This window comes from Herpailurus yagouaroundi, unplaced genomic scaffold, assembly GCF_014898765.1.
Source record: "Herpailurus yagouaroundi ecotype Mexico unplaced genomic scaffold, PumYag 221, whole genome shotgun sequence".
Lineage (NCBI taxonomy): Eukaryota > Metazoa > Chordata > Mammalia > Carnivora > Felidae > Herpailurus > Herpailurus yagouaroundi.
In genome coordinates, this window is record NW_024412452.1 from 17,007,565 (window position 1) to 17,079,653 (window position 72,089).

A 72,089-nucleotide genomic window follows, 5' to 3' on the forward strand; every position below is an offset into this window, starting at 1 on the left:
GAAGGCAGAGAAAGGATTTGAGAGCAATCAGGCAGTTGAGCCCACATTTTATATCATTCTGTGGAAGAGGAAATGCAGAGTTGGAGAATTCCACTGACTTACTCAAGGTCACACAGGCAGAAACTGGTGGAGCTAAAATTTACCTATAAACCAGTTTAATACATTTTTTCTCTAGACTATGGTTTCCTTTTACCACAAAATAGAAGAGGAGATGGGAAACAATATTCTCTTCCCTGTACTCTTATAACAGCCTCCCGTTGATTTTCCCCATTCTATCTCATCCCTTTCTCTTCTTTAGTTTCCTATACACAACTGAATTTCCCCAGAGTTTTATTTAAAGTGGTATTCACATTGGAAGTCCTAAGCTCTAAAGAGAATTGTTCTTAGGACCAAGACCACTGGCATCTCCCATTCCTTCATTCACTCCCAAGACCCCTTTTGCTTCCTTCCCTCACAGCACAAGCCACACTGAGTAGCAATTATTTGTCGCCTGTCTTCTCAGACTGATAGGAACTGATTCTCAGTCATCTTGATATCCTAAGAAACTGACATAGTGTCTAACACATTGTCAGTGCTCTGTAAGTGCCTGAATAAATGAATGAATATAACTGAAGATACCTTTCCACCAGATTGTTGAAGTATTCAAAATTAATCTGTCCTTCAATCTCTGAAGACTGTAAAATATACCAGTTCACAGAAGGTTAGAGTCATCAAGAGGAAAAACATTCACTCCTTTAGTCCCAGTGTCTTAGTTTTGGTGTCCCAGCTTTACAATCAGCCAATAAAAGGTTGTTGGAGTCATGCCTTTTCATTTAGTCACAGGGATGAGAAGGATGAGCACAAATGAGTGGCCATCTAGATCGAGAATCCATTCATATGCTGATATAAAAGTAACTGGACAGCAAAGCCCTGTTTTAGCATTTTATCTATAGTGATACATAAGAGGCATTTGTGGGCCCACAATAATTTTGAGAGCATAGTTCTAGGGAATAGTGTTATGTAATCATAACATTTGAGATAAGGTTTAATTATCATTTTCACCTTTCCAACACCTCTCACAAAGCAATGCTTAAAAGCTTTACAAGAAAGAATATTACCCTTAAAGTGATAGCATGCAACAATGAAAGCACAAGAAAGACCAAACAATAAGCCAGTCTTTTATGGAAGCTTAGGTTCAAGGCATTATTCAAAATTATTACAAGTGCTTCCATCTAAGAGAGTTTACAGATAGGCTTCAAAGGGGAGGCTATTGGAAAAAATAAATGGACGATGTCCCCTACAAGAGATATTTTCATTTCTCCAGACTGAGAGCTAATGAAAGCCACTGGATACAGTGATAAGAAAGCACTGATCACAAGATAAAAAGCATGTCCTCAATATTATTCTATTTTCATTGTAAATCACAACACACTCAACATCGTTACTGATACATATGTGCAAGGTAGAGGGTGGCAACGAGGTGGAAGCCCTGACCTGCCCTCTATGGCAGGGACCTACAGGATGACAATAGCTAGTGAAAATAACTCTTCCCTTTACTGGATAGAGACATAAAACTGTATTTGGTGTTTTAACTGCAATCATAAAGTAAAAGTGATTTGAAAGTGATGAGAAAATCACCAAGGTAATGAAAAATAAGGAAAATATCAGAAACCATCCTAGATTGGAGGAGGCCAAGGATTTACAATGACTAAATGCAACATGGTTTACTAGATTGGATCTTATACCAGAAAAAGGACATGAGTGGGAAAACCAGTGAAATCCAAATGATTTTTAGTTAATAGAGTTTTAGTTAATAGGAGCATGTCAATGTTAATTTCTTAGTTTTGACAAACTGCCATTATTGTATAAGATATTAAGAGAAGCTGAGTGAAGGGTATGGGAACTTTCTGTACTCTATTTGCAACTGTTCTGTAAATTTAAAATTATTTCAAAATAAAAAGATATTTTTTAAAGAATAAGCAAAGTCCACAGACTATATTGGTGTCTTTATCACTTGGATAATGAATTGAATGCTTCGTCCTACTTTCCAGCTGTTCAAAGAGGAAGAAGTAGATCCATCAGAAAACATGGAATATGGTAGGAGCAGGGCAGGCATTCTCTCCTGAATGGTTCTAAGATCGAAAAGAAAACCTCCATTAAATTTTAAGTGATGACCTCAGGGGCTGAGGCTCCTAGAGGGATTCAGCTAGCCCAAGGTTCTTGATGGACTTCCTATTATGCTGATCAATTCAAACTGTAGTTATCAGGGCATCACTTAGAAACGAGATCAGACTATTCCTTAATTCATCTGCATAGGTGTATATACACTTTTTCAATGTAAATAATTTACACTACAAGTCCGTGTGCTCAGTTGTCAGGATCCTGAAGAAAAAACTGCTAAGGGGTATGGCCACAAGTTTTGAGAGAATGTTCTTATAGGCTTAAAGGAGAAGACTAAGATTGAATTACCACGGCACACAAGTGCTGACAGGAAACAGATGGAATCATCAATTTGAAGATAATTTAAATAAAGGAACTGATTCCCAAGAGATGGACAAAATTTGGATAAATCAGCAAGGAAGAGTACAGCACCTCAAGTCCAGCAGTTGTGAAGAGCTCTTACAAGAGTGCTCACAAAGATGTCCCACACTGAAGAGGCAAGGAGAAGTTATTGGAAACTGAAAGACAGATATATGTAGGGGGCCACCTATACAGCATCCACTGGACACAAGCCAGAGGAGTTAATACTCTGACCTTACTCTCCTCCGGCTGATACTCTGCTGATGTCTCCAATTGGCCAAATTCACCTAGGAACCAGAGCACAAAGGAACCCACTACCACAGCCCATACAGGACAGCTTTCTGGAAGCTCATAACAGGAATGAGAAAGGGGTGGGCAGTAGATCTGGAACGGCAATCATACCCAGCCTGCTCACTCTATTCCTGGCCTCCTCCTGAATTTGCAGTGCTACTGCACCTGTTTAATGACAATGGGAATCTGTTGATTGCTCAGTTGCAGAATTTTTCTGAATCCAATATGGCCAAATAATTTTCCATTTTATAAACTGATAGGGGTCAAGCCACATACTAACAAGATGCAATCACCTCTGAAAGAAAGGGTAATATTTGCTGAATAACTCAGGATAGCAAAGCAAGTGGCTGCTCTATATTTTCAAGCAATGGGATGGACATGAAAAGGACCATACCCAGATTCCCTAAGTAATCTAACCTGGCTTCAAATAATAGTCCTCTTCCCTCTTTTAAGTCTGCTCTTTATATTGCCTTCATTTGTGAAACTTTTTTTTAAAAATCCAGCAGCAAAGACTTTTCCCTCGAGACAAAAGGGGAGTTGGGGCAGAGGAATGACAAAAATACCACTGGAACACAAAAGGAACAAATGTCAGTAACTTCAGACTTCTGGCACTTACAGATTCACCAAGGTTTATATGATTTGTCTCTTCTTCATCACCTTGCAATTTCTAATAACGCATAAGAAAACTTCTTGGGGCACCTGGGTGGCTCAGTCAGTTAAGCATTTGACTCTTGATCTTGGCTCAGGTCATGACGTCACAGTTCCTGAGTTTTAGCCCAGCCATCAGGATCTGCACTGATGGTGCAGAGCCTGCTTGGTATTCTCTCTCTCTCCCTCTCTGCCCCTACCTCACTTACTCTCTCTCTCTCAAAATAAATATATAAACTTAAAAAAAATTTTTTTAAAGAAAAATTCTTAAATGGACAAATATATAAGGCAGCTAGAAGAAGGTGGAGGCATGAGGTGGATGTGGCATTTGAGCTAAGGGAAAAACAGCCAAGGAAGAAAAAAATGGGTAGGATCGAGGAAGAACAAAACAGGTGAGATAAAACCTCATATTGAATGGGGAGTAATCAAATGAGAATTTGATTCTCTTTCTGTGAGGCACAGGAAAATGTGTGCCAATGAGCTGGCCAAGTGGTAGGACTTAGGTTCTCAATACATATACAGAAAATACATACAGAAAAGGTATGCCCTGCTTTAATAATTTAAATGCCAAGAGAGTCACATTTCTTTGATATTCAAGTTGTAATGATTCCAGGTTAGCAGTGCTTCTTCCCAGACATTCCCAAGAACACACAGGCTGCTCAGTCCATAATGCTAGCCTTGGTGTTTTTATTTCACAGCAGTATGTGTATTTATTCCATCACTCATTCATTGCTTCATGCAATAAATATTAAATAAATATTTATTGAGCATCTGCTATGCATCAAGCCCTGCTATAACTGCTGAGGATGCAGTAGAGAAAAAGGAAAACAAGATTCCTTACTCTCAGGGTCCAAAAATTCTGTGGGTAAAGTAGACCACATTCAAATGAACAGAAATGAACACGTTCAAAGATTAATACACCCTTGAAAGAAATAAAGTAGGAGAGGTTCTTAAAGAGGGCCTGCCAGTGGAAAGGAGATCACTTTAGATTGAGTGGTCTGAGAAAGCCTCACTGAGGAGGGGTGTTTGGGCTGAGATCCTAAATGACAAAAAGGAATCAGCCAAGCCACACAGTGGGGTATGAACACTGAAAGCTCATGCCAGGAACAGCAAGTGCAAAAGTCCTGAGGAGGAATGGACCTGACTGCTCTTACAAAGGTGTCAGAGTCAGAAGGGGTTCAAACCTTGGCCACAGGCTATGTTGAGAACCAGCCCTTCCTGGGAACCACCTGGGCCCTGGTATGCAAAGTCTGAATCAGGGGGTCCAGATTCCTTCAGACACTTCCTCCGCACAAGTGTCTCTGACCTATTCCCATTAGGACACAAATGTTAATGGAGTCATGTAGCCCTGATAGAGATAGCTGGGAGACAAGGATCATAGGTCTTTGAAAAGAAGGCTCCATCTCCTGACCCCCCACCCCCCCCCCCCCCCCCCCCCTTTGTTATACTTTCAGATAAGTAACTTTATTTTGAAGACATCGCTCCCAAACAAAAGAAGGTGATCAAGAAGTTAGCTGACATCCTCCACCACTAGAAACTAGACTGCTCACAAAGCCTCACATAGCTGTTTTTGTTAAGTTCAATAACTTAGGTTTAAGTTTAACCCAATTATATTCCCTGCAAGATATGCCTATTGTTTTTCTCCTCAGGCAGAGAAGGAGAAGCTGATAAAACCAGGTGCGGCCCCTGGACACAGAAGTACCACTGGGCCATCACTACTGGGGAATGCGATGAGATCTTAAAGTACAAACAAGATATAATCATTTTGACGTAGACCAGGCCACAATAAGCAATGGGGTGGCTTTAAAATATGTTGAGAAATTCTTTGATACTCCTATCCTCACAAGATGGAGCCTAATGCCTGTTCCCTTGAGTCAAACTTGAAAGCAGTGACCTGGGGAACAGAATGTGGTAGAAATGAAGTAGCATTACTCCTACGATGAGGACTTTAAAAGCAATATGGCCTCCTCCTTGCTCTCTCTCCATCACTCGCTCTGGGCAAATCCAGTTGCCATGTCATTAGGACACTCAAGCAGGTATATGAAAGGCCCATGTGATAAGAAACTGAGGTCTCCTGCCAACATCCCTGTGAAGGAGCCATTTTGGAAGCTGATCCTCTAGCTCCAATTAAGCTCTCAGATGACTACAACCCCAGCTGATATTTGGTTATAATCTCATGAGACACCCCAAGCCAGCCAATAAGCCACTCTCAAATTCTTAAACCACAGAAACCACATTTTCTGAGGTAATAAATGTTTGTTGTTTTTAGTCACTAAGTTCTTAGGTAATTTGTTATGTGTCAGCCAAAGCTGTGAGGTCTGCAAGCATTTATATGGTGCTCTATAGGAGGGCACCAAGTCTTGGAATAATGGCTGGGCTAGTGTTTAGTATCCAGATTCTATCTCCAGGCTGGCAGGGCCCCGGGACATATCTATTATGAATGAAAGCAAGGAGAAACATAACTGGAGTTATCAAACATGTCTCAAATATAGAAAACACCATTTGTTCCTGTTTGAAATTGTTAATAATCATACTGTTCTCATATTGTTGCCGTGTTTAATATTTTCACACGATACTAAAAGAATGACTTAATGGTCTGCTGACAGGCATAACAAAATACTCTGATATTAAATCTGCCTCAAGACTGGAAGGGTTACGTAAATGTAAAAATTCCAACCCAGAGTAAAGATGTCAACCTCTGTGGCAGACAATTTTAGTACCTTTAATTCAAGCTTACTAGTCTGTGACAGAGAGAATCCTGCCATTTTGAATCTTCCAATTTACTAAGCCCCAGACTGACAACATCCCTCCATATGTCAGTGTTTCTCTGTAGGTTAAAAAGCTAAGGGAACACAAACAATATTATTTTGGAACCAAGAGATGTTATTCCAAAGCTTAAATTCCTTACGCTCATCACATCTGCTTCCCAAAATATCAAAAATATAGAAAATCAGAAACTGTCAAAGGCAAATCAACTCAGATGTGCCTATTCCGAGACTAGCATGTCAATAGTGTTTATACCCCTTCTTACACCATATAGTCTAATTACCTCTGATTATATATTTAAGGAAACTTCCATGCACTGTAAACAGCACAAAAATATATCCCTTCAGGTTTATATTTCCTCCATCTGGCAGAGACTGGGAGTTCCCCAGTCAACCAAAGTCCTTGACTAGGACACTTCACTGATGGGTTAAGGGATGGGGAATAAATAACAACAATCACTCACGAGAAATGTCATATTTCTCTTTTATTGCCCATCTCATCCTCTAAAAACCTCAAGCCTAGGAAAGGGTGCTCTCATGGCAAATTGAAATCCAGGTGGCACCAATAATCCCAAATATGACCTCCCTGCAAACTGACTTGAGGACCAATACTGTCACAATTCTTTGCCAGCTTCAGGGGCAATTGCTAAGGGTGGAAAAACTATACCCAAAGAAATAGTGAGCAAGGTGCTGACCCCAATATGGCCTTTTGTAGAAAATTGTTTCGTTTGTTTTTTTCACTATCCTTAGGTAGCTTTCCAGTGAGTCCTGGGGAATTCTTGCAATTCAGATTCTCATCTATTTTTCCCTGTGTTCCTGTCACCATAGTCTTAGAGTCAAGTGGCTTAAATTCCCAACTGGCAAACTCCACTATGTCAGTTTGAGGTTTTTATTCCCAGAATAGACTAGGCTTAAAATCACCCAGTAAACAAAGGCAGCATTCTGAAAGGGGTTCTCTCATGGGAGAATTTGTGATTGAAGACTAAAGCCACTAGGGAGAGCAGAGGATCTCAGAGAGTGCAAGGAAAAGGCAAAATGTCTTCAGAGGGAAGTTATATTTTTACACAGAGAGAGACTTTAGAGTCCTCTCAAACAGAACAGAGAAAAATGATTGTCATTTTTCTAATATTTGAATGATGCCTATGAATTCAGTATTTAAAGAATACAATAAAAAATTAAAAAAAAACAGATAACTGACACTGATTTGGTTCTCAAAACGTTTTCAACTTCCACTCAGTAAGAAAGAAATATCAAATCATATACCCATGTGATTCATACATTTATTCACTTATTAAGCATCTTTTACATACCAGGAACTGTGCCATGTGGTGAGTGTTAAGCAAAGAAAAGGACGTAATTCCTATATTCATGAAGTTAATAGTCTAGAAGGATAGGTAGAAATACAATGGAAATGTGAGGTGAGGGAGAGAAAATGAGAGAGAAAACAACAGAGTTATATAATAGATAGGTAGAAATATTTATATTAAAATGGTGCAACTGAGCCAGTCACGGAGGCCAGAGAAAGCCTCTACGAAGGAAGTTTGATTGAACTGAATTCTGAAGAATGTATGTGTTTTCTGGGAGTTGGGGAATGAGGATAACATACCAGATAAAAGAGAATGCACATGTACAAAGGACCTGCAGCAGAAAAGGAGAATGGTACATTCAAGAAACTGAAAGAAGACCATTACAGCTGTGTTGCAAAGATCAAGAAACCTAGCATAAGAGAAGGCTATAAAGATAAACAAGGGGCAGACCACACAGGGCCTTCTAGACCATGCATGCAAAAGAGTGGGTTCATATCCTAATGTAAATGGGGATCTACTAGAAGGTTTTTAAGCAAAGGTGTGACATAACTACATGTTTATTTTAGAGGGACCCTTCCAGCTATAGCCTAGACACCAAATGTCAGAAAAGGTCAGAAAAGATTTAAGCACACCAGTTGGAGCTTTTAGAGTTGTTCAAGTGAGAAAGAGACACTTGTGCCAGCAAGGTCTGTGGGCCCAGGTGGCAATTACTAGCCTCTTGTCTCTCAGTCCTACACCTGCCTTTACATACTGTGCTCTCTTCTGCTGGGCTGAGTCTCTGAACCACATTTCCCAGGTTCCCTTGTCTACCACCTTCCTGTTAGGTTTTGCCAACAGGAGGCACTGGCAGGAGGTCAAAGGGTGGAAGAAAGAGGAAAGACTCCAACTTATGCCTCTGACTGTGTGGCCATTGCCGCTGGTTGCAGGTGGTTGCCGCTGTGACAGCAGGGATGGGGTGATTCTGAAATGCAGCAGCCTGTGCAAAGGCAACACCCTTTGCTGTTAATGCTAAGCTGTAGGCCTGGTTAATGCTCCTCCTTTTCAACACATCCAGATTAACTGCCACATGTCTCTTACAGAGCAGCAGAAGATGCAGCTTCTGGGTTTCACTCTAGGACACTGACAACATCTTCCTTTTCTCTCTTTCAGGTACCCTCTTCCATCCTTTTAGATCTTCCAGCCTGCTCCAAATTTATAACCAACTCCCTGCATTTAATTCCATTTGAAATAACAAGAATGATTTCATTTTCCTTGACTAAACTTAGGCTAAAAGGGTGCAGAAATTAAAAGTCGGAACAAATTCATTAAATCATTCTTCCTAACATAGGATACCTATTTGACACTATTTGGAGAATTTCAGTGGCAGAGAACATACTACTTGCTAGGGCAGTCTAACCCATTGATGGTAACCTCCATTATTTTTTTTTTATTTATTTATAGATGAAATTTATTGTCAAATTGATTTCCATACAACACCCAGTGCTCATCCCAAAAGGTGCCCTCCTCAATACCCATCACCCACCCTCTCCTCCCTCCCACCCCCCATCAACCCTCAGTTTGTTCTCAGTTTTTAACAGTCTCTTATGCTTTGGCTCTCTCCCACTCTAACCTCTTTTTTTTTTTTTTCCTTCCCCTCCCCCATGGGTTCCTGTTAAGTTTCTCAGGATCCACATAAGAGTGAAACCATATGGTATCTGTCTTTCTCTGTATGGCTTATTTCATTTAGCATCACACTCTCCAGTTCCATCCACGTTGCTACAAAAGGCCATATTCCATTTTTTCTCATTGCCACATAGTATTCCATTGTGTATATAAACCACAATTTCTTTATCCATTCATCAGTTGATGGACATTTAGGCTCTTTCCATAATTTGGCTATTGTTGAGAGTGCTGCTATGAACATTGGGGTACAAGTGCCCCTATGCATCAGTACTCCTGTGTCCCTTGGATAAATTCCTAGCAGTGCTATTGCTGGGTCATAGGGTAGGTCTATTTTTAATTTTCCGAGGAACCTCCACACTGCTTTCCAGAGCGGCTGCACCAATTTGCATTCCCACCAACAGTGCAAGAGGGTTCCCGTTTCTCCACATCCTCTCCAGCATCTATAGTCTCCTGATTTGTTCATTTTGGCCACTCTGACTGGCGTGAGGTGATACCTGAGTGTGGTTTTGATTTGTATTTCCCTGATAAGGAGTGACGCTGAACATCTTTTCATGTGCCTGTTGGCCATCCGGATGTCTTCTTTAGAGAAGTGTCTATTCATGTTTTCTGCCCATTTCTTCACTGGGTTATTTGCTTTTCAGGTGTGGAGTTTGGTGAGCTCTTTATAGATTTTGGAGACTAGCCCTTTGTCCGATATGTCATTTGCAAATATCTTTTCCCATTCCGTTGGTTGCCTTTTAGTTTTGTTGGTTGTTTCCTTTGCTGTGCAGAAGCTTTTTATCTTCATAAGGTCCCAGTAATTCACTTTTGCTTTTAATTCCCTTGCCTTTGGGGATGTGTCGAGTAAGAGATTGCTACGGCTGAGGTCAGAGAGGTCTTTTCCTGCTTTCTCCTCTAAGGTTTTGATGGTTGCCTGTCTCACATTCAGGTCCTTTATCCATTTTGAGTTTATTTTTGTGAATGGTGTGAGCAAGTGGTCTAGTTTCAACCTTCTGCATGTTGCTGTCCAGTTCTCCCAGCACCATTTGTTAAAGAGACTGTCTTTTTTCCATTGGATGTTCTTTCCTGCTTTGTCAAAGATGAGTTGGCCATACGTTTGTGGGTCTAGTTCTGGGGTTTCTATTCTATTCCATTGATCTATGTGTCTGTTTTTGTGCCAATACCATGCAGTCTTGATGATGACAGCTTTGTAGTAGAGGCTAAAGTCTGGGATTGTGATGCCTCCTGCTTTGGTCTTCTTCTTCAAAATTACTTTGGCTATTCGGGGCCTTTTGTGGTTCCATATGAAGTTTAGGATTGCTTGTTCTAGTTTCGAGAAGAATGCTGGTGCAATTTTGATTGGGATTGCATTGAATGTGTAGATAGCTTTGGGTAGTATTGACATTTTGACAATATTTATTCTTCCAATCCATGAGCAGGGAATGTCTTTCCATTTCTTTAAATCTTCTTCAATTACCTTCATAAGCTTTCTATAGTTTTCAGCATACAGATCCTTTACATCTTTGGTTAGATTTATTCCTAGGTATTTTATGTTTCTTGGTGCAATTGTGAATGGGATCAGTTTCTTTATTTGTCTTTCTGTTGCTTCATTGTTAGTGTATAAGTTGCAACTGATTTCTCTACATTGATTTTGTATCCTGCAACTTTGCTGAATTCATGTATCAGTTCTAGCAGACTTTTGGTGGAGTCTATCGGATTTTCCATGTATAATATCATGTCATCTGCAAAAAGCGAAAGCTTGACTTCATCTTTGCCAATTTGGATGCCTTTGATTTCCTTTTGTTGTCTGATTGCTGATGCTAGAACTTCCAGCACTATGTTAAACAACAGCGGTGAGAGTGGGCATCCCTGTCGTGTTCCTGATCTCAGGGAAAAAGCTCTCAGTTTTTCCCCGTTGAGGATGATGTTAGCTGTGGGCTTTTCATAAATGGCTTTTATGATCTTTAAGTATGTTCCTTCTATCCCGACTTTCTCAAGGGTTTTTATTAAGAAAGGGTGCTGGATTTTGTCAAAGGCCTTTTCTGCATCGATTGACAGGATCATATGGTTTTTCTCTTTTTTTTTGTTAATGTGATGTATCACGTTGATTGATTTGCGAATGTTGAACCAGCCCTGCAGCCCAGGAATGAATCCCACTTGATCATGGTGAATAATTCTTTTTATATGCCGTTGAATTCGATTTGCTAGTATCTTATTGAGAATTTTTGCATCCATATTCATCAGGGATATTGGCCTGTAGTTCTCTTTGTTTACTGGGTCTCTGTCTGGTTTAGGAATCAAAGTAATACTGGCTTCATAGAATGAGTCTGGAAGTTTTCCTTCCCTTTCTATTTCTTGGAATAGCTTGAGAAGGATAGGTATTATCTCTGCTTTAAATGTCTGGTAGAACTCCCCTGGGAAGCCATCTGGTCCTGGACTCTTTATTTGTTGGGAGATTTTTGATAACCGATTCAATTTCTTCGCTGGTGATGGGTCTGTTCAAGCTCTCTATTTCCTCCTGATTGAGTTTTGGAAGAGTGTGGGTGTTCAGGAATTTGTCCATTTCTTCCAGGTTGTCCAATTTGTTGGCATATAATTTTTCATAGTATTCCCTGATAATTGTTTGTATCTCTGAGGGATTGGTTGTAATAATTCCATTTTCATTCATGATTTTATCTATTTGGGTCATCTCCCTTTTCTTTTTGAGAAGCCTGGCTAGAGGTTTGTCAATTTTGTTTATTTTTTCAAAAAACCAACTCTTGGTTTCGTTGATCTGCTCTACAGTTTTTTTAGATTCTATACTGTTTATTTCTGCTCTGATCTTTATTATTTCTCTTCTTCTGCTGGGTTTAGGCTGCCTTTGCTGTTCTGCTTCCATTTCCTTTAGGTGTGCTGTTAGATTTTGTATTTGGGATTTTTCTTGTTTCTTGAGATAGGCCTGGATTGCAATGTATTTTCCTCTCAGGACTGCCTTCGCTGCGTCCCAAAGCGTTTGGATTGTTGTATTTTCATTTTCGTTTGTTTCCATATATTTTTTAATTTCTTCTCGAATTGCCTGGTTGACCCACTCATTCGTTAGTAGGGTGTTCTTTAACCTCCATGCTTTTGGAGGTTTTCCAGACTTTTTTCTGTGGTTGATTTCAAGCTTCATAGCATTGTGGTCTGAGAGTATGCATGGTATGATTTCAATTCTTGTAAACTTATGAAGGGCTGTTTTGTGACCCAGTATATGATCTATCTTGGAGAATGTTCCATGTGCACTCGAGAAGAAAGTATATTCTGTTGCTTTGGGATGCAGAGTTCTAAATATATCTGTCAAGTCCATCTGATCCAATGTCTCATTCAGGGCCCTTGTTTCTTTATTGACCGTGTGTCTAGATGATCTATCCATTTCTGTAAGTGGGGTGTTAAAGTCCCCTGCAATGACCACATTCTTATCAATAAGGTTGCTTGTGTTTATGAGTAATTGTTTTATATATTTGGGCGCTCCGGTATTCGGCGCATAGACATTTATAATTGTTAGCTCTTCCTGATGGATAGACCCTGTCACTATTATATAATGTCCTTCTTCATCTCTTGTTACAGCCTTTAATTTAAAGTCTAGTTTGTCTGATATAAGTATGGCTATTCCAGCTTTCTTTTGGCTTCCAGTAGCATGATAAATAGTTCTCCATCCCCTCACTCTCAATCTAAAGGTGTCCTCAGGTCTAAAATGAGTCTCTTGTAGACAGCAAATAGATGGGTCTTGTTTTTTTATCCATTCTGATACCCTATGTCTTTTGGTTGGCGCATTTAATCCATTTACATTCAGTGTTATTATAGAAAGATATGGGTTTAGAGTCACTGTGATGTCTGTATGTTTTATGCTTGTAGTGATGTCTCTGGTACTTTGTCTCACAGGGTCCCCCTTAGGATCTCTTGTAGGGCTGGTTTAGTGGTGACAAATTCCTTCAGTTTTTGTTTGTTTGGGAAGACCTTTATCTCTCCTTCTATTCTAAATGACAGACTTGCTGGATAAAGGATTCTCGGCTGCATATTTTTTCTGTCTAGCACACTGAAAATCTCGTGCCAATTCTGTCTGGCCTGCCAAGTTTCAAAAGAGAGATCAGTCACGAGTCTTATAGGTCTCCCTTTATATGTGAGGGCACGTTTACCCCTTGCTGCTTTCAGAATGTTCTCTTTATCCTTGTATTTTGCCAGTTTCACTATGATATGTCGTGCAGAAGATCGATTCAAGTTACGTCTGAAGGGAGTTCTCTGTGCCTCTTGGATTTCAATGCCTTTTTCCTTCCCCACTTCAGGGAAGTTCTTAGCTATTATTTCTTCAAGTACCCCTTCAGCACCTTTCCCTCTCTCTTCCTCCTCTGGGATACCAATTATGCGTATATTATTTCTTTTTAGTGTATCACTTAGTTCTCTAATTTTCCTCTCATACTCCTGGATTTTTTTATCCCTCTTTTTCTCAGCTTCCTCTTTTTCCATAACTTTATCTTCTAGTTCACCTATTCTCTCCTCTGCCTCTTCAATCCGAGCTGTGGTGGTTTCCATTTTGTTATGCATTTCGTTTAAAGCGTTTTTCAGCTCCTCGTGACTGTTCCTTAGTCCCTTGATCTCTGTAGCAAGAGATTCTCTGCTGTCAGCTATACTGTTTTCAAGCCCAGCGATTAATTTTATGACTATTATTCTAAATTCACTTTCTGTTATATTATTTAAATCCTTTTTGATCAGCTCATTAGCTGTTGTTATTTCCTGGAGATTCTTCTGAGGGGAATTCTTCCGCTTGGTCATTTTGGATAGTCCCTGGCGTGGTGAGGACCTGCAGGGCACTTCCCCTGTGCTGTGGTGTATAACTGGAGTTGGTGGCCGGAGCCGCAGTCAGACCTGATGTCTGCCCCCAGCCCACCGCTGGGGCCACAGTCAGACTGGTGTGTGCCTTCTCTTCCCCTCTCCTAGGGGCGGGATTCACTGTGGGGTGGGGTGGCCTGTCTGGGCTACTTGCACACTGCCAGGCTTGTGATGCTGGGGATCTGGCGTCTTAGCTGGGGTGGGTAGGCAAGGTGCACAGGGGCAGGAGGGGCAGGCTTAGCTTGCTTCTCCTTAGGTGATCCATTTCAGGAGGGGCCCTGTGGCAGCAGGAGGGAGTCAGACCCGCTGCCGGAGGTTTGGCTCCGCAGAAGCGCAGAGTTGGGTGTTTGCGCGGAGCAAGTTCCCTGGCAGGAACTGGTTCTCTTTGGGATTTTGGCTGGGGGATGGGCGGGGGAGATGGCGCTGGCGAGCGCCTTTGTTCCCCACCAAACTGAGCTCTGTCGTCAGGGGGCTCAGCAGCTCTCCTTCCCTTTGTCCTCCAGCCTTCCCGCTTTCTGAGCAGAGCTGTTAACTTATGACCTCCCAGCCGCTAAGTCGCGCTTGCTGTCGGAACACAGTCCGTCAGGCCCCTCCGCTTTTTGCAAGCCAGACTCGGGGGCTCTGCTTGGCCGGCGAGCCGCCCCTCCACCCTGGCTCCCTCCCGCCAGTCTGTGGAGCGCGCACCGCCTCGCCGCCCTTCCTACCCTCTTCCGTGGGCCTCTCGTCTGCACTTGGCTCCGGCGACTCCGTTCTGCTAATCCTCTGGTGGTTTTCTGGGTTATTTAGGCTGGTGTAGGTGGAATCTAAGTGATCAGCAGGACGCGCGGTGAGCCCAGCGTCCTCCTACGCCGCCATCTTCCCTCCTCCTCCGGTAACCTCCATTATTAAAGCCTTCCTAAGAATGACCCCAAATCCACCCACCCATTTCTCACTCTGCCAAGGTAGGACTGCTCTTGAAGAGTTTGAAATCTGAGTTCCATGTTTTCATGACTTTCCATTCTTCTCCCTACTACTGCAGAGGCCCTGGAGGCACCTTCTCCAGACCCCTATTACTGTAGTATATTCATTTCCTCACAAAGTACGTCATCCTCCTGAAATAGGGTACAATGCTCACAGTGTGGTGAATGGTACAGAGTTCAGAAATATCAGTCTGGATGTGAACATGCTACAAATGTAATACAGCCTACGTTTGATTTAGATTTCACATTTATTTTTTTGTTTGGGGAGCTAATGTTTTGTTCTTGGCTCCTAATAATCACCAAAGAGATTTTGAACATGTCCTGTATATATCCTAGGTCCTAAGGAGAATTTAAAAATGAGAAGGAAGAGGAGAATAAGACGGAAAAGAAAAATAGAGCATAGTCCTGTCCTAAAGAACCTTCAAAACTAACTGGAGAAATTATATATAAACCCATGGAGAGATGACAAATCATTGCACTTGGTAAATACCGAGGGCTATGTAAGTTACATAAAGTAATGCATTATGTTCACACTCAAGGTAGGAATGAATTGCTCAATTTGAGGATAAATGGGAAAAACTTTGCAAGCAGTAACACTTAAGCTTACTCCTTTAAGCATTGACAAAATTTGAATATGTGGGAAAGTGTCAGAAAGGTATATCTACCTAGGAGAATGATGTCATTCATTTATTCATTGATTTATTTTTCAAATATTTATTAAGCAACTCTATATTCTTAGCACTGTGTTAAGTCCTAAGAAAACGTGATTGAAAGAACTATTCAAGGATCTTACAATGTAAAAAGCAAATATGTGCAGTAAGGAAAATATGACTTGTTGTGGGGACAAAAAATAAGGTAACTATATTTTTAGCAGTGAGTTCATAAAGAAATGGAAGGCGAGAATTAAGGGGTAGTTAGGGACCACAATGGAGAGGGATCTCTAATGTCAGATTAATATTCTGGAGTTTTACCCTTTCATTGCAATTACTATGGCTGTGTTATCATTATTCCAAAATTTACTACCATAAAACAGCCATTTATTATGCTTATAGTTTCTGTAGGTTAGGAATTCAGATAAACTATAGTGGGGACTGCCCATCTCTGCTCCACAACCTCTGGGGCTCACCTGCAAAGCTCAAAAAAGCTGAGATCTGATCTGAAGTTTCATTCACTCCCATTCTGAAAGTTGATACTGATTGTTGGCTGGGAGTCTCAGCTCCTCTCCAGATAGGCTGGGTCAGACTTCCTCACAGCAGAGGGCTGAGTTCCAAGGCAAAGTGTGAAAGAGACAGAGACACAAGATACAGACAGATGGGGAGAGAGGCAGAAGTTGTAACCTTTTCATGACCTAACATTGGAAGTCACACATATCACTTCCACCATATTCTTTCAGTTGAAGCAATTACAAGTCCCTCCCATTTTCAAGGGGAGACTTCACTTCTTGGTTGAAGTGTTGTCACAAGGTAAAAAGAACATATGGGTGGAGTATCAGTCACTTGGGAGAAGAGGATAACTAGATAAGAGATTAATATTTGGAAAATACCATCTGTCACACCTTTAGATTAACACAAAGCCATTTGATTAGAAAAGCAATCTGAGAAAAGTTCTATTTTAGGAAGATTAATCTGATACCATGGATAGCATGTAGATGGAGAGCATAGAAAAGATGAAGCAATAAACCAACCTAGAAGTAAAGGAGAATTTGGCATCTTGTATATGAAGCCCATTATTATGAGTTTCAGCCCTTTTCTGCCCCACTATTCTCTCTTGGACATCTTAATGTTGTCTGTGCCAATACGTTAAAACGCACTGTGTTCTGTGGAATATCGGTCCCAGAAGATACTCCAACAAAAAGACCCTGTGTTCAAAAGGACATAAACAGATCTCACACTTTACCTCTCACTTGGAAATTTTCAATGCGTCTGAGAATATTAAAACCTCTTAGTAAATCAGTAGTAAGAAACAATCTGTTTAACATTGTTTTATCCAGAGTGACTCCGACCTTCTTGACCACCAATTTTTTTGTTTGCTTTTCACTAATTCATATCCTTCAGAACTAGCCTAAATGCCACAGTGCTGGCTGCCCCTGGGCGGAAGAGTAAAAGGCTAGGCAACTACTCAATCAATCAAGTACTCCTCAAATGCCTGATTTGCAATAAGATTCCAAAAATCAAAGGAACATGTATTACCATTGAAAATAAGATAAATTTATTGGACCAATAAATTTATTGGACTAAATAGAAAAAATAGAAAAAATAAAATAGAAAAAATAAAAGCAATGGGAACTTTGAATTGTTTCATGGAAGTCTAAGATCTCAACGAAAGACACAGATATCCTTGAGAATTTAGGTTTGGGTTTTTTGTTTTTGTTTTTGTTTTTGTTTTTTTGAGTGTAACTGGCACACAACACCTGCCCAAATGAGGCTGGTTCTTGTATGTTTTCATACCACTCAAACCTCAAAGCTAAATTACTGGGAAACTTGTCTATTCTTAAATGAAAGATGAAAAAGTATCTTCCAAAGATTACTCTGTACTTAGATGTGACCACTGCTTTCACACAAAGAGAATTTTGAAAGAAAGTCTGCCACCAGCAAAAAACCCCACGTGCAGTGGAGTAAACTACTAAGGCAAACAGAAGACCTTCCTATAAATCACCGTCCATGTCTCCTGATGGGGCTTCAGCTGGCAGAATGGTGATGCTCTGGGAGGGCAAGGCTGTGTCACAGGCCTCTTTGTTAGAATGATTGATCACAGACACACAATCGGCAGCTTTCTCTTTGTGAAAGCCTCCTTTCTTCTGGCCTGTTTCTCTTCACCTCTTCCTTCCTTCTCTCTTCACTCCAAAATCCTGCCTTCTGGCCTTCCCAACAAATATTTTTGTCTGAAGAAGGTAAACCCACTCAAACAGACCTTCTTAATATCTCCCATTCTGCCAAGTGCCAAACTAATATCTAGAACTCAGGCTGCTGTTGCTGGGTGAAAAAAATAAATAAAATACTAAAACTCTTTTGAAAATTAATTCTACAACTGCTTTCCAATCTCACAGAAGACTCTAGATGTCTCTGTTTCACTTCAAGCTTTCATATCCTTCTTACCCTCTCCTCTGACAGCCTGAATTATATGCTTGATCTTCAAACTACTTACCCACCTGCAGTCTCTGTTCTGAAAAAAATCTTTACATCTGTTCTGAAAAACACCTGTCCTCAGATTAATACAAGATTCAACCTCCTCTGCTCCCACATACAGCACAGCTTGAATGATTAAAGCCACTATAAACTCTGATCCCAGCCACAAAGGAGTCAAAGATTCACCCTCCAATTCTTACCCCTGCCCTTGGCCCCCTCCTACCCCATTCCCCTGAGTGACTGCTCCAAAATTCCCCACTCTCCTTACCACCTATACAACACTTACTACATACCCTGAGTCTCAAGGGAGATTGACTTCTCCTTCACCATGGAAATCAGGACCAACAGGGAACATCATGAACCTCCCTACATCTGCAATTCTACACCCATGTGTATCTACTCTAATTTCATACTACTCTCTTTTTTGCCCACTATGGTCTGGCCACACTGGCCCTTCTGTTCCTTGCACAAGACCAGCCCAATCCCATCTCAGGGCCTTTACTCCAGCTGTTCTCTCGGCTCTGAATGCTCTTCCTTCTGATCTTCACATGCTGGCTCCTCTCTGGTATGCAGATATTTGCTTAAATGTCTCCTTGAGTGAGGTTTTCTCAAACCAATGAATATAAACTAGTCATCCAGGCTCTCTCTGTAAATTCACCCAAAATTCCTTACATAGCTCTTAGTAAAAATTATCTGATATTTACCTGTGTAACATCTGTTCACTACTTTAAATGAAAACTCCAGGTATCTCTCCATCGTGTTCACTGCTCTGTCCCCAGAGCCTATGACTGTGCCACACATAAAGTTAATGCTCACCAAATGGATCTTGAATGAATCAGTAAACGTTTGGAGAGTGTGAACACGCATAAACTAGTAAGGGAGATGTCGCAGATGGCAGGGCAATGTTGAGTATCCTTTCAAGATGTGTCCTCATGAATCTAAGACACAGCCAAATATTGTTGTCCTGCTTGTTCAGTGGCTTGGGTGCAGGTAAGGAGTAGATAAGATGCAATTAAGCATGGATGGGATTTTGCCAGAGGAGTACCATTATAGAGAGACTAGGGAGCAAGGTCTTTACAAAGGAGGGCTTTCAATGTTGGACTGTGGAATCTGTGCTGGGGAAGGAAGTAGTTTGCACAAGAGGAGAAGGAAGAAAGTGAACAATGGTATGAGAACAAATAAATTAGGGATCTAGATTAGGACAAAAAGCTGAGAGGTTAGGGAGCATTGCTCACATAATGGCGGGCTTGATATACAGCTTTCGGAGGAGTTCCAATTACTGGATGGAGGAAGAAAGAAAGAAAAAGAGGCAACTATGTTCTAACCTGAGAATGTAACATCCATAAGCCAATAGCTCTTCAATGGCCATCAATGACCACCTCTTAGCACACCTTCTATGAATCTTTATGCTCAAAGAATCTTTGTCTTGAATCTTGGTTTGCCTTGGGTTGCATCACCAAAGGTTCCTTCTGTTTATCTAACTTTGGGGTATGTAGGGAGGTAATAGGAAAAAAAAAGAAAGAAAATGGCATCCTACTAGGTATGCACTAAGATGCAGGTTATCTGGCACCTTTACAAGGAAGCTTCCCCCACAAACATACTCCCTTATCAGGATTAGCGAACTTTGCTTATACATCAGAAAACTCAGGGCATTTCTCTATGGCGCCCTGCTGCACTGCTTTAAAGTACCTATGGTGGCACCTGGCTGGCTTAGTCAGTAGAGCATGCAACTCTTAATCTCAGGGTTGTAAATTAGATCCCCACACTGGGTGTAGAGATTACTTTAAAACATATATTCAAAAAAACTATGTACAGGTCTGTTATTCCCCATTAGATTTTGAGTCCTATGAGGGCAGGACAATCTTTTACTCATCTTTGTTTCCAAGAACAGAGCCTAGGGCTCCACATATAATAGGCAATCATTAACCCACCCTGCACACCACTGAGTATTAGATGGAAATGAAAGGCCCCTAGGAGATGATATGGCCAAACATGGACACAGAGGCCACCTCTAAAATACTTGGAGTCCTTTGGCATAGACCATCTGTAGTCACAGGTATTATTGATGAACCAACATTTGCTCCGTTTCCTTGGGGAAAATAAACTCTAGGAAAGTTCAAAGTACAACTTAGCTCAATGGGAGGCAGCCCTATTTGTTTCTCTAGAAATTGGTCTCTTGCTCCTATTTGAAATTCAACTTATAATTGCCAAATCATTACTTCCAGTTATGAGCATATACTGTTAAAACTAATGCAGTGCCTCCGAAAAAATATTTTCACAACTTGCTTTTGAACATTCTGAGACATTCTTTCTTGGAAGCTACAAATGGGGTCTTTGTGAGAGAAGTCGCCTCCTGCCCTGAGCAGGTATGCCCATCCAGCTCCATGCTGACAGGAGCATTGGCCCTTCCACCAACGGAGACCATCTACTTTGTGGGCCAGAAATGAGTCCTCAGAAGGGCAAAGTCACCAGGCAACTCCTTTGCTTGGATGGGAAGAGACCTGCCTCACTGTTCTCAGGAAACTCAGCCACTGCTGCAGATCCCTGGAATAAAGATGAGTGGTCATATCAATTGGGGCTGGCCCTCTTAGAGCTTCTTGCCAACCGAAGATGCTTTCTAGATCTCTATTCCCCAGGTTTTCCCAGAGATGTCCATTCCACTACAAGGGCAGGGGGGAGCCTAGGCCAGAAATGGGAAATGTGTGCTCTAATGTTACTCAACCCACTGGTGAAAATGTTATTGAAACTAGGTAACTTTAACATGTATGGACCCCCGCCCAAAGATTCTAATACACTCTCTTATGCTGAAAATCAGAGATACTCTATAATGTTTGTGTTATATTTGTCATGATAATACTAAGAGTAAAAGAAGAGCATTTTAAACTATTTTAAAGTTTACAGTAGAAACAGTCAAGGCAGCTATCAGCAGGAAATTATTCTGACTACTCGGAGATGACAAGGAATTTGTATCCATGAATCAACTCTGGCAGTCAGCAAAGGCTGCCAAGAATTGAGAAGCGTCCTGTCCTGGGGCCGTGTCTAAACATAACAAGAAAATAATGCTAGATCCAGTTACTGATGTCTGTCACAGGTTAGGGAAAGGACAGCAATGGCACATGTGCCACATATTGGCCTCCACAGCCTACCAAGTTCAGGTCTCCAGCCCTTTTGCATTCCAAGTAAAATCTCTTCCAGGAAACCAGAAACAAGTTTGGGTGATGCGTTTACTGAACTGAAAGATGCAAGACATGGGGCCAGGATGAAATTGAAAAAGCAAGTCAAACAATGTGCTTCCTGAACACAGACTCCAAAGCAGCCAAAGCAGAAAACATCCTTCCAGTAAGGGAAAGGGAGGTTTCCTAAGGAGAAGCAGAGCTAGGATGTACAAGAGAGTGTTAGCAAAATGATGTCTGCCAGTTCACAGTGTTTTCTTTGCATTGCTCAAGGGTAAAGTGAAAGATAACAACAGTGTTTTGAACACATTTAGATGTTTTGTTACCAGAGGGAGCTACAGAAAGCCTGAATTCTCTGAAATGGAAAGGAAAGAACAAAAAGCACGTTGTGCATTTGCTTACTGTCAGTTACTTCACAGAATTTCTTAAACACCTGAGGCGTGACTTGGTGAGGAGGTGTTGGTGGATATCATTTTAAATGAAGGCAGTTTTCAGATTTTTTTTTTAATACTTTCAAATAAAAGTTACCGGGAACACCCCAAGGTCAGTGTCAGGTCTTCTGAGGTCTTAGTTCATTCTGAGTCGGCTGGACCAAAGGGGGCACTAAGTGCCCAACCACACCCACCCAGGTGGACACCCCTGAGGGACCTTCTCTGACATTCCCTTTCAGCATCTGGTATCTCTGCTGTGTGAGCTGACACTCACACCAGCACCTCTCTTGGGTGCACTGGTGCAGGTCTGCAGGCAGCTCTGATCTGCAGGGTATGGGAGTGAGACACCCCACCTGGAGTGAAGCAGTCCCAGTGAAGCCCCAGCTGTGTGCTCTACCTATTCATTTAACCACCTCCATTCAGTTTCTTCAACTTTCTGAAAGGGAGGATACCAGTTTCTTCTTCCCAGGGTTGTCAGTTAAGAATGAAAGGGCATGCTAAAGCACTTTGCATCAAACATCAAAAGCAAATAATCAAGGCCAAATGTCACTAGCCTTCTTAACTGTGATCTCAGCTCAAATGCCATTTCTGCAAGAAGGTCTTCCCTGACTACACCACAATATGACCACTCCTCTCCCTCTCTACCACCTTTCTCTGCTTTCCTTTACACTGCTTAATTCTCCGACATTATAATTCATATAATTGGCTGCTTATTTACTGTATGTCTTCCCCACTGGAAATCCTTGGGCAAGGACTTCTGTCTTCCCATCTAGTAGGATTCCAGTCCCCAGAGCCATACCAGACCTATAGCAGGCATTCAATAAATACTTTTTGAATAGCTGAATGGATTATACCCCATACCACCTAGCTGATGAGGCCAGGGAAAAATAACTCTTCTTGGTGGACCAACTCCAAGATAACCAGCAGAAAAAAAGTAGACACCTACCCAAAGGCAGGAACAATGTTTTTATTTAACTCTAACTTATCTGGGAGATTTTCATGTAGCAAGGAAACATGATCAAAAATTCACCTGAATAAATCCTAAAATGAATACCTTTTAGTGTGCCAAGAAGAACAATAGCTGAACTCTTTTTTATAATATTTGACTGAAGCTGCCTCACGCAGTCCCTATAGATATCAGTATCATAGAAATAGCCCTCCAGGAACTGGGTAACCAGACATCAAGAAGCCTACTAATCACGCACTGATATAAACTACTTCTTATTCATACCCAGGAAATAACTCCATTCATTGTGCCAAGGCCCATTAAAGTCGTCATAATGTCCCACCAGCCATTTTAAGGATTCATAATTAAATATGCCCAGCTTAGAGAGCAAATGGATTTTAGTCAGGGAATCTGGGAAGCAAAATAGTACAAACAATAATGAAGGATGGTTATCTTCAGAAACTGCTGTGCCAACAATAACCTTCTTACTGGTCTACCATGAGTGAAAGAGAGGATGAAGAATTGAGTCAATTTTCTATAAAACTCAAAACCTATTCCCTTCCACTGAGAGGAACAATATCTAACACTTCATTTTTCTTATGTTAAATAAATGTTTCAGGATTCAAAACAATCCATTTGAATTGAATTGAAATATTTACCAAGCTTGATCATAATTCTTAGAGAAAGTGCCCATTTTTCAATATTGATCTTGGCAGACATGAGAACAAAAATAGAGCGGATGAAAGCAAGTGTCACGATTTGTAACAACTCAAAGGCAATGGGAAGGCAAAGCTTGCCTCAAAACGAGCCCCAGCCATTCCAATAGATCCATGGCCATTTAAATGGATCTTAATTTCCCCCTGATAATTCCTTCAAGCCTACCCTTCTCACACCACCAATATCACCATGTGTGATGTCAATATTTCACTGACTCTGCACTTCCATTTCCAGACTTCTCTCCCAACACACCCACTAAACATTACCTCTTCTCTTCAAGTCCACACTTCCTATTTATACCAAACTATCTGCATTCTCACTGTCATTGTCCATTGACCCTGAGACCACCCCCACTGCCCAGTGACCCCCATCTAGATGATGATGTCAACTTTTGGCTTATGGTTCTTCTCCCAAAGAAGCACAGGCTTTGGGATAGACTTGGATTTGCAGCCTGTCTCCAGCATGATCTATCTGGAAGACCTTGGGCCACCTTGAGAGGCTTCAGCATCTCATCTGTAAAGCAGGTACAACATTATCCATAATTACAGGGCTATTATGAGGATTACATGCTATAACAGATGTGAAAAACTTTCACATACTGCCTGGCACACAGTGGGCCTCAATAAATACTAGTTTTCTTCCTTCCTCTTTAGCCCCCTGCCTTTAACTCTAGTAAGTTCAGAATTCATACTGATGATCTTTTCAGCGCTGACTTCAAACCTCCCAGACCTGTGGAACTCCAAAAATCTCATCCACAGTCTACCTGAACACCTTCTTAGCCATACCCTGGGATACCTCGACACTGGAAACTATGCCATTTAAAAAGGTCAAAACCCTGGAATTGTTTTCCAAACAGTCCTTGCTTCCCCACGTGTTCACTCCTCCTACATATATTCTGTGCCCCTATGGCCACTCACCCTCTCCCTGCTCCCCCAGACCAGGGCCTCATGCCCTTTCCAGCTCCATTCATCCTACCACTACAGCCAGGCTCCAGGCCAGGCATTTAAGCCTCCTCCCTTGAAAGCACCCTAGGGTCCCTCAACTCATTAATCTCCTGCTAAAACTGCCATATCACTCTCCAACCCCTGGGAATACTCCCCATCTACTTTCATCTAATAAAATTCCCAAACCATGCACTGAATTCATTTTCAATGCTGTTTCCTTTTAGTTGGCCCCTCACTACTGATGAGTCTTCCCATCTGGCTCTTCTAAACTTTCCCTTTTAGCCCCCGTCTTATCTGCAGTCCTCCAACTCCCAGCAGTCACACTGCCTCCTGCATTGTGGAGACATTCAAGTTAGTATGACAGGAGCCATCACAGCATCTCTCTAAATGGGCCTGCTCACTTAAGAGTCTCTGGTTGAGCCACATCCTCAACCACTTCCCAGCACTTGATCCTATTGCTCACCACTTCCTTCTTGAAGCTGGCTCTTTCCTTGTCATCCTTCACATTGTACTTAATTCTCCCGTCTCTCTCCTCATTGGTTTAACTTCCTCCTCCAAACCCTAAAAACGTAAATTCCCACAATTCTGAACCACAAGCCCCGACCTTCTGTCCTTAAAACTCTCATTGGAAATTTCATCTATCCCCATTACTTTTCACATTACCCCCAAGAAATTACTTCCCAATTCCATGCCTTCAAGTCTACCAAGCACTCCAGAGAATTCCAACAGGGTATTCCATGGGCAGCTCAAACTCAACATCTTGAAATTTATCTTGTTCTTTCCTCTGTCTTTCTCCTGTTTATTATAACTCTACCAATCTTCCATTCCTTCAGTAATTCTGGACTCCTTCCCTTCTCTCATCCTTGACAATCCAATCATGCCAAATCACACTTATTCTAGCTTTTACATCATCACTGCCTCCTATTCCTACATGTACCTCCTGCTTTGGACCCTCAGAACCCTCACCTGAAATCTTGGAAGAGCTTTGTAATGGTTTTTTCCTTCCTTCCAAGCCCCAGGGTCCACACCACCAGATTAAGAGGATAACAAATTAAATCTAAATCATAGTTTTTAAAAAAATAGATACATAAAATTTTTTTTTATTTTAAAAATTTTAAAATAAAAAAAATCATAGTTTATCTTGGAATAATAGAACCTCCTTAATCTGGCCATAATCTAACTTAATCTTCTCTACTCTTCTCAATGAACCTTACACCCAATCCTAAATTGCCTTACGGTTCACTGTCACCCAAATATGTGCTAATATTTCTTGCCTCTGCACTTTTGTTTTCATCATTCATTCCATCCCATTTTGTTCTCATCATATAATTTCTCCAAATTTCTGGCTGGAAAAAAATCTTATGCATTCTTCTAGGCTCAGCTTAAATGTCATATATACCCTAAAGTCTTCCCTGATCTATTAACAAACATGATCTCATGTCATCTCTGAGCAGGCAGAATACTGTTTATGGGATTTAAAACATTCCATATGACTTTCTAATGTCTCCTGCTCATACAAGTGTCCCCCTCAACAGGAGGCTCATCTTCTTGCCAACTTTTCATGCCTTCTACAACTGTCCTCTCTAAGCTACTGCTGCTGACTTGGATCTCTCTCTTTCTCCCTTACCTTGTTGTGCTAGCTCTTTGCTTCCAAAGGCTCAAGACATCATTGTCACCATCTATCCCTTTCAATTAAAGAGTTAAGTCCCCTCCATTGCATGTAGCTCTAGTGTCCATCTATACTGACCCTGAAATAAGTCTGAAACTCAAAGGTATACAAGTTAAACAATAAACTTGTATGGAGGTTCTGTTCTCAGAGAGCTAAAAATAACCTTACAGAATTCCTAACTACATTGTCTTTCACTCACAATCTTTAATATCTATTTCTATCATATTGGGTCTTACCATTTTCATTTCTTCACAATTGAACTCTCATTTGCCTGACTTAATAGGATGAAAAAGGTTACAGTTCCCACTTATACCAAAAATGATTCAACCCATCTCATTTATATTCACTTGATGAAACCTACACTTTGAATCATCACATTTACATTTTTATTCTGTTTGAGATGTGTTTTTTTTTTAATAATCAAGGCAAAAAAACATAAAATATTTAAATAATTATATGAACATATTGTACAAGGCTGAAATACCACAGAGTTAAAGTCTGGAAGGCAACATCAAAGTTTTTAAATATCCTACTGGTTGTTATAAGAAAAACTCAATATAACCCACAAAAGACAGTTTGGGGTATTAACTACAATGGGCAACAGTGATAGGCATATGAAAGTTAGGACCTACTGATATTCCTCACCCAACAGGATCATGTCCTGACACCTTGGTAATCCCGCTTCAGAGCAAAGTGGGCAAAGCAAGAGCTCGGGATCCCAATGGTGTGAGTTCTGGGTTTTAACAAAACAGAGAGAGAACACTTAAAATGGTTTCCAACTGCATTGTTTCAACTAAATAAAGAGTTAAAGAGGCTTTTTTTTTTGTCTTGCCTAGGATTATGATAGTATTTTGTAAACAATGAAGTGTTCTACAATTGCAATGTGTAAGAACCTTGTTTATATAGAGAATTCATTCCAAATTCCAAATGACTTGAAAATGCATTTTAAAATGTGTCTCGTTGTAAGCTTCTAGAAGGCAGGGCCCATTTCTTATCTTTTTTCTTATCTCTCATAATATTTCTAATATAAATGCTCAAAGTTCTTATCACAAGCAAGATGAAATGAATTCATATAAAAGAAGAAAAGCCGAATTAACCAACAAGAGGGCTTTAAAAATGTAATCACCTGGCATTGCATAAGCCCCTGTAACTAACTTCAAATGGGCATATTTAAATCTGACTCTTTCCAAATAAAAAAATAGAAAGCCTACAGATAAGAGAACAATTGTGTACATTTACATCTTCATCATATTATATTTCCTCTCATGCAAATCAGCAGAATCAACTTGCCTGGAATTTGACAGCAAGTCTTTTCCACAAAGGCAAAGTAAAATTATGCAGCTTCCTTGGCTCAAAAGCAAACTTGAGCTATGGCTAAAATGGAGAGGAAGTAAAAGGTAGGAGAAGGCATCCATAGCATGTGGGTTCTTTTCATATGGGGTTTTCATTGATTCTCTCACATTGGCCAATATGAACAGAGGAAAATGTTGAACTCATGCCTTCAGTGGTATTGCCTGTGCCTGCTATTCAGGGAATCACTCAGCTTGAGATCTCAGTATCCTTCCTGCATGGTGACTGTTAACACACACACACACACACACACACACACACACACACACACACACGCCCCATTTGAAATGCCACTGCTTCCTCTGAATCCAGAGTTGGCTGTTCTACTAAGAATCTCTTTCCTGGGAGAGACATCAATGGAGCAAGGAAATTGTCTTTACCTCTGGGTGTGTTACCAAGGTTCCCTCTTTTCAAGGCTCGCCACAGCCATGCTCTGAGAAACACTGATCTGTGCCCCCCTCATTGTCCTGCTGCACCAGAAACAAGGAACAGCAAAAGAACAGTATTATTTGTATTTGGCAAGAAAGGCAACAGTAAAAACGGAGAGGCAGTAGGCATGGAAATGTCCAAGTGAGGATGTGAATGAGGCAGGAGCAGTCTCAGTGGGGAGGAGCATCAATTATAGACACATAGGAAACTGATGGAGGGGCACCTGGGTGGCTCAGTCAGTTGAGCGTCCAACCTGCTTCAGATCATGATCTCACAGTTCAGTTCATGAGTTAAAGCTCCACGTCAGGCTCTGTGCTGGCAGCATGGAGTCTGCTTGCAATTCTCTCTCTCCCCTTCTCTCTGCCCCTCTCCTACCTGCATGCTCTCTCAAAATAAACTTTAGGGGAAAAAAAGGGAAACTGATGGAGATGGAAAGAAAGAAAAGGCAGGAGATTCTGTACACCTAAGAGCAAACAAACAGGTTCAAATCCTGCTTCCATCTCCTGAGGTGTGCGACAGCATAATGGCTGAGGAGCAGCCAGATTCTGGAGCCGAATGTCCACGGTATAAATCCTGGCTCTGCCAGGATTTAGATAGGTAAATTTCTTAACCTCTTTGTGCCTCAGTTTCCTCATCTATAAAATTAAGATGATAAGAATGACCCAACAGAACAGTCACAGGCTCAAATGAGCTAATGTTTAGAATGGTTAATGTTAGAACAGTGTCTGGAACATAGTATGTGTGAGTTGTTATGACAATGATGATCTGGTAAAAGTTATTTCAACCAACACTCCTGACTTCCTTTCCTTACTTAGAAAAAGAGAATAAGCTAAACCAGTTACTTTTATGTCTAATATTCTACCAGTCTACCCACCAAATATGTACTATTCACCACATACCTTGGGAAAACAACTACCTAACTTGGCAGCTATAGGTCAGGTGAGCATACTGTAAATCAGGACTCCTAGGATTATTTCACACAAAAGAATCCTTTTCCTAGAGTCATCACTGTCCTCACACATCACCTCAGAGGTCTCCAGAGGACCAGACTCCTGCCTAGGGGATGAACCCCAGTCTCTGGCAGGGAAGGTTCTAGGAGTAATCACTCCCAAAATAACACTCACTTGCAACAAGTGAAAATGCTACTGCCCGAGACTGTAAACCAAAATAAAATAAATATTGGGTGTTTCATTTTTCCTTCAAATTTGGCTTCACAGTGGGTCTTTAGCCAAACCAAGTAGGTTAAAGATTATTTTTAATGAACCTTCCCTGGTGCACCATTCCAACCAGAGCTAGATTAAACAGCAGGATGGGGTAAGTAGGGAGTTCCAGAGGGATCAATTTGTAAGGGGCACAAAAGGTTACTAAAAATGAACATGAAATGGTTAAAGATGTTCTAGTCAAAATTCTCCTCAGGGAGAATACTGACTGTTATTGGAAGAAGACAGTAACTCGTGGATCTTATCTGGAGTTGTACTGTTCTCAAAAGGTGTCTGGAAATGGGTGATAAGGAGATTTTGGTAGACACAACTATTGAGAGAGCACTATTGGCATTTAGAATTTAGTAGATAGGTCCAGGAATAATAATCCATGAAATAAAACTCACGTATCTAAAATGCCACTGGCTACCTTGTTGAGAAACAGTGTGAAACGCTCCCAGAGAGCACGCACCTTCTAAGGACAGATCTACTAGCTGGTGGTTCCCTTTTCCTGCCCCCGACAGCCCAGCCAAGTGAGCATGCCCCCAGGGGTCAGAGCCAGATTTTCAGGTAATAGAGAAGGTAAGGCTTCCACCAGCAACCCTCCTCCACACTCCAACTCTCATGGCTGGCTGCCCAGGCCCTGGTCAAGCACCTGTTGATGGAAAACAGGACTGAATTTTGACCAGTGTGTTCAAACCATTGCCCATTTGTTTTCGCATTAATTCTCATAGCAACTCCTTGATGACGAGATATTTTCAATCTCTAAGAGGACCAGAGAAGGAGACTGAGAGGCTCCCTGTCTAGAACAGTACTCATGATCTCAATGCAGTCCTGATCCTCACAGACCCTGCCATGGGGTTCTGGGTCCCACTGCAAGACCACAGGACCATAGTCCCTGATGCAGCCAGAAACTAAGCAGCTCTGCAGAATCCCACTTCTTTGCATCACTAGCCCTCAAGACAAGGTCCCTTGTGGGTGTATCTGGTGGGCAAACCAGGGTCACATGTCTGTGCCTTAGTGCAAAAGGGTCTAAGAAAAGGATAGGAGTCAGTCTCTGGCTCCTAACAAGACTGAGGAACCAAATTCCTCAACAAAAAGGGAGGCTCACATGGCAGGTGGCAGAAAGGAAAGGCAAACACATGACTCTGAGAAGAGACTTGACTGCAATCCTCCCCTAAGATGAAGGGAAGCACATGTCCTATTTGCCAGAAATCATCTCATTTATGTCTCCTGTCCTGGCTTTGTTATTAGTAACATCCTTTTCACTCTCAGAAGGGTTGCAGTTTGGACAACAAATATATGTCCCCCTCCTTAAGATTCATGTCCTGCACTGAACCTCAAATGATGTGCACATAGATTTGCATGTGCACATGCATTTATGTGTATATGTGCCCAAACGCCACAAATCGTGCTGCAGAGCCCAGGGTCTGATACAACAGACACTCCCTCCACTTCCAGGAACTGCTCAGTACAATCTGAGACTTCAACTTAAAAATGATTCACTTCCCTAATAACAGAATTACCTTGATTTTGTATATGATTGGTTGCTTTTGCAGTTGAAAAACCACGGAAAATGATAATTCCTGGAAAAGATTCTTTCCACTGTATGGTAAGTGCACTTCTCAGATTCCGTTATTTTATCTCACTTCCCTCAGGACTCTGCCGTTAGCTGCCTTCCAAGTAGCCATAAAATTCACCTTTTTGCTTCAACTTTAAAATGCCAGCATATTTTTGCCCTTTGGGGAATGAGTCGCTGGGGGAGGAATAAGAAGACAAATCCAAAAAGGAAGGCTGAAGGTAAGGTAGAGAAAGGAAGTAAAAAGGAAGCAGAAAATTAAATGAGAGAAAAGAGAGAAGGAAGAAATGAGAATCACCTTACATGATACATTATCCAAATGTTTATTTCCCTTGGACTAGACCAGGCACTGGTAAAAGCTAGCAATTCATCAAGCTTGGTGGTCTCAGCCCGATTCTAAAGGTTTTCTCTTGCTAAACTTTCAGGACCAGAGTCCTCAAGAAGAGCAAGAAGTCCAACTGACTGCTGTATAATGGAAAGGATGGATATCTGGGTTTATATACACTAGCATTCAAAATAAATCCTGAACACAGTCCCTTATGATATTAATCCCAAGGGGAAACATGCTCAAATATTATCCAACCATGATTTGTACTGCCAGCAAAGCAAAACTGAGATACCTTTTCCAAGCTACAGATCGTTAACTAGAGATACCAGTTTGAGAAAAATGCTGCCTTATTGCAAATAACCCTTAAGTCAATTTCATTCAATTCTTCTGTTATTCCTAGTGATGTTTTAAAACAATGATACCTAAATACATATTCCTAAACTGCCAGTGGGGCAATCACACTTCACAAATTAAGACAATGTCACCTTCTCAAGATAAAAATACATCCTGTAACCCTGTTACTGGTGGCAGAGCTAGCATTTTCTCTCCCTGTTTACAGGTAATTGAGACCTTCTGGCATGTTATGATCACTAAATATTGAAAGATTTTTAAAGCTTCTGTTTTAACCCACAACCTCATTCTGAACTGTACATGTCTACAAGTACAGAAAAAGGGAAAATATCACTTCTTCTGAATGATCCAACCTCACAATTAATAATTGAGAACCTTTTTTCTCTTTCTCCCTTGCCTTTTTTCTCCCCGAACTAGAGTGCACTCTTCAGCTTGTTAAGCTCAGCTCACTCCCACTGATAATTCACTAGAGATCATAATTTATGGACAATTGAAGCTGCAGAAACATCTCTTAGAAGGAATAGAGCAGATCCATAGCAACAATTCTTCAGGGGAATATTAATCCCCGGCTTTATGTAGTGCTAAGTGTACAATAGTAATCAGAACTTGAGTAGAAGCTGCTAATCATTGAGGGAAAAGGCTGTATAAAGAATTCATAATGGAATTAGCCTGCGGCAAACAAAGAAAGACAAAATTAAATCAGCCATCAAATTGCACCAAGGAATTTTAATTTACAGGTTAATGTAGGATTATGTAACTAATCACAGCTAACATTTTCAATGAACAACCAATAAAATTCTGCTCTTTTTCCTCTCTAATCTTACTAATGGTATTCCAATAACATGCTTTTATTACCCTAGAATACGTTAGAAACGATTCTCAAAAATTCTAAAAGTCTTTCCAATTGTCAGGATCAGTATAAAATGCTAGCTTTGAAAAAAAATCAGTCAAAAGTGCAGACCTAGGAAGATCCAATCCAATCCTCATTTCAGTATAGACCCAATAATACCTGAGTGAGTTTGCATAAAATGGATTTACAAAGCCAGATAGCTTTAAAGTATATGCGTGTTTTTCATGCAGTGCAGGGAGCTAAAATGGGACAAAAGAGACCAAATTAAATATGTGAAACTAATTTGGAGCACAAAGTAGATCAGCTAATTCTAAATAAAACCACTGCCATAGATTTATATGTCAATATTGCAGACATATCCAATGACATGCACACCAAGGACCGCTCTAACAGAGTTTTCATGGTTTATAAATGTGAACATCATAAAAAGAAATAAGGTTTCTAGGATAAAAAGTTGATTAGCATTTCCTATGGGAGGGGGGTAGAATCTTGTATCCTCCCCAGTTATATTTTGATATCAACCAATGCATGACAAAGACAGAAAAAATAACCCTCTACACAATTTGAAAAATTGTACGAAACCCACTGCTTCACAAATATAAATACATAAAAAAAGACAGCATAACTCTTCGCACATTGGCAAGGGGAAACTCCAAAATTATACTATATGCTTAAAAAGACATCAGTTTAATCAAAAAGATCTTTTTCCAACATATGGTAGAAGGAAAATTATTATAAATGGAGTAAAAAGTATGTTCATAAGCTTTACTTCATGAGGGAAGAATGCTGGGGAAGACAGGCAACAGCATTCTTCTTGCATATGTTTTTCTTGTCGAGAACAATGTGGGAAAGTCTCATTTTCCTTTAATCTAAATGTTCATTTTATGGAAGCAGCAACATTCAGCCCAGTTATTAGCAAAGGAGTTTTGTTGCTTTATAAAGTCTAATTTTAAGATGCTCACTTCCAAAAAAACATTATGGTGTCAATTGCACTACCCTTCAGCAATCCTGTAATAACTTTATTCAACCATTTCTAATTATAATTATATTTTCAATTCCTTTTAGCTATAGAAACTCTTTATCAATCAGAGCACAAGACAGAAAATTACTTTATTACAGCTACAGCTCGTTAGGCTGAGTGCTCTTAATGAAGCAGCCTCATAATCAGATGAAAATCATGCTGGAGAAAACTTGCATCATTAGTCTGGGCCTTAATTACCAAGAAATATAGTCACTAACAATGATATTCCATTTCGTGATATGGTGCATGCACCTTTTACACTACTTGCAATTAATAATTCCACTGACTGCTATGGAATCTTTTCTATTTATTCATAACAATGGAGGGGGGAAATTCTAAATTTAATTGAGCGCTTCAGATTGCGCACTCTTTCTCCCTCTCTTGTGCGTTCAGATTAAAATGTCACAAGGCTAATATTCTATCTTACAATAATTCATCATTTTAATTACATATTTTATGTATGTGAAATGTCTTTTTCGGCTTTATAGTTGAGGTTGACATTTTTGGGGACGCATCTAGGAAAATGTGTGGCCTCTTGTGAAGGTAATTCCTACCACCCAGAACCACATCAAGGAAATCTGAAGAAAAAAAAAAAATCACTGACATCAGTCCCATCAATTCCATCCATGTTGGGAAAAGCTGCCAACAAGAACAGGGACATTCATTTAAATTAATGTCGGCGTCTTCTGATAGGCTTTGGATGGCAGAATGGCGATGTTCTGGGAGGAACAAGGCCCCATGTCACAGGGCCTCTTTGTTAAGCGTGATTGATCACAGACAGAATCAGCAACTTTCCTTTGTGAAAGCCTCCTTTCTTCTGCCCCATTTCCTTTCACCCTTTCCTTGCCTGCCTCCCTCTCTCTCTCTCTCTTTCTCACTAAGATCCTTGCTTCTAACCTCCTGAGAAAGACCTTCAGCCAGAGAAGGAGATGTGGCCCCTGGCCACCCTGCTGGGTTTTGCACACTGCAGGTCCCAGCAAACCCACCTGACTTCTGGATCCTCTCTCCAGGCTAGCTTAATGCCGGAACCCAAAGTGCTATTGCAACTGCTGCTCCTTTTCAAACGCAAATTAGGTTACAAGGTGAGGGCAAAGAGCCTTTGGGGAAGGGCAGAGGGCAAGAGGGTTGGCATAGATAAATGAGATCCCCATTTGACCTCAAAACCCAAGTGTGCCTAGAGCTGAACTTCCTTCCTGACATCGCCTTTCACGGGAATCACTGCCAAACAGCTGACTGGATTCATCTGGGCTGCACTTTCCCCAATCATCTGCCTTATGAGCACCAAGCAGTTTGATAAACAAAATTGACAGAAGAAGAGAATGACTTGGAAAAATCCACAAGTCACAAGATGAAAACTTGACTATAAATATAAGAGAATGCTATATTTTTTAAGAGCTAAGCAATTTCTATACCGTGAGTGTAAAGACAGTAGATTTAAAGATCGTTGGCTTCACACTAATTGGCATTGAGCACGCATTGGCACAGTTCCTGAGGCAATATAAAAAGACATTCTCGAGGCGCCTGGGTGGCTCAGTTGGTTAGGTGTCCGACTTCAGCCCAGGTCATGATCCTGTGCTTCGTGGGTTTGGGCCTCGCGTCAGGCTCTGTGCTGACAGCTCAGAGCCTGGAGCCTGCTTTGGATTCTGTGTCTCCCTCTCTGTGTCCCCCTCCCCCCGCCACTGCTTGTGCTCTGTCTCCCAAAAGTAAATAAATATTTAAAAAAATGTTTTTAAAGACATTCTCCTTACCCAAATTCAGACCCCAAATAAATAACTGAATAAATTAATAAATGAAAACCCACCACATATGAAAAAAATCACCAGATGATAATTAGTATGCAAATGGTAAAGAAATAACTATATCATTAGTGAGTCTGTGTTCTCTTTGGCATTGTTAAGGTTTTGAGGGAAGTAGTGGCAAGTAGAATCATACTTCACATAGACTTTACCAAAAAAGTGGGCTCAGAGGGGGAATCTGGAAGATGAGAGCCAGCAGGAAGGGAAGAGTCATGAGGCAAAACAACAAGATGTGGGCTACCTGGAGAAGAGTGCTAGGTGGGGAAGAGGAGGTGGATCTGGACCATGGGGAAAACACTACAGGAAGCAACAGAAAACGAAAGCTGTCCAGGAAGACAACAGAAGATGAGATTAATCAGAACCACACAGAGCACATTTCCACAGGAAAAATGCCTGGCATTCTGGACGGCCAACAGCTTGCAAAACAACTTAAGATGTGCAAGGATCTGCCAAGGCAACTGGTTTGCAAGGCCCAGCCTGATACTCTTAGAAGCAGCCACAGGAGAGTCAAGTAAGAGTTAAAGAGAAGAGGCTGCATTTCCACGTTCTCCCATTAATGCACTGTCAGGAAAAGTCCTCAGCATTATTGTCCTTGCCTTCAATCACTCCTTAATGTTTCTGCCTAATAGCACTTCATTTAAGTACAAAAGTCGCTGCAGGTACTTCCATCTGATGGTGGCTACCCACACAGACACAGAAGCCCCAGCGAAGCGCCAGACCTTCATCAGGGCCTGTGACCCACATTCTGGTGTTCCCACTCTCTGTGTCTTGGCAATGTCCACATCTAGTTTCACAATGAGATGATACATCAGCCATATCTAAGGAGACTGGGAGACTCCCACCTTGGAAGGTCTTCAGAGGAAGACACTCAGCCTAAGTTGCCCAATCACCCTTTGTCAGTGCAGTGGCTACAGCATGAAATCTTCCAGAGCTCTGCTGCATACTGGCTGGGTGATCTTAGGAGGGTGACTCAACTCCTCTGGGCCTAAGCTTCCACATCCCCAAATAAGGGCACTAATAGCATCTGCTTCATAGAGCTGCTGCAAAGGCTATCTGAGATGAGGCATATAAAAGTGTTCATAAGACAATCTGGCACAAAGGAAGTTTCAATAAATGTTAGCTCTGATCAATATCATCATCATTATAATCATCACCACAGACAAGAAGCAGGTATGGTTTGCTCAGAAATAGGTTCAAGGACTTCAAACAGTGGTTTTCAAACCTGGCTACTACACGTAAGAATCACCTGCCCTGAATTCCCCCACCCCAAACCAATTAGATCAGAATCTCCCAGATGGTAGTTTTGAAAGTTCTTTGAATGATTCCAGTGTGCAACCACAATAGAAAACCACTGATACAGAGTCTCACGGCCTATGCATATTTAAACATTATATTGCCAGCTAAAAGGCCTGCCTCTTGGCAGGTGGCAAAGCCCTTGTCTGGGTTTCCCCACGAGCAATGGGAATCTTGTAGCTCCATTTTGAGATGTGAGGGTTTAGAGCATTTATGGCCCATGAAGGAGCAACCACAGCTCTGGCTGAAGGAATGTGCCTGTTGGCTTTTCCAGCTGGCAAAGTGGTCCATTTTCAAAATACAAAGCGTAATGCATGCAGCCAAATGTTCCCACAGAACAGCCACCTGTGACTTGCAAACTCTCCTGTCTGGAGCCAGGACACACACATCCCACAAGACAAAAGGTCATCAATGAGCACAAGGGAAAGGACTGTCTTCCCCCATGGTGTAAGTAAGGGCAGACGATTCAAAACCTGCCCCAACAGGTCATATTAAGGCCACAGGGAGAACATGACTACCGCTCAGGTCTCTGAGTGTGAAGATTAACATACCAAAAGGTACGAAGTTATATTCAGATTAACCCTGAATGAATGTGACAAATCTAACCAGTCGAATCCTCAGCTATCTTGATGTTGGCAGCTGTTTGGCAGTTTTCATTTATAGAATCTAGGAAAATTCAAAATTTCAACTACTTAGACTCCTCAAACCTAAATAAACCCATGAGGCACTCAAAAGATAATCCCCTATTTATTTATTTGCTTTTAATATTTAGGACACTTCTGCCAGAGAAAGACCTCTAAAATCATGTATAAAATAACAGAAAACCCGGGGCGCCTGGGTGGCGCAGTCGGTTAAGCGTCCGACTTCAGCCAGGTCACGATCTCGCGGTCCGGGAGTTCGAGCCCCGCGTCAGGCTCTGGGCTGATGGCTCGGAGCCTGGAGCCTGTTTCCGATTCTGTGTCTCCCTCTCTCTCTGCCCCTCCCCCGTTCATGCTCTGTCTCTGTCCCAAAAATAAATAAACGTTGAAAAAAAAAATTTTTTTTAAATAAATAAGTAAAATAAAATAACAGAAAACCCACAATTTAAAAAAAAATTAAGAACACTAAACAGCATTTAAACTCATCATTTATTTCAATTCACATTCTTTTTCCAGCAGGAAGGGATTTACTTAGATGGTGGTGATTACTGAAAACCTGAAAGGAGACCAGATCACCCCAAGCAGTATAGGTTACCATAACCTTCCTGTCCTTGCAGAGAGTGGGTTCTTTTCCCCTCCCAATCACAGATACCAAAGCCCTTCTTTGCTGACCACTGACTGCTTTTTCACCCCCAAGAGAACCATGAAAGAGAGATAAGCTAGAAAAAAAGAGAAAATAATCAACAATGGGCAGAAATGACAAAAGACTTGTTTACAACCTTGGAGTTTAGAATGGAAAACCTTAAAACAGACACCAAAGAATTTAAAATCAAACATAAAAATATTGTATGACAAATAATTGTAGGATTCCAATAAAATGAGGTACCTAGAATAGCCAAAATCATAGAGACAGAAAGTAGAACAGTAGTTACTAGGGACTGAGGGGAGGGGGAATGGGAGTTGTTTAATGAGCACAGAGTTCTGGTTTGGAAGGATAAAAAGTTCTGGAGATGGATGGTGGTGACGGTTGCACAACAGTGTGAATGTGCTTAAGGCCACTGAACTGTACATGTAAAAATGGCAAGTTTCATATTATGTATATTTTACCACAATAAAAAAATCAAACAGAAAAAAACATTTATCTTGGAATCATAAGGAAATTTAATATTAAAGGAATTTTTGCTTCAGTCATTTACAGAGAGAGAAAGCATGTGAACAGGGGAGGAGGCAGAGAGAGGGAGAATCTTAAGCAGGCTCTACCCTCTCAGTGCAGAGCCAGACACAGAACTTAATCCCATGACACTGAGATCATGACCTGAGCTGAAATCAAAAGTTGGTCACTTAATGGACTGAGCCATTCAGGCGCCCCGATTCAGTGATTTTTTTTTTTTTAAACAAAACCAAAAAGAAAAAAAAATATTTAAGAGCTCAAGCTCTCTCTTGAAATAGTGGAAGCAGATCAAAAAAGAAAGATTCAAGGTGAGAGCAACAGAGGGAGACAGGAGTCCTGGGTTCAAGACTGCTCTAACCCTAGTGAGCTAGGTTACCTTCCTTGGGGAAGTGACTGCATCTCTTGGTTTCCTCATCATTACAACCAGGAGTTAGAGATGACTGCTAAATCCATGCCAATTTCAAAGCCCACTACCTCACTTCTTTTCTTTTGCCTTATTCTATAATTCTGCCTCAGTATTCATGGAAATATTTTTATAGCAAAATCACAGTAGTCACTACAGGCAAATATCAGTATTCTCCTCCCTACTGGTGATAGAAAGAGAAGAGGAAAGAATTGGGGGCAATTAGAAAAAAAATAACTTCATTGTCAAACCTGCAGATAAAAAACCCACAAAAACTGCAAACCCCAAGAATATTATTTTTTAATGCTTTACTCCTTTATCAGTAGATATTTTTATCTAACAGAAGTGGCCCCTTTTCATAACTACAGGTTATCTAGTTAGAAGTAACTGGGTCTGTGCCAACCTCTGAATGAGTGGCTGAGACTGTCACATAAGACCCGGGAGACCAGCAGTGTTCAGAGTTTGTGAACAGTCAGGTAGGCACCATAGCAAAACTTGATGTGTCTCTCCCATCACTGAGCTGTTTCTAAACTCTCACCACTCCTTCTGCCCAGTAACCTTGGCAATCAAGGCCATGGCTTCAAGGGACCAATATCCCAACCATAATTTGCATTGTTAAGTATCTCCTCATATGACTTTGTTCCTTTTAACTTTGACTCTAAAATTCTGGAAAGCAGGGACTCTGGTACTCCTTGCTAAGCCCTGTGATATCTAGGGGAAGGTTGGAGTTACAATCAACCAGCTTCTTAGTGTTACAAACCATGCAATCTGCATCTCAGTCTTTAGGCCAGTGGTTCTCACCAAGGGACAATTTGTCTCCTTCCCCACCCAAGGGACATTTGGCAATATGTGGAAATATTTTGGGGTTTGTCACAAATGAGGGCAGGGGAACTACTGGCATCTAGTGGGTAGAGGCCAGGGATGCTGCTAAACATACTACAATGCAAAGGAGAACCCCTACAACCAAGTTTATTCCACCCAAAATGTCAACAGTGCTGAGAAACCCTGCTACATGCCACTGAAAATTTCACAGAAATTATGAAATAGGTTCACTCACTCATCCTTATTTTACAGGTAAAGCCCAAAAAAGTTAAGTAAATTCTCCAAAGTCACCTAACAAGGAAGTGGAAAGGCCAGGAATGGATCTCAAGTCTATGGGTCCAAAGCCCCACTCTCTCTCTGTGAATGAGTGAATGAGTGAATGAATGAATGGACAGCAAATAAAGTCAGCCTGCTGCTCTGTTCCAGGAAAGCTGAAGAAGGGCAGACTACACTGGAGGCAGATGCAGGCTGACCTGAGACCACCTCTGGGTAATCACTGTTGATGCCCCAGGCCATATGCTCAGGCAAGCAGGCCTCTCCATCACTGCTCATTAGATATTCCTGCCCCGGGGCGCAGTCGGTTAAGCGTCTGACTTCAGCCAGGTCACGATCTCGCGGTCCGTGAGTTCGAGCCCCACGTCAGGCTCTGGGCTGATGGCTCGGAGCCTGGAGCCTGTTTCCGATTCTGTCTCCCTCTCTCTCTGCCCCTCCCCCATTCATGCTCTGACTCTCTCTCTGTCCCAAAAATAAATAAACGTTGAAAAAAAAAAAATTTAGATATTCCTGCCCCAATTGGGGTGGGGACAGAGAAGTCAAGAGGACCTCACACCTCTACAACACTGCCACAATACAGCTCCAGGGGGCTCCTGGGGAAGACACAGCTACTACTCCCACATGGTTCATGAGAAAGCTGAGAACTGGGGCCACAGAGCTGCAAATGAAGAAACCACAGGCCAAGAGTGACCACCTGGGGAGGTGACCCCCACCAGCTGCTTGTTTATTTCAGGAAATGGAGATGGATGGAAGGATAGAGGTTGCAAGTGATCCCCAAGTTTCTCCTTGTGGGAAAGCCAGCAGTCTATCAGCAAATTCTTCTGTTCCTTTGAAAATTAAGCTCAGCAGACCCACACACAAGACAATGGTGGTCTTAAAAATTAACATCTCCCCTCCCCCAAAAAAAGTCTGCTTCACAATACTGAGGTTTCCAAAGACCGATAACAAGTAGTGTCTTCACAGTGAAGTGGGATGGGGAAGGTCTGTTCTTAAAACCTGGTCATGGAGCCCAAACTTGGAAGACCCCTCTCTTCCCACTGCCTACTGCCCCCTCACATCTTCATCACCCCACTCAGAAACAAGGGCCCACTGTGTTAGGCATTGCAGACTAGTGATCTGGATAGAGTAATTAAGGGGTGCTTCTGTCAACCATTTGTACTAAAAGTCATAAGGATGTTTAACTCCCTCAGGCCCCAAGCATTAATTAAATCCTTTATACCTGCTCTCTGATTTTTCTGGAAAAAGACTGCTGGGGCAGAGAAGAAAAGTCTTACGGTACGTCACACTACAAACATTACAATCCATCCGTCAAGGGTTCGGAAAGCGCCTTCAAGGTGCCAAGCCCCCGGCCTGCTGGTAAGGGCCACTCTCCCAGGGAGAAGACCACAGTGAAAAAGATGGATATAAGCCCACAGGAGCCTCCCAAAGACACTATACAGTTACTGCGGGTGTAGGTATATGCCCAAAGCACCCATCACTGGTTCAGCTTTTTCCCTCACTACTGAGTAGAAAAAACAGAACTTATTAAATAGTACATGATTAGTTGTTTTGGGGGTTTTGTGTGTTTGTGTGTTTTATTTTTCTTTTTACTATTAACTAAACTTCAGAGTTTATTTGGATTTCACTAGTTTTCCATTAATGTTTTTCTGTTCCAGAATCTTACCCAGGATAAGTTCCTATAGTTAGCCAACTTAGTCTCTTCTCATTTATGTCAGTTTTTCTGTCTTTCCTGACTTTTCATGACCTTGACACTTTCGAGTACTGATCGGGTATTTTGTAGAATACCCCTCAGTTTAAGTTTGCCTCAGGTTTTTTCTCATGATTACACTGAGGTTCTAGGTTTGGGAGAAGAACATCATAGAGGTGAAGTACCATTCTCATCATACCAGGAAATGTTTGATATATACATACAACACAACTGGAGACATTCAACTTGATCCCTTGGTTAAGGTGATATCTACCAGACTCCTCCAATGCAAACTTACTATTTTCCCCTTTCTCTATTCCTTTAAAGCAAGACACAGTACAGCCCACATTCAAGGCAGAGTGAGGCATTTTTGTCACTTTCTGCTTTAGGACAGATTCCTCAGTAAGAAAATAAATCTATATCTATCTATCTATGCATCATATATATACATCATATATATACATATATATACATATATATATATATATGTATATATATATATATATATATATAAAATGGTGCAATCTGGAAGTCAGGACCTTGGGTTCTCTTCTCACCTGTGTAACCTGGGATGCATCACTTTGCTAAGAGTTACTTGCTACCGTTTCCCCTCTGTAAGAGAGGCAGCGTGGGCCTGCCTTCTCTGAATGCCTGCTGAGGAATCAGAAGGGCAAGCTGTGGGAAAAGAGGTTCAGCCCCCATGTTCCACCCAGGACCACAAAGTTACATCCCTTCCACTTCCATACTCTTCTCTCACAGCAGCCACGCATACGACGCAATACTCCCAAGCACACCTAGAATTTGTCCACTTGCAGCCTCTGTTCCACTGGCTAGAAATGCTCTTTCCCTCAGTATCCATAGAACTTTCTCCTTTACTTTGCCTTCCTCTCTGCTCAAATGCCACCTCCCTAGGAAGGTCTTCTTTGACCCTGCTACTTAAAATAACAGTCGCCCAAATGTTCCCTCACCCTGCTGTGAATGTTTTTTTATGACTGTCAGAACTATCTGCCATTTTATTCTGTATTTTTGTTCCTACTGTTTGCCCCCTACACTAAGTCATTTGCTCATTGAAGAGCAGGGACTTGGTATGTTTTATTCCCTCAGTGAAGCCCCAACGCCTAGGACAGAGCCTCGCCCATAGTAAGCTGAGTCTCAAGAGATATTTAATGAATGAAGGAACACGTGGGGAACATTTTTTTGTATCTTTAGAATGCTTGGTTGTCCTTGTAGATTCACGAACCTTTGCAGTAACTCTACAACATCACACAACTACCCACCAGGCTTAGAACCACTGTGTAACCTATTAGTGACTAAGATAACAACTTTGGAGAGAAATACCTTAGACAAGAAAAAGACTATAATATGGGGACAGAAAAGTGGTTTTATTCACCACGACACTTGTGGTCCATGGTCCCCTGAGCAAGATCCTGAAGCCAGATATGGGTTCAATAGAAGAATGTGCCATTTTGGATTTGTAATTTTGTAATGTCTCCCATGGATAAAAGAATTGGAGGGGCACCTGGGTAGCTCAGTCAGTTGATTATCCAACTTTGGCTCAGGTCATGATATTATGGTTCATGAGTTCAAGGCCCACATTGGGCTCACTACTATCAGCTCAGAGTCCCCTTCGAATCCTCTGCCCCTCCTTCCCTCTCTCTCTCCCCTCCCCCACTTGTGCTCACTCTCTCTCAAAAATAATCATTTTTTTTTAATTAAAAAAAAAGAACGGGAACAGTGAATAACATGTGTATGTATCTGGTTTCATATATATATGTGGGTGTGTGTGTATATATACATATATATATATATGTACACATACATATATACAGTTTTCTAACACAAAATAAGCATCACTTAACCAAACTCCTATAAGGTCATTACCTATGTTAAAGATTGGCAAATTTTACATATAAAAGGTCATACAGTAAATATTTAAGGCTTCATACACCATACAGGAGTCTCTGTGGAAACTAATCAGTTATGCCACTGTAGTACAAAAGGGGCCAGAGACAATACATAAACAGTGAGTGTAGCTATATTCCAATACTACAGAGAACTGATAGTTAAGAGGGCAGGTGGGTGGGGGAATGGGTTAAAAAGATGATGGGATTAAGGAGTACACTTGTGATGAGCATTGGCTGATGTGTGTTGAGTCACTATTTTGTACACCTGAAACTAATATACACTGTTAACTAACTGCAATTTAAATAAAAATGTTTTTAAAAAAACTTTATTGGGGTGCCTGGGTGGCTCAGTCAGTTGAGCTGCCAACTCTTGATTTTAGCTCAGGTCATGACTTCATGGCTCATGGGATTGAGCCCTGCAATATCGGGCTGTGCCCTGATAGCAAGGAGCCTGCTTGGGATTCTCTCCCTCCCTCTCTCTGCCCCTCCTCTGCTCATACTCACTGTCTCTCTCTCTCTCTCTCTCTCTCTCTCTCTCTCTCTCAAAATAAACTTTAAAAATAATTTTTTTAATTAAAAAAAAATTATTTACAAAAACAAGCTAGATTTAGTGGGCCATAGTTTGCCCACTAAATTTATCCCTGATATCCAGGAACTTCTCTTCAAAGAACATCTTTCACCACCCTACTCTCCCCATCTCCCCCCAAAAGCAGCAAGAGCTTCAGAAAAAATAATAATAATTATTCACCCCTAGCTAGATCTTCTGACTCCTTGCTCTAGCTAGAGCCACAGAGATTATTTACATATCAACATTTTCTGACACTTTTAAGAGTTATCAAAAATGTCACCAGTCACCAAATGTTTTGTTAATTATTGCAAACATCTTTAGAAAAATGTCCCAGGTTTCTTTCACCAAGTGATGTATTTCAGATATAATTTCAGTTTAATTAATAGGGGATTTCATTGTGACCTGGAGGGTATGAGAACCAGCAGAGTGTCTGTGGTTTGGTTAGGAGAGAACTAAAACCTGTCTCTGCCTGTAGAAGGAAAATTTCACAAAAAAGGGAAGAAAAAAAGCTGGCATTTTTTTCAGCTATGACCATCCAGCCAATACCCTCATTAAAAGCACCAGTAGAACATCTTGAAAAAACAAATTAAAGGAGATGGAGGAGGAGCTAAGAGGTACAAATTAGGCAGAGGGGAGAGAGGGGACAGGATTTGGTTTATTTATTCTTTGAAAATAATTCTGCTTCTTAGCTGCATTGCAATCTGTGTCTGTGCCATACGTCCTTACAGAATCTTAAACCAACAAAAGCAACAAATCAACAGTATGATTTATTAGGGCCTGCCTGGCACCATACAGCAAAAGGAAAGAGAGAGGGTCTCTGCATTTGAAGAGCTAAGTCTTCCTTAAAGTGGCTTCATTTGAACTTCTTGGCATTCTGAAAACATTTAATCATTTATCTAAGCATTAATGTTCTTTTTCTGAGGGGTGCATTTGGAGGGGAGATGGCTGTTGTTTGCAATTACTAATAAGTAAAGTGCCTCATCCACATTTCCCAAAACACCAGGTTACATTAGTTTCAGTTTTAATATCCTGCCCAAGGAAAAAAAAAAGTCCCCAAATATGAAACAAATACAGCTGTCTAATATTGCTGTTCAAATGCCACTGCATTAAATAAAATTCCATGCTGTAAAATTTTGCAAGGTGATAAAACAAAAATGATATAATAAATATAAAACATCTGCGTTTTTTTAAAACAAGACATTTGGAAACCGATTTCATTTATATTTAAACTTGTTTTGAAGTGTTCCTAGTTTTGAAAAACACCCTAGTTACAGTATATTAGATTTTTTTTTCCCAGTCAAAAGATTAAAGAGCTGATGCCCAAATGGAGGAGGACAAGGGGAGGAGAAACCACCATTTTGTTTTCCAGAATAAACCTTGTGTTTGAGTCTTCAGCTGGCTTTCAGTCATAAAAGGGCGGGGGGGGGGGGTGGTGTCAGTGCTTTCCATCAGCAGTGCTGGAAAATGGATTCTCACACACACACAAAATTCTCTTAAAACAACGTTAAGTTTCTGGCAACAGCTCATATACATATGCCTCAGAAAACAGAGAGTTTAACAGCATTTCTCCCTCTTCTCCATGTGCCTAGGCAAGATAGTTCCTCAAACACTGAGAGAATAACACCACCCACCACTTTCAGCTCAGACAGGGTTTGGTATGGAGGAGTAGGGGTAAAATACAGGGAATGCCGCCTCTACCATCAGGCTGGGAAACCCAGAATCTGAGTGTCTAGGGACTGGACCTACAACAGCTCAAAAAGGGCTCAGATTTCCTTTGATAAACCAAAGGAACAAAGGCAAATGGCATTTGATGGGGGGAGGAGGAGACAAAACATGTGCATCTGCGTGCTACAGTTTTAAGCACCCTCATTCTAGAGAAAAGAATTGTTAGAAAGAATACTGTGAATACCTGAACTCACAGATGGGAAGCCCACTACCACCCACCGACTCAAATACCATTTTATCTACAACACCCATCCTCTGACCCAAAATCCAGCTATGAGGCTGCAAAATTAGGAGCAAGTTCTTTGTTCACTTCATGGCTCAGAGTGGAATAGAAACATCGTGCTTGAAACAATCAAGGGAAGAGAATCTGGCCTGAGGACTGCTCCTAAATGAGTTTTCAATATTAATGTTAGCCAACTTTCATCGAGTACCTTTTTGTGCCATGCATTTTATAAACACTGCCACATTTCATCCTTATGACTCTTGCTATTGTAGGTAATCATTTCTGTCACCTTCCAAATGAGGAAGATGAGCTCCAACAGGTCCAAATAAATAACCCCAGGTCACACAGCTGGCCAGTGGCAGAACAGGAAACTGAACCAAAGTCTGGTTGACTACAAAATCACAACAGGTCATTCTTCAGCATCTCGTAAATGGGAAGTGGGCTGTAGCCCAAAGTTAACACAGAAAGTTTATAGACTTCAGCCACTAAAAAGAGGACCTTTGAATAGACCAAAATTGTGCTTAACAGAGTAGCTGAAGAGAAATGTAATTAACATTCCTGGGGTAAGAATGAATTTGGGACCAGGTCAACCACATGTCAATTAGAACTAGATCATGCCATGATGCACAGTTAATAGTGGTTTCTGTACAACATGTCATTTACACATAAATGCATCTTTAAGACTGCTTGCAAAGAATTCACCCATATAAACTCAACCTTTCCTACAATCTTATTAATTTATTTGCAAACTTTTTCTTCATAACTAGTGTAGAAGCTACCTTCATCCCAATCTCTATTCAATGCACACAGAAATGATTAGTGAACATGTTCCCTCAAAACCATCCCACATCCACAACTGTCCACCAAAATTTAACTTTCTCACCTTACATAACATGCGCCATGATGCTTTCTCCAATTACCTAAATAATATGGGGTTTTGTTTTCCCATTGTCTGGGGGTTTATATGGCTGTAACAGATCCTGTGATTTATCTCTGTAACATCCATTGCATACTCCCAATGAAGTTTGAGTGAACTGCCCAGACTCCCAGCTCCAGGACTCTGTTTCAGACTTTCATGGTAATCTCATCTCTCTGAACAATATCCACCCAGGCCTAACCTAGAAAGTCCACGTCTCACAGATGATCCAATCAAGCTCAGGATTCTTGTTTGAAGTTCCTGGGAAGGGACTGTCCGTCTTCCCAGGATGTAAATTAGGAAGAAGGTAGCTCCAGTCATGGCTGTCTGCTTCCTCACAGTCAAGAGAGGAACTTCCCTGCCTTGAGAGTGAATGGGGAATGAAATCCAATCCACAAAGGCGAGAGCTCAGAAAAACTAAGAGGAGAGTCAGAACCATGAATGGACTACATATTAAAGTTTGACCTAATGCTACGGTTCTCAGTTACATGTAGCAATTAAGATTTCACCTTCATTATTTAGGCCAATTTAAGCTTTTATTTTGCTTGCAAATAAAAAATTCTAACGAGTACATTGAGTTTTCTAGAGCACTATGAGAATGTATTAGGCAACTTCCAGCACTAAATCATATAGTATGGAGATGATTAAATTAAAGGAGATGGAGGAGGAGCTAAGAGGTACGAATTAAAGTCCAGAGAGCTTACAATCTAATATTATGTGAGAAAATAACACGTAGCAAAATTTACTGTGGAAAAATCCCTAAAGATGCTACACAGTAATTCTTATGTACATTAAAGTTTGAGACTCAATTACAATAACAAACACTTAAACGTGTTGTATAGGACATATTTAAACTCATGAATTAACATATCATAGATTAAATACTTCTACCTTGAAACCTACTCCATAAAGAGGCATTCAAGGTCCTTCCCAATCTAACCTCACCCACTAGTCTCACCACATCATGCCTTTATGCCCTAGTAGATGTTGTTTCTATTGAAGTTCCTTTTACATTTTTCTTCACCTGGCATACTCCTGTTTATACTTCAAAGCCCAACTCAAATACTACCACCTGCCTCAGACTCCTAACTCTTACTCACTGTGCTCGGGATTCCCATAGCACTTTGATCACATCTCTATTAAGCACTTACCTTGTGGTTTGAGAATTACCAGTTTGTACTTGTCTCTAACCCAGAGACCATTAGCAATTCTAGAGGGAGGGCCTGTCTTATTCACTGTTGTGTCTCTTGCTTCAGCACACGAGGCTCAGAGTAGGCATTCATTCTGTTTTAGGCATAAATGTTCTTAATTCGGTTGACATACCCTAAATCCGTCCACTTCTCCCCATCTCCACTACCCATGGTCTACTCCTGGCTTACCTGGGAGACAGCAAGAGCCTCCTAAATACTCTGTCTGCTTCCATTCTTACTCTTTTCAATTTCTTCAGGACCAGAAGTACCCTCTCAAAAATCAGGAAAAAAAGCACCTCTCTAACTCGGTAAGTTAGAAAAACATTTCCTCTCTAGTCTGATACAACTTACTAGGAAATTACTGAAAGAGAGGCCTTTCCTCTTCACTGGAGTTACTAAATTGATAGAATAAAAGTCTGGAGCTAGCAGTCTTTGGCACTGCGCTGAAGAAATACATTCTTGACACTGAAGTCAACCAGGAAGAAGAAAGATGGAAAGGGCACAGATTCCTGATTGTGTTGTTGGACACCTGGGTCCAGCCATACCTGAAAGCATTATCCCCTTCTAGTTACCTGAGCCAGTTAAGCTACCTTTGTGCTCAAACTAGTTTGAGTTCTATTACAGACATTTACCACCTAAGCATTTCAGGTTATATATTGCTGCTACATGCTAAAAGTATTAAAATATGACTCAAGGGGAGTGTTTCTGCAAAGAGCTAAACTATAGAGGGCTAGAGAGAGACTTACTGGGTCAGTATAGGCCTAGAGGCTCCAATGTGTGTAATTCAAACCCATTTGCAGAATCTGTTTAAATTAGGACTCTATACTATTAAATTCTGTCTTTCAAATTCAAATGAATAAACCCCAAATTGCAATACACTAATTCACCTTTTATTTTCAAAATGCTTTTGTCATATACATCAGAACTGAAAGGAAGCTTTCATGAGAGGTCATCATAGGTATCCTTGTATCCACACAGTTGTGCCCTTAAACCACCCTAACTGCCTGATGCTTTCTTCAAAAAGGAAACTGCCTGACCTTCTCAAAAGTGTTTGAATGTTCAGTTGGTTTCGTATCATTTTTTTTTAATGCTCAAAGATACCAATGCAATCCTATGAAATATTGAACAGAAAGCCTTGAGGGCAAGTCAAAAGCATCCAACATCATTAGATAGCTTGCCTTACTCTAACCAAGGTTATATCTGTGGCTAAAAAAGTGAGAAATTCTGCCAATGGTTTATTTATTTATTTACTGCTTCAGGCACATCGACTGCACCCTTCCACTTACCCTCCCCCCATCACACACAAGGTTGGATGATTTAATTTCAGAGGACTTATGGTATGGTGGATGGGCTTTGAGTTATTTTCCTGGTTCTGCCAGGCTACCTAGGCCAGTCAGTCAGTCACCTTCTCTTGGATTCAGCACAAAGTAGGATGGTAATAACACACAGGTTCTTGGGAGAAGCAAAATGAGATCCCCAATTTGCTTTGAATTGGGAATCTCAACAGAGCAGATACTCCAGACACATATGTTTGCATGCTTTTCACTGAATTAACTGTCTTTGGTAAAACAGGCCGGGTATTTTGGTGTCAAATCAGTTAATTTCACTACTATTTGCTCGAAGTATTCTCTGGCTAATAAATTCTACCTACATCCACCCACTTCCTCAGGTTAGAAGTGAACCACTATCCTGAATCTTATTTCCCTCATACTCCACTTCCAATCTACTAGCAAGACCTGATGGTTATACTCCAATAAATACCTCACATCTGACAATTTTCTACTGCCCTTACCCCCCTTCCTGTCCATTTCATCACCATTTCTCACTACATATTGCAGAAGCCCCCAAACTGGTCTCCTGTCCCCCTCTCATCTCCCTACAGCCTCTACATGGCAACCAAAGTGACATTTTCTGAAATGCAAATCAGGTCATGTCACTTGCTAATAATAATAATTCCATTCATATTAATAACAATATCTATAATTTATTGAGAACTTACTATATATAAGGGGCACAGGTCTAAGCACATATTTAATGATTCAATGACACAGTAACAGATAAGGAAATGTGACACAAACACATACAATGAAATGGTATTCAGCCACAAGAACTAAGGAAATCCTGCCATTTGCTACAACATGGCTGAAACTAGAGGGCGTTATGTTAAGTGAAATAAGCCAGGCATGGTAAGACAAATACTGTATAAATATACCTACATATATAATCTAAACAAGTCAAACTCATAAAACCAGAATGTAGAAGGGTAGTTGCCAAGGGTGGTGGGGTGAGGGATATGGGAAGAGGTTGGTCAAGGGACACAAACTTCCAAATAGAAGATGAGTAAGTTCTATGTATTTAATGAATAGCATGGTGATGATAGTCAATAATTCTGTGCTATATACCTGAAATCTGCTAAAAATGTATATCGTGAATGTTCTCACCAGACATACAAAAAATAGTAACTATGGGAGGTGATGGATGTGTTCATTAGTTTCATTGTGGTAATCACTTCACAATGTGTATGTATAGTGACTCATCACACTGTATATACCTTAAGAAAAAATCATGTTGTACAACCTAAATATAAATAATCTTTATTTGTCAACCATACCTCAATAAATCTGGGGAAAAATAAAACTGTATAATGCAGGTACTATTATAACCCCCCGTTTTTTTGTACATATGAAGGTCATGTAATTATTAGGGGCAAAGAAGCCAGGATAAGGCAGAAATTCTTTTCTTCCCTAAAAAGTTCTAGAAGACCTAGTCCCCACCTGTCTGCTTCCTCACTTCACTTCCTAGCACTCCTCCTTCTTCCTTGTTCCCTAAGCTCTAGCCACTCTGGCCTTTTTTTTGTCCCTCAAACATATCACAACTCATTTCTTTCACAGGTTCAAAGACTCTCCATCCAAGCTCTGCTCAAAGGTCACCATCTTGGAGAAGCCACCCTTGACCATACTGACGGGTGAAATGGATGTGAGCATAAGCACCACAACTCATAAGTCCAGAAGGGTGTCTTTCATGGACTTCTTACTGTTTGGGGGGTAGGTTAAGAACACAGGAAGGATACTGACTCAGAGTGCTATGATTTATCATTTCTACCAAGTAGTTCATAAATTCTCTTAATTCTGAGTTTGATTCTAAATACAAAAATGCCTATTAAAAAAAAAGTAGAAAGTCTATGGAATGTTTCTGGAAACTGCTTCCTAGAACCCTGAACTTTTTTTTCCCCCTTCAGTGAATAGACTACGCTGAAACACTCTGAAGGCTGAAAATTGACAGTACTGAAAACATTCTCTCACAAAAAGGGCTTATTTTAACTTTTCAAAAAAATATTTGTATTTCTTCCAATAGTCCTACAGTTCTTTTTTAAAGGCAATTCAATTTGGGGGGAACATTATGACAATATGCTTCTTCATGCCAACGAAAGCTTTTCATTGGCCTCTCTCATGTTTCTGGCTTTCCTTTTCCAGCTGTTATATCAGATATAACCATCTCAAACTGCAACTTGTCATCTCCATCAAATTTGGTTTATAATTCTCAATGTTGCAGTTTATATGAAAACATTTATGGATTAAAACTCAGAGTAAAAGGAAGATTTCACAAATTAGGGACAAAGTTAATTTTCCTCAAAAGGTTGGATTACAGGCAGACCTGAAAAAACACTGGAGTTTATCCCAGATGTCAGACATGAAGTACACTGCCTCATTCCACTGAAATGTGGTGCAGCAGAGCCCCATCCATGCTGCCAAGCCAGCCTGGAGGTTTGGTTCCCTCCTACAAGTAACTGAATCATGTAAGGGAAGGTAGTAGGTAAAAATGAGTTCTTAGATTACTTGACCTGTCAGTCCAAACAGAAGGATTGCATTTAGGCCCCTGATTAAAGTTAACTGAATCATTATTATATACTTCCAACCTACATTCAGTGCCCATGGCAGCAATATATTGATCAAAATAGGTACCATTTATTGAGCTATTACTATATACCAGGTGGTGTGTTAGGCAATTTACATGCTTCATTTTATTGAATATAAGTTTGTTAAGTAGGTAGAGGTTTTTTGTATTAAGATGAGTTATATGAAACTGACTTTTTTTGGTAGGTAAAAACAGTCCAACAGCAGCAATTTCATTTTGTTCATTCTAATACTCTGTAGGCACGGAGTATTCTGTGCTTACATTCTAACCCAGCACAATGCTTATCATACACAATAGAGCTCAGTAAGCTCTTAATTTCTTAATAGTTTTACATACAACCAGCCTCACAGGGTGGAGCGAGGGGGAATAGCATTATTTCAAGCAAGATTCAATCCAGCCACCTCTGCTGTGTTGATCTCAGCCACACAGGTTTCATCTGAAATGTCTCAAGCCATCCACCTGCCTTGATCCCCCCAAGGCTTACTCAGTAAACAATGAAACTTGCTGGCATGCCCTTGTCCAGTGTAACTGCAGGGAGCTTTGAGACATTGCTGTTAGGTACTCAATTACTGCTCTTCCCTCCTATCTCCAGGCAGCATGCTTTTTCTCTCGGGAGAGTCACCATAAAAGGCATTTTATAGTTAAACAGCTGTGGAGGACCACCTCAGGAGGACTGAATTTAGTGATGGATTAACCTTAAATACTGCATTCTAGAAAGATATCAATTAGTATCTCAATTAGTAATATTTACCATTCTTTAGGAGGTGAAATGGGATCACTAGAAATGAATGACAAGAAGATTCCACTTCTAAAGAAGTTAAGGTGGGAAAAAGTGCTCATACACCGGAACCAGAAATTTAAACTAAATTTGAATAGAAGGGCAGATAAAGCCATTCAGAGAAGGGAATGTGAAGCTGTTCCATTTTAAAACAGTGCCTGAGGCAGTGTCTTTGCCCAACCCCTTCTCACCAAGGTCTCCACACCCTCACTCCCAACAAAGAAACGAAATTACAACATGCCAGAATCAAGAGGTGCCATTTCACGAGAGGCTAAATTTAAACCAAAGACCAATGGCTGAACAATAGAGTATGTTTCCATATCCTCCATCATCCACTTTAATAACTATGGCTCAGAATCACAGAACATCAAGGTGACAGTCTAGATTTGGTGTGTCTTAAATGAAGAATAATTTGCTATTTGAGGTGGGAGATGTCAAGATTGTCCCTAAACCCATATTTCTAGCCTGTTATGGAACTAATAGTGAAACATCTGCTTGCCAGCTGTAAACATGAACCAGCTGATTTACCTATAGACATCAGACACCCAACTGCCCCAACTTTGTACACAGGACCACTGGAGCAGAGAGGAGGGAAGGTGAGGGTAGGTTAAAGGAAGGGAGAACACCACTCTTCAGAACTTAGAGCCTACAAAGTTCATGTAAGAGTTCACTGTGGCCCATGTGTTTCTACCTCTTTTCTCCCCTGCTCCACCCCAACCCCTAATCCTCATAGGGTTAACCAACAAAATTTAGATCTTCCAGGTTTTTAGCCACTGGAATACCAAAAAAGAGGTGTGTGTTCAGCCCCAATGACTGCCATCAATATGCATGACTAAATGGTATTTATCTTAATTTTGTGAAAAAAAATAAATGAAGCATTTATAGCATAAATCTACATGGAAACACAATGTAGGACGTTGTGCACTAGGTGGTACACAGAGCACCTCATTTTTCTGTAAGGAGAGTGGCCACTCTCAGCCCAGACATGGTGTAAGATGGTACAGGTTAAGATCTGTTCTTCACCAACCAGGACCCAGAGCTGAGGCCACGAAGACAGTGACCAGGCTGGGAAAAGTTACGTCCTCTTCAGCAAAGCATTCTGCCATGTGAGCTAGGAAGTGCTACAGCAGGTATCAGGACACAACATTCCTGCACTGGGGTTCATACTGAAGCAGCTGTCTGCCATGAAAAAACTGTTCAGGCTTCCCCTATTTTATAGCTTCTCAAATGCCTGAGCCATCCCCTCTGAGTGCTATTATGTAAGTCAGGTGAGAATAGAACTAGAAGAAACCTTATTTTAAAAACCTCAGGTCTTGCTCTTCTCTGTCAGTCCAACTTTATCCTGTACCCCTCCCATCCCTCAAATGGACAAGAGCAAGCTCCATTTTTGTCTCCTCTGTGTTCAAGCAAGAAACCCATGGCCTATTCTAATAATCATTGAAGCAACTGGGCTTTAGAGTTTGGTGGTCTGGTTTTGAATGCTGGTCTACCCCTTACCTTAGTGAGCTGCTTCACTTCTTTGTGACTAATGTCCTTCGTAAGACAGGGATAATAATTGAATCTTTAACTGCTAGGATCGCTGTAAGGATTACATGAGTTCACCTATTTAAAGGACTTGGGAAAGTCCCTGGTACATAGTGAGCAATAATAAATGTTAGCTGCAATCATCAGCAGCAGCACCATCAACATCATTTTCTTCTTCTTCCCAGCTCCTGTTTTAAAGGTGAAAAATTGGGGCTTTGGTCTCCTGTATTATACAATATGGTATGGAGATAAAGATGACATCCGAAACAAGAAAATAAAACCAACTTCACATTACATCAAACACTAATTAGGTGACACAAATTGTATGTTTTATAAGGGTTCAAACGAGGGAGAATGGCAGAGCAGGAAGAGCTGGTACAGGTTCTTGGAGAAAGGAGAACTCTGTGGGGCCCTACACAAGGGCAGCATTTTGACAGATGGAAACAAACGACAAGAGGGAGATTGTAGGATTCATTTCCTTTTATTAATTTTTTTAATGTTTATTTATTTTTAAGAGAGAGAGAGAGAGAGACAGAACACAAGTGAGGGAGGGGCAGAGAGAGAGGGAGACTCAATCCGAAACAGCTCTAAGCTGTGAGCTGTCAGCACAGAGCCCGACTTGGGGCTCAAACCCACAAACCATGAGATCATGACCTGAGCCGGTCAGACATTCAACCAACTGAGTCACCCAGGCACCCCGAATTCATTTCCTTTTAAAGATTCTTTGTGTGTAAGGGGGATCCTTTTATTATTTATAGGGGCTGAAAACTGTTTGAAAAGCTCTTCTCTTAATCACCTATCTGAAAAATTTTTATTGTGGAAAAACCTAACATTTAACACAGGCCTAACTGCAAACAACCAGGGTAAATTCTCACTAAAGTAGTCTCTGCCTCCAAACCCCCATCTAGTCAACACTGTAAATAGGATGGCCATGTTATTATTGAGAAGGGTGGTAACTCCCATGCAAACTACATATTTGATTAGGATCTGAACTCTTTGCTGAACCATGAATTCGAAATAATTTAGGTGATACATATAAATTTAATTTCTTTGTTCAGAAACTCCACATCTGAAATGATGCCCTGCAAATGTAGAGCTCTCACTGAGGTCTACAAAATGAGTCTCCTACTAACTCGTCTATACTGTGTGGAAATAATCTTCAAGGAAAGGAATAAACCTATTTTAAAAACAGCTGAGTCCTTTAGATCATATACCCTAACCAATTTATGGAGATAAATGGAATTCAGTATTAAAGAAATATATTTTTTCCACTACTCCAGAAAATGTAAATGCCAGCTACAAAATAGAAAGAAAAAGACAAAGAAATCAAGAATAAAGCAGCACAAAAAGAAAGCCAGAAAAATCAATTCAAGGACAATTGAAGAACCCTTGACTTATTGTCCCTTCCTGCCTTCCCCCCTCACCTCCATATCCCCCACTAACCTAAAGGAATTCTATACAAGAACATCACAGAGGAAAGGAACCCAGAGAAAAATAACTGCTGAAGAAAGCAGAATTTATTTCCACAATTTGGAATCAGAGAAGGCGTAGTTCTCTACAGATACGAATCCCCCTCTTTCTACGATGGGCACTGTCCACTGTTAGCTATCTTTCCTACATTGCATTCCATCTCATTTTTCTACCACTCTCACATTAACCCTGAACTAATTACAGAGACAGATGAAAAAAATAACAAAGGAGAAAGAGCAAGAAAGGGAAAACAAACTAATACTGTGAGTGATTGCTTGTGTCCTATTAATATAAATGAATACAAAATACTTTTTTAAAAAAATGCATTAGGCAGATATTGGCTTATGATGGGGTCAATATCACGATTTATTTAACTCTGGGGATAATAAATCTTGATATTGACTAAAAACATAAGTCAATATGTGTACTGTTGTGTGCATTCTATTACAAAAATGAGGTTTTTAACTTTAATGGCCCCTTTTGCAAGGAGAAAAAATAAAAGAACTCCCTTCAAAGGCTCTCAATTCACAGCCACACCAACATCTGCTGGGAATGGACTCACCTCTCAGCCCCAGCTTCTCAGCATCATGTATGGTTTGTCAGTTGGTCAGTCAATGTGGTAGACTGAATTGTTGATTCTAATTATTCACTCCATCTGTATCCACAACCTTTGTGGTTCATCCTATACAAAGCAGAGGCTGCTCCTTGATGTGGGCTTGGCTTGTGACACTTTAGCCAATGGAATATGGGTAAAATTGACAGTCTGTCAGTTCCCAGTCTAATCTTTAATAGGCATCCTCTGTTCTGCTTGCTTCTTGTGACTCTGCTATCACAATGTAAAGAGCTTCCCTTTAAGTAGATGCCACCTCTTCAGTAGAAGCCCCAAATAAGTATACCCAAAGTCCATGCCTCAGTGAAGAGCCAAGCCCAGCTGGACCAGCAAGTGAAAGCAGTCACTCACTCAAGCCCAGCATAGATCAGTGCCTCTGAAGTGAATCTGCAATTATATGAAAGATAACGCTTACCATAAATGCCACTGAGATTTACTGGTTATTTGTTATACAGCAGTAGCTGACTGATACAGGTGGCATTCACCAAATGATCATTATTTATAGACCCACTATATACCTCGTCTCCTTGTGGGATCTTCAAAGAAAGTTGGAGATAAATGCCCTGACTCTAAAAAACTTACGGTATAATAGGGAAAGCAGAACATCCATATTATGGAGTGTATCCCTTTAGGGTATGTTACATTTCACTCAGACAACTATCAGACACTTCCCTGTTCCTTTAGCCAGGAATACTCAATTCCTCAAATCCACACATACCCAAAAGCTGAACTCAGCCCCCTTACCAGTTTCCAATAAAAATATAGTAATTCCAACCACTGGGGATGTTTGTTTTGTTTATTAAAAATATCACGGAGACTTCATGGGGGTGCTACATAGGGTTGCACATAGCATTCTCGTAAAATCTACATTAGGTGTTTTATTTTCCCTAAATCCCTCCTCAGTTATAACAACAGGTCTTCTCTCTTTCTCCTGTTGTGACCCAGAGGCCAGCCTCCCTGGTAAGTCCTTTCTCCTCCTAGATTAGTCTCAAGAGCCCCCTTTATTATGCAGAAAAATTCAACTGGGCCCCAACATACACCCCTGAACTTGTATTATCCAACTTATTCTGTTGTCAGCAAATACTGAGCCCTTCAACAAACAGAACTGCCCTCTCTAGAAGGCAGCTCAACTATCTGAGAAGATTCTTTGGTGTCTCAAGCCCCACCCCAAGTGGCTGATCAGAGTCCTTATTTAGCTGAAATAAAATATGAAACTTTCCAAAATAATTTTGATGAGTAAAACTGTCCTTATATTATCACCATTAATTTTTTTCAATAACTATTTATGAAACCAGTCACTGTTCTAAAGGCTGAGAATATAGCTGTGAACAAAAGAAACTCCCCCTAATCTCATGGAGTGTTGTTTCGAGAGCAGCAGACAGACATTAACAGTTGAACTCAAAGATGAAAGTCATGTTGGGTAGCACTAAGTACCATGAAGAGAATTAGCCTAGAGCAAGGGGATCCATATGCCATTCCAGACAGGATGGTCAGCATAGGCCTCTCTGAGGAAGTGATGTTTGAGCTGTGACCTGAATTGGGCCTAAATTCCATTCATTTATCCAGTATTTATTGTGTACTTGATATACTGAAGGGATAGTGTTTGGCTGCTGACAGGCACAGCAGAGAATAGTAAGTGGATACTATCCTTGGAGATTTAGTCAAGTAAAAGGGTTAAGACATATTTGAAGGAGAAAAAGACACAGTAGACCTGAAGATATAAAATAACATGTGCTGTGTAGACAGGATACTAGGGAGGGTGTGGAAGAGAAACCACTTTGTGAGAAATCAACAGATCCTCTTATAATTGTAAAAATTTTACATAAAGAGCATTTTTCTGAAGAATCTAAGGTCACTTTGTCAAAAATAGAATTGTTCCACCTCAAACTTCCAGATATTTTTAGATCCTTTACATCCTGTATATGCAATACATGACAATTTTATATGTAAATGATATATATTTTATGCCCAAATCTCATGATAAATAAAGAAATGTAAACAATTGCCATTCTCTTGTTCTCTCTTCTGTTTCTTGAGTGCAATGAGAGTATAAGATAATTTCGCAAGACAGGATTTTTTAATCCTTTTTCAAAATTATTATTACAATATAAATCTCTATACTTAGCAGCACAGAATGCACCTAAGATTAGGAATTCAAGCAGAGATGGGATGATAATTTCTGAGAAGTCAGAGGATGTTTCTATATCAGCTGGTGGTAACTCTGGACACTCACACAGGTCTATGATTGCTGACTAATACACAAAGAAGGTACAGAGATCACTCACAACAAATAGAGCCACTTCTGAATGTTTTTTTCTTTCTACTGATTTCTATAGATCTCTACTGATTAGCCATATTTCCAGTTCAGTTCCCCTATTCCCTTCTAAGAAAAGGTTTGCATTTCCCTGCTGAATGGATTTGGAACATGTAGGTTATGGGGGAGGAGTGGGTCAGAGGAATGTGATAAACACTACTAATTATCTGTCAAAATCCATTTTTATTTAATAATAAAACAAAGGAGGCAAGAATATACAACGGGGAAAAGACCATCTCTTCAATAAATGGTGCTAGAAAAGCTAGGCAACTACATACAAAAGAATGAAACTGGACCACTTCCTAATGCTACATACAAAAGTAAACTCAAAATGAAGACCTAAAAGAACTAAAACCATAAAAAGCCTAGAGAAGAACACAGGCATTAATTTCTTTGACAGGAGTCAAAGAAACATTTTTCTAGATATGTCTCCTAAGGCAAGGGAAGCAAAAGCAAAAATAATCTATTAAAACATCAAAATAAAAAGCTTCTGCACAACAAAGGAAACCACCAGCAAAACAACAAGGCAACCTACTGAATGGGAGAAGATACTTGCAAAGGATATAGCCAGTAAGGGGTTAACATCCAAAGTACCTAAAGGGCTTACGTGACTCAACATCAAAAAATATATACAACCTGATTTAAAAAGGAGCAGAGGAGGGTATCTGGTGCCTGGGTGGCTCAGTCAGTTCAGCGTCTGACTCTTGATTTCAGCTCAGGTCATGATCTCACGGTTCATGAGATTGAGACCCACATCAGGCTCTGTGCTGACAGCGTGGAAACTGCTTGGGATTCATTCTCTCTTTCATTCACTCATTCTCTCTCTCTCTCTCTGTCTCCCTCCCTCCTCTGCCATTCCCCTGCTCGTTTATGTGCTCTCTTTCATAATAAGTAAACATTTTTTAAAGGTTGGCAGAGGACCTAAATAAACATTTTTTCAAAGAAGACATGCAGATGGCCAACAGATACATGAAAAGATGCTCAAAATTACTAATCATCAGGGAAACACAAATCAAAACCACAATTAGATATCATCTCACATCTGTCAAAATGGCTAAAATAAAAAAGATGGGAAATAACAAGTGTTGGCAAAGATACAGAGGAAAAGGAACCCTCATACTCTGTGGGTGGGAATGTAAATTGGTGAAGACACTGTGAAAAACAGCATGAAGGCTCCTCAAAACATCAAAAATAGAAATACCATATGATCCAATAATTCCACTACTATTTACCCAAAGAAAATGAAAACATTAATTTGAAAAGATATATGCACCCCTATGTTTACTGCAGCATTATTTACAACAGCCAAGATATGTTGGCAACCTAAGTGTCCTCTGATAGAGAAATGAATAACGAAGATGTAGTATATATAATTGAATATTTACAAAGCCATAAAAAAGGATGAGATCTTGCCATTATGACATGGATGGACCTAGAGGGTGTTATGATAAGTAAAAATGAGTCATACTGAGAAAGACAAATATCTTATGATTTCACTCATGTGGAACCTAAAACACAAATGAATAAGCAAGCAAACAAAAAGCATAATTAGATCTATTAATCAGATGGCTGCCATAAGGAAGGGAGATGGAGGGATGGGCAAAATGGGCAAAGGGACTGAATAAGAGGTGCAGTATTCCATTTATGGAATGAATAAGGGATAGGAATAAAAGGTACAGCACAGGTAATACAATCAATGATATTGTAGTAACACTGTGTGGTGACAGATGGTAGCTACACTCACGGTGAGCATAGCATAACATATAGAGATGTTAAATCACTGTACTGTACACCTTAAGCTAATGTAACATTGTGTGCCAACTATACTCAAACCAAAATTTTAAAAATAATATAATAATAAAGCTGGAGTTTTAGTTGTGCCCTTGCTGTCTAGCAAAATATTTCCCAGACATTCTTGCAACTGTGTGTGGCAATGTGACCGTGTTCCGCTAAGTGAAGAGAAGTGATACATCCTAACTCTAGGATGTGGCCTTAAGAAAAATGGGCATGTACTCCTCTTGCCTTTTCTCCCTCCCTTCCCCCTCACACTGGCCATAAATGGCCCAAGATTTGGACCCAGAAACCAAAACCACATATTGAAGATGGCAAGAGCACCCTACCAAGTCCTGGTTCTCTGCCTGCTGTTGTTAGACAGAAGTAAATTTCATTTGTGGTTAATCCACTAGACCTGGGTGTCTCTTTGAAACAGCAGCTTAGTCTCTACTCTAAGCAATATAGGAGAGATAGTAATATAGGGGTCATTAAACCCAGAAGAATTAACTAGCTCAAACAAGCATGCTCTCAGCCAGGTTTGTGGAAGTAGTGCTATCGAAAGAAGAAAGATTCTGCCCAATTCTGGAGTTTACATTAATCATCTTGGCTATTTTCTTCCTTGGACATGGTCATGTACTCAGTTTCCACATGACTTAATGTTCATGCTACATGGTCCCTGACAACAGTACTTTCCAGACCAGAGGAACCAAGTTATTCAGCAGCACTGAATGGGAAGAGCTACCATTCCAGGAGCCAGGATGTGAGTTTTTAGAGACTCAAAGTAGAAACCTCTGTTGCTTTTCAGCTCTAAAATTTAATGCTTCTTGAGTTTCTTAGCTGATAAGCTTCTCCCACGTTGTTTTGTAGTATAGATGAAAGTTATTTTCTAAGGTATAGCTTCACAAAAATCATTCCCCCTTAGATAAGGAGGAAAGTAGCAGAGAGCAACTCAAGGGAACACAGATTTGTTTCCACTGAACATAACCTCTCTGTGTTTTCTGATTTGATTGAGATTGCCCAGATGCTTTATTTAGAAATCTGAAGAAAATATTACTCCAAGAAATAATTAAATTAGCTCAATTAAAGGTGTAAGGCTAGAGGGCAAAGGGGTAAATATTAGAAAAATGGAAATCTCAAAATATCCGAGGCCAGGAAGTAGAGTACAATGGGAGGTGGAAGAAGTGAGAGCTGGACACCATCAGCAGTTCTAGATTCAGAGTGGCTCTCAGGACCCCACATCAGCAGATACCCTTAGGCCTTTATCCTACTCTACTTCACAAGGAATCTGAGCAACTCCCACAGGAATACCATTCATTGTGTTTTGTCCTACTATCAACCAATGTGGGCTCTCAATATCCCAATTCCTAAGTAGTTCCTTTCAACAGAGACTAATGATGCAAGTGGTTCTCAGAGAAAGTAGACTAAGCATGAACCAGGAATCCCAAAATAATCCCACCACCCCAGTGGTGTGGAAAACACAGATGCCTGGAATTTAGGATTAAGTTGGGGGTAGATAGCTGAATTCTTGATCTCATTCCTAGCTCTGTGATAAATACCTTTGGCCAAGGTCATCTAAGCTAAGAGATCTTAATTCATCTATTTATTTATTCATTCAAACATTCATTCAATAAACATTTATGAGCACTTGCTCTGTGCTATGGGCTAGGAAAACAAAGTTGAATAAAAAAAGATCTTTCTTTCAGAAGCTCACAGGCAAACACAAATAGTTACTTCCCAGAAAGCTGCAATATTGGAAAAAATCAGGAAGGAAGGTCACATAAAACTAAAAATGTGAATTTAAAAATAACTGGTTGAAATATGGTTTAAAACGGTTTTAAGGTAAACTGATGCTTAAAATAAATGTGAACTCATTTACATAAGTATACTCATTTGCACAAGAATCATCCACATTTCTTCAAGAGGTCAGCCAACAGTAGTTCCGAATGCACCAGCCTGATCTTGATTTTGTTAGCTAACCTCTCCTTATTGCAGATGGTATCTGCCATCCACCCAGACTGTTGGTAAGGGTCTCAAATGCCAGTTTTTAAATCCTCTACATCTGTTTAATATTAATTATTTAACCAGTGAACGATGAATCAGGATACTTTCTGTTTCAAGAACAAAGAAACATTTTCCTGGTCACAGAACAATCTAAACATACTCTTTTTGCCCATTTCCAATAGACCTAAACCAGCATTGCCTTAGCAAGGTTGTTTTAATAGGACATTTTCTGTGGTTCTGCCATTCCATTTTTTTAGTCAGTTCCATAGATTCATGAAGAATGCAAAATATATACACATTAATTCACCTTTTTTTAACCTTACCTCACTTACATTCCCTTGATATGTGCAATTTAATTTGTCTGATTATGGTTTTATATTCTACCCTTTCACACACTGTTCCATATTATAAAGTTTTTGTGGTATGTTAAGTATTGGGTAGGTTTCTTTCCATTCCCATAATGTCTAAGTTACCAGTTAACTTCATTATATTTATACAAAGAACTGTTCACTAATACTGCACTAATAAAATTTGCACAAATGGCCACCAGTGGTGTACAGTTCACATAATTAGAGAGACAGATGGGTATTGTTATGTTACAGTACACAACTTAGCACCTATATAGTTCCAAACAACAGAATGTACAGATTCTTGGTAATTGTAATACTTACACAAGTGTATTAAAAAATATAAACTACAAACTAGTTAATGCAAACCTGGATAGCCAAAAATAGGCAACATGTATATGACAAAACATGTATTTAGTACATTTCCAGAACAAAGGAGGAGATGGCCAATGTCAGAGAGAAAGTGAGATTAGGTGGGACACAGTTGGGGAGGGGGGAGGACAGGTTGAGGAAAAATTTCATAGAAGTAACTCTGGTGATATAATCGTTAGTAGAAATGAAAGAAAAACTATGTTTTCTAAAAGTTGAAGTAGAGAAAATACAGGATTGCCTGATTGCCCTAAATATTGAAGATATCTTACAAAGAAGAGATGGTGTCCATATATTCATGTAAGGTCAGACTGTCTCTGTGCCAACTACCCAATAAGCAATAAGATGTGCCCTGCTGTTAAAGAATATTCAAACAAGATAATGATTTCCATAAACTCCCCCAACCTCATATCTCTCAAAATACCTACAGGCATTGTAGTAATGGATGGGTCTTCAATAAAACAAATCCAAAGGTCCATCTGGCCAACTAACTTTTATTATCTTCCTGTATAACAAGACTCTACATGACCCATAAAAGCAGCACCTTTCAGCCTCCAATTGAACTTAGCCGCAGAGCCTTCAAGAAAAAGTTACAAGTCAAAATATCTTTGAATCCCCTTAAGGAAAAAAAAAAAAAAAAGCAAGAAAGAAAATTGCCCATTTAGGATTTTTCACTTCCAAATAATCAAGGAGAAATGACAAAGCAAAAGAAAATAACCATGAAAAGTCCACCATTCTTTGTAATACTTTTTTTCATTTTCAGACCACCATCACTGATTTTTAAGTCATCATTCTTAAAGTGACTTGCAGAGCATTTCATTTAGTGTACCTGTGACCGGATACAATGGAAAAAGAAACAAAACAACAGTTTTTTTATCCTCCTTCCTCTTTCCCAAGATACTGGAATGACCTGGGTACAAGAGGTAATGAAGAATAGCCTCCTTTCATTATCTTTTCTCTTTTTTTCTCACTTTTCCTCCCTGATACCTTTAAATTCTTCCCTTAGAACTAATATGGGAGTCATCATCTGATGATGAATTTGCATGTCGATCTGCAGCCAGTGTAGCAGCCCTCAGATTAGGGACATTCCGCTGCACACTAAAAGGCACAAAGAACAAGAAGTGCATTTCCATCTGCCCTTCCTTTCCAGTCAGTGCATTCCCAGCCGTGTCTATTGATGAGCACTTGGAACAATACCAAAATGCAGTGTAAGATCAATCCTGCTGTTTACTTCGCTGAGCTAAAGGAACAAAGAACAGAAGAAAGGCCTCAAACCCAGCCATCGTAAAGGAATGGGATGAAGGATGAAAAATGGGTCTGATGGACAGTTGCACAGAGTAAATGTATTTGGAGAAGCAGCAGCTCCAGCTGAGATAAAACCAATGATGATTTGTATTTTGTACTGTATCTTCAGGGGATAAAAGCACTTCTATCAGATTGCATTGGAAGCAAACTTGAAACACTGCAGTAAAGGGCTATGTTCCTGCCAGGGAGAGAATAAAAACTCCCATAATTGCTGAGGAGTGTTAAATATCTGATTGTGCATGCCTCTCTCCTCCCATGGTGAGGCAACTCAACCAGGTCCTCTTTTTAACTCTACCAGCCCGGGCTAACCCAACAGTTGGCTGGGCCCTGCTGTCAACAAAGCAACAGGATACTGGGTTTTACTTGGGTAAATACCAGTAACTGTAATTTGCGGGATTTGTCTTTAAGCCTTTTTAAAGTGATTTCAAATGGGAAGCCCAGCAACTTCATTGCTGCCAAAGTAAGAGTTGCAGGGGGAGGGGAATGGACAGGATGAGAGTAAAGAGGCAGAGTTAGCATTTAAATGCAAATATTTTGAGAAAGAGAAGGCAGGGTTACAAGGCCATTATAGCAAAGGTGAAAATTCTCTCTTTTTGAATAAAAAGCACATGCAACACACTGTTTCACTATTGGGTAAAACCACGTGACACTGGCAACCACAATGAAGGGGCACCCCAGGTAAAAAGCACAAGGAAGGGAAAAGCTAAAAATACACAGGCAAAACTGGGCATATCCTCCTTGGTGTGCCTTCCTAATTTCTCCTCCCAGAGCTAGATCCAGCTCATCCCTCAGGCTCTCAAATCACGTGTGGCCTGAAAATCAGCAGCAGCAGCATTACCAGGGAGCATGTTAGAAATGCTGAATCTCAGGTCCTGCCCTGGACTTACTGAATCTAAGTCTCAGGAGGTGGGTCCAATAAGAGTTCAGAACCACTGCCTTCGATTATCCCAAAGAAAACTGTCTTGACTCCTTCAGCACTCTGCAAACTCTCTACTAATCCTGTATATCCTTTATTGCTCTGCCAATCACAAGGCATTAACATAAGCCTTGGCACATAGCTGGGATCCAACAAATGTGTATGTTGATATGCTTTGGTCTTGTTTTCATGTGTATTTATGTGCCCTTGATTCACCCATTAGCTGTCAAATTCTTCGAGGACAGGGACCCTCTCAGTCTTCTTTGAACTGTTCTCAATGCCGGGCACACACTGATGCTCATTAATTACGCAACGGTTGATCTGGGCATTGAGCCTCCTGTTTCTATTGGGGGATATTATAGTAAATAGTGCTGAGTGGATTCTTCACTGGCAAGGAAAGGTCAGCATTTTCATACTTTGCTCTGACAAAAGGACATGGCAGCCTAAACGGAGAACTGGACTCTCCATCTTTAAGTGACTCAGTTTCCCCCTTTTGCAAAACAGGCATGAAAAATCAAAACTGCATATAAGTAAACATCTTACACAGATATTAAAAATTAACTGCAAAATATCCTTGGAGAAAAAAAAGTCCTAAATAAATGCAATCTAGCATAATCTTTGAATTGCAAAAAGTCAAATGCACCCTTTTAACTTAGTTTTTTATTAGAAGGTTATCACTGATTTCTAAGCATTATATAAAGGCAATCTAATTTAATCCTCAAACAACTAAGCAAGTTGGATATAATTTACCCTAAAGTAGGGTAAGGAAACTGTGACCCAAAGAGATTAAATAATCTGCCCAAGGCCATCAAGTTATACAGCAGAGCACAGATTCTAATGCTGGTAGACTCCAAGGCCCATGCCTATTCTTTCACATCTCACTGGAAGAAAGAAAAAAGGGGAATTAAATAATGCATCCAAATGAAAGTCCTTCTGTACACTCACAGGGAATGGAAATGCATACAACTGTAGGGACCTGAGTTTTAGCTACCAGAAGACAGATATGCTCAATGTTAGCAATGTTGTTGTAATTGTATAAAGAGATGAAAGAAATATCATAGCATAACACCATAATGTCAAAGAGCTAGATTTTTAAAATGAAAATATTCCATCAATCATCCAGATATTTATAAATACCAGGTCCTTGAATTTTCTACTTTTTCGTAAAATGTTTGGGAGACTATACAGACATACTCAAAAATGCAAAACTTTTGAAGGAGATTATCCTCCAAAGAAGAACTTTGACATTAACAAAAATACATCAAGAATGTAACATGTTTCTTACTGTTCATATTATCCGAGCACAGAAAACATACTAGACACCATACAGATCATTATGGGAGACTTAACTTCAATTGAGAAGGTTCATAATATAAATTAGAAAGGCACAACCTAAATTAAATAGACATAGTCTAAATTAGATAAACATCATCATCAGAGTTCTGATACCTTCCCGGCAGGGATTGTAGGAGAGGAAGTTTCCCAAGGTCTCTGATACACCAGAAAGGTCTATGTTTCCCAGGTCAAACAAGTCATTCTTTTAAATTTTATTATGTATCTACTGTGTCTAAATACTAACCTTGGGTGTTTGTTATATTTTTTTAATGTTTATTCATTTTTGAGAGAGAGAGAGACAGTGTGTGTCTGTGTGTGTGTGTGTGTGTGTGTGTGTGTGTGTGTGTGTGAGCGAGCAGAGGAGAGGCAGAGAGAGAGGGAGACACAGAATCCAAAGCACACTCCAGATTCCCAGCTGTCAGCAGAGAGCTTAATGAGGGGTTCGAACTCACAAACTGTGAGATCATGAGCCAAAGTCGGATGCTTAACCAACTGAGCCACCCAGGCACCCCGACCTTGGTGTTTTTCTGAATGAGTCTAGTGTGACTGAAAATAACATTGGCTTCATAAAGTGGGACAGAGGCATTAAAGATGAAAATTTTACGGTTTATCAGTCTGGTTCATTTAAAAAAAAAACGTAGTTTTTCTGAGGAACTTCGGTTTGATTGGAAAGTTCTAATTATGGTCCAGCTAGCCACAAAAGCCAGAACTTCCTGCCTTGCTTGTCCCACTCTGTTCTTCTAGCGAAGAGTGAGCCTGGCGCAGATGGAAAGTGCCCTCCATGTATTCTTCCCAGAATCAGGAGGCTGTGGCTGCCGGTACCCCCAAAAATCCCTAAGTGGTTTTAGAAATAAGACAATTCATATCTTGTAATTAAATTGTTCTCAAACACTCCTTTTTCCCTTCTTAGCAATCAAAGCCTCAGAACAGCCTTTTCCATAAAGATCTAAGGTGCAAAATGGTTAGATGGCTTGTTCAAGGTCACATCCTGAACTAGTGCAGAAGCAGGACTGAGACCAGATCTCCAGACACCTGGTCCACCGTTCTCTACCCTGCCCCAAAACTGTATCTTCTTCTGGCAATGCTGACCAAGGAACATGTAATGCAAGCACAAATGTAAACTTTATGTATCATTTTAAATTTTCTGAGGGCCACACTTTAAAAAGTAAATAAAAATAAAAGGTGAAAACTAGTTTTAATAATAAATATTAGGGGCACCTAGGTGGCTCAATCGGTTAAACATCTGACTCAATTTTAGCTCAGGTCATGATCTCACAGTTCTGTTAATGAGATGGAGCCCCACATCAGGTTCTGCACTGACAGCACAGAACCTGCTTGAGATTTTCTTTCTCCTTCTCTGTGTGCCTTCCCCCACTCACTCATGCATGCTCTCTCAAAAGTAAATAAATAAACATGAAAAGAATTTTTTAAAAAGATCTTTAAAAGTAAATAATAGATATTACTTAACTCATAACCATCATTTCAACAAGCAATTGATATTAAAATTATTAATAAAATATTTTACACTCTTTTTTTACATATGAAGTATTCAAAATCTAGGGTGTAGTTCACACTTTAAACACATCCTAATCTGGACAAGTCCCATTCCAAGTGGTCAATGGTAGCATGGGTCCACCTTATTGGACAAAGCAGCATTATAGCGTCTGCCTGAAATACCTGAACAGTAGAGCTCGGCCAAGGCCAACCCTGGGTCAAACAACTCCTTTACAGTCTGGACTGCTGAAATGATACCCATACAACAACTCCACTGGGAAGGGCATAAACTCATTCTTGATATAAAATGCCAGAAACCTATTAACCCCTCCCCCTCCTAGAGTGCCAAGTAGACCACATTTTCATACAGCCTCCAGGCAAGTCTATTCATGATAGAGGAGAACAGCATCACATGTCTCTTGCATATTATTATTCTATTAGGAAAAATAAAGAAAGCATATTTAGCATTTCAACAAATATCTACTAAGTGACAACTATGTGTCAGGCATGGAGCTATGTTCTGGAGCTATACCTTAACAAAACTGACAATCTCCTGATGGAGTTTATCTTCTAGGGAGGTGATCCAAGAAATAAACACACATACCAAAAATAGTTACAATCTGTGTCAATTCCTACAAAGGAAATAAATAGGATAAAAAGAAAGGCATTTAGTGAATGTCTACTGCATGCCAGGTACTGCAGTAATCTCCCCGTATGTAAGCACTAATAATGGCCACTATTTATTAGTGCTTAAAATACATCAGAAAATATGCTATTTATTTACCTTACCTCTTATCCTCACATTTTACCCATAAAAGCCTAACGCTCAGGGGCGCCTGGGTGGCGCAGTCGGTTAAGCGTCCGACTTCAGCCAGGTCACGATCTCGCGGTCCGTGAGTTCGAGCCCCGCGTCGGGCTCTGGGCTGATGGCTCAGAGCCTGGAGCCTGTTTCCGATTCTGTGTCTCCCTCTCTCTCTGCCCCTCCCCCGTTCATGCTCTGTCTCTCTCTGTCCCCAAAAAAATAAATAAACGTTGAAAAAAAAAAACATTTAAAAAAAAAAAAAAGCCTAACGCTCAAATAGATAACTGCCAAGGGTCATACCAACAGAAAGTAGAATAGCTAGGTTCCAGGCTCAAAACAAACAGCACCATTCTATTTCTACTCTACCATACTGATGTTCATTTTTATGTCATTTGAATTGGTTTAACAGGAATAAGGACTAGAAATTGTGCCAACCCTGTGTGAACTAGCCAGAGATTTTACTTTAAGAACTGAGTAAAGCACTGGAAACAGAATTTCTAAGAAGTCCTGAAATAGGACATCAATTTAAGTAACAGGACATAATGGGTCACAGATTACCAATAGGCTGCAACTCCCAGGCCAACTCTTGGGGCTGCCTAGGAACAGTGTGGCAGCATCTGGGCTCAAGGCCAAGTAGGCCATGATCAATTAGCTATGTCTGCCATGGCTGATGAAGGTTCAAGAGACACACTTATAATGTATTTATCATCTCTCCTTTGACTCAAGACAATCATGGACCCAAGAACAAACCTCCAGATACTAAACTGCCTAAAAAATAATCCAACTTGAGACCACACTTGGTTAAATGCCAGTCAAAATCAAAGAGCTCAGTCTGCCCCAGCTGAGGGTTTACCTTAAAATCCCTGGGCCTGATCATCAGACCTGAGATCCTCATAGGACCGAGGAGCATACCCACAGACACTGGACTTCTACACAACAAATCTAGCCCCAGATTACTCCTGGCTATCATCTTACCAAAACTCCAGTGAGGAAGGTTTGGTAGTTGACAATCAAGCCACCCTATACTTATAACTTACTTGTAATTTGCCAATAATTTATTATTAAGTATCTATAAACTGTAATTAATCTATATCAAAGTGTACATTGTCATTTTTCACTAATAATGTTGTTGTTTTTAAAAGCCTCTGGTTAATATGATTTCACTAGTATATGGAATTTAAGAAACAAAACAAGTAAGCAAAGGGGAAATATAAGAGAAAGAGACAAACCAAGAAACACTGATGGCTACCAGAGGGGAGATGGATTGGTTAAATAGTGACAGGGATTAAGGAGGGCAGGTGTCTTGATGAGTACTGGGTGATGTATACAAGTGTTCAATCACTATACTGTATACCTGAAACTAATATAACACTGTGCTAACTGGGATTAAAATAAAAACTTTTAAAAAAATAAAAATATAAGCCTCTGGTTAAAGGTGCTTCCCCCCCCCCCAAACACAACTTTTAATGCGGGGGGTGTTAAAAAAAAAAAAAAAAAGTCTTCATGTCTTTCTGATAAAAGGAAACCAAAGGGTCTCCTCTTCCATTTTTATCACTGTTTAAAAATGCCCTTTGGAGCCATTGTAGCTTGGGCTCCAAAGTACACAGAGCAAGTTGATATGCCTAAGTTTTATTTTTTTAATATAAAATTTATTGTCAACACCCAGTGCTCATCCCAACAGGTGCCCTCCTCAATGTCCATCACCCACTTTCCCCTCCCTCTCACCCCTCATCAACCCTCAGTTTATTCTCAGTTTTTAAGAGTCTCTTATGCTTTGGCTCCCTCCCTCTCTTTTTTTTCCTTCCCCTCCCCCATGGTCTTCTGTTAAGTTTTTCAGGATCCACATAAGAGTGAAAACATATGGTATCTGTCTTTTTCTGTATGACTCATTTCACTTAGCATAACATTCTCCAGTTCCATCCATGTTGCTACAAAAGGCCGTATTTCATTCTTTCTCATTGCCAAGTAGTATTCCATTGTGTATATAAACCACAATTTCTTTATCCATTCATCAGTTGATGGACATTTAGGCTCTTTTCATAATTTGGCTATTGTTTAAAGTGCTACCATAAACATTGGGGTACAAGTACCCCTATGCATCAGCACTCCTGTATCCCTTGGGTAAATTCCTAGCAGTGCTATTGCTGGGTCATAGGGTAGATCTATTTTTAATTTTTTGAGGAACCTCCACACTGTTTTCCAGAGTGGCTGCACCAGTTTGCATTCCCACAAAAGTGCAAGAGGGTTCCCATTTCTCCACATCCTCTCCAGCAACTACAGTCTCCTGATTTTTTCATTTTAGCCACTCCGACTGGCGTGAGGTGGTATCTCAGTGTGGTTTTGATTTGTATTTCCCTGATGAGGAGTGATGTTGAGCATCTTTTCATGCACCTGTTGGCCATCTGGATGTCTTCTTTAGAGAAGTGTCTATTCATGTTTTCTGCCCATTCCTTCACTGGATTATTTGTTTTTCGGGTGTGGAATTTGGTAAGTTCTTTATACATTTTGGATACTAGCCCTTTGTCTGATATGTCATTTGCAAATATCTTTTCCCATTCCGTTGGTTGCCTTTTAGTTTTGTTGATTGTTTCTTTTGCAGTGCAGAAGCTTTTTATCTTCAGGAGGTCCCAATAGTTCATTTTTGCTTTTCATTCCCTTGCCTTTGGAGATGTGTCAAGTAAGAAATTGCTGCGGCTCAGGTCAGAGAGGTTTTTTCCTGCTTTCCCCTCTAGGGTTTTGATGGTTTCCTGTCTCACATTTAGGGCCTTTATCCAGTTTGGGTTTATTTTTGTGAATGGTGTAAGAAAGTGGTCTAGTTTCAATCTTCTGCATGTTGCTGTCCAGTTCTCCCAGCACCATTTGTTAAAGTGACTGTCTTTTTTCCATTGGATATTCTTTCCTGCTTTGTCAAAGATCAGTTGGCCATACTATTGTGGATCCAATTCTGGAGTCTCTATTCTATTCCATTGGTGTTTGTGTCTGTTTTTGTGCCAATACCATGCTGTCTTGATGATTACAACTTTGTAGTAGAGGCTAAAGTCTGGGATTGTGATGCCTCCTGCTTTGGTCTTCTTCTTCAATATTAATTTGGCTATTTGGGGGTCTTTTGTGGTTACATACAAATTTTAGGATTGCTTGTTCTAGCTTTGAGAAGAATGCTGGTGCAATTTTGATTGGGATTGCATCGAATGTGTATATTGCTTTGGGTGGTATTGACATTTTAACAATATTTATTCCTCCAATCCATGAGCACGGAATGTTTTTCCATTTCTTTATATCGTCTTCAATTTCCTTCATAAGCTTTCTATGAAGCTTATGAAGCTTCTATGAAGCTTTCTGTAAGTTTTCAGCATACAGATCTTTTACATCTTTGGTTAGATTTATTCCTAGGGATTTTATGCTTCTTGGTGCAATTTTGAATGGATCAGTTTCTTTATTTTTCTTTCTGTTGCTTCATTAT